The 72,089-nt window shown below is 44.5% G+C and overlaps 1 protein-coding gene across 2 annotated transcripts in view; it reads right to left on the bottom strand.

Annotated features, from left to right (window-relative positions):
* Positions 1-71,061: 71,061 nt before the first annotated feature.
* RUNX2 (RUNX family transcription factor 2) overlaps positions 71,062-72,089 on the bottom strand; it is a 280,535-nt gene continuing 279,507 nt past the window's right edge. For both annotated transcript variants that reach the window (XM_069728219.1, XM_069728218.1), the window contains one exon: positions 71,062-72,089. This exon is cut by the window's right edge and continues 5,765 nt beyond it. The gene's annotated coding sequence lies outside the window, so the exon portion shown is untranslated.

The raw sequence follows: 72,089 nt of genomic DNA on the forward strand, positions 1-72,089 counted from the left end.
TATTGGTCTTGTTCTCTCTTGGATCGTTCTTGTGATCTGTCTTCCCAGCAGAAGCTAAGTTCCTGCTTGTTTTTCTCTTGTTTGCTGTTTTTCTGTCCAGCTTGCTATTTTGATTTTTGTCTTGCTTGCTGGAAGCTCTGGGTCGCAGAGGGAGTGCCTCCGCACCGTGAGTCGTTGCGGAGGGTCTTTTTGCGCCCTCTGCGTGGTCTTTTTGTAGTTTTTTGTGCTGACTGCAAATTTGCCTTTCCTATCCTCAGTCTGTTCAGTAAGTCGGGCCTCACTTTGCTAAATCTATTTCATCTCTGTGTTTGTAATTTTCATCTTTACTCACAGTCATTATATGTGGGGGGCTGCCTTTTCCTTTGGGGAATTTCTCTGAGGCAAGGTAGGCTTTATTTTTCTATCTTCAGGGCTAGCTAGTTTCTTAGGCTGTGACGAGTTGCATAGGGAGCGTTAGGAGCAATCCACGGCTATTTCTAGTGTGTGTGATAGGATTAGGGATTGCGGTCAGCAGAGTTCCCACGTCTCAGAGCTCGTCCTATATTATTAGTAACTATCAGGTCATTCCGTGTGCTCTTAACCACCAGTTCCATTATTGTCCTAACCACCAGGTCATAACACAGTTCATATTATACATTCCATAGAACACAATAGGCACCAACTGGTGATGTTAACTTGTAGCTTTATCTTGTACACTTCATATACGGCTTTGTCTCAGACACTAAACATGCTGGGCCTCTCACTTTGCCCAGTTACCATGGGTGTCTGTACGCCGTACTCTTCACCAATGTCCCAAGTCACATATAGCGCATATGACACTGGGTCGCGGTCTCTAAACACGCTGAACCTCCCTCTGTTCAGTCACCGTGGGAGACCACACAGTTCATGGAACATCACAAGCACCAACAGTCAATGGTACCTTATGGGAGCTCCTGCTCCGCCTGCTGACTCCTCGTCAGTCCACTCCTCCAAGAAAGCTGCCTCACAGGGATCACCAACTTGCCTGGTGGCATATCTTAGTCAGTCCAGACCCACCGAAGGAACTGTAGCTTCCCCCCACACAGAAACCGTCCCAGGCTCTGTAGATGCAGCCTTTCCATGCGCTTCCAGGAAGACCAGTCACAGGCACTTCCAACACACAGGCTATCTCTCCATGATCTAACCAGGTGCTTACAGGACTCCAGTCCATCCGCGGACAATCCAACACTCTGACCAATCCAGGACTCACACTCTTACCAGGTGCTTGCAGGACTCCAGCCCACTTCAGGACAATCCAACACACAGGCTATTGCAGGACTCACGGATCTCAGTGCTTCCAGGACTCCAGCCCATACCAGGACAATCCAACACTGACCGTTCATCAGGTCCACGGTCTTAAGTGCTTCCAGGATGACTCCACTCCCAGGAGCCTCCAACACCGACCATCCAAGACCTTCAGCACATGGACCAAACGGATCCATACACAGGAACCACACAGGAACATGTGACCCACACCCTGGTCACATTATATACCCTTAACCACTCCCCTGGATGGGAGTGTGGATGTGTGGCTAGTTTGTCCCACCCATCTCACACATGGTACCATCTCTCATGGTGCTAGCCTAGTAAGTCTCCCTTACAGCTACACCATACATATACACATTCTTGATGGACTACAGGTCCCAGAACAACAACATTGTATCAGACTTACCACACAGACTCCCTCTGCGACACATATCGGCAGGGCCGCCATCAGGGCATTACAGCCGTGACTGGCGTATGGGGCCCGGTGAGCAGAGGGGGCCCGCATCATCTGCTCACCGGGCCCCCCCTGCAGGCGCTGTGGCACACTATTGACGTGCGGGCCCGCGCCCGCACGTCAATAGTTAACAGCCGCCAGCCAGTCTGAGGCTGGCAGCTGAGGCTGGCAGCGAGTGCGTCTGTGTGGAGCCTGGAGGGATCTTTGCCCGGCACAGGAGCACGGCCAGGTAAGAGCTCGTGTTATTTTTTTTCTTTGAGAGCGGCGATCTAGGGGGGCCCGGGGGGCAGGATGCTAGACACACAGAGGGGCAGAATGCTGGACACAGTGGGGCAGAATGCTGAACACACAGAGGGGCAGAATGCTGGACACAGTGGGGCAGAATGCTGGACACACAGAGGGGCAGAATGCTGGACACAATGGGGCAGAATGCTGGACACAGTGGGGCAGAATGCTGGACACACAGTGGGGCAGAATGCTGGACACACAGTGGGGCAGAATGCTGGACACACAGTGGGGCAGAATGCTGGACACACAGTGGGGAAGAATGCTGGACACACAGTGGGGCAGAATGCTGGACACACAGTGGGGCAGAATGCTGGACACACAGTGGGGCAGAATGCTGGACACACAGTGGGGCAGAATGCTGGACACACAGTGGGGCAGAATGCTGGACACAGAGTGGGGCAGAATGCTGGACACACAGTGGGGCAGAATGCTGGACACACAGTAGGGCAGAATGCTGGACACACAGTGGGGCAGAATGCTGGACACACAGTGGGGCAGAATGCTGGATACAGTGACAGGGGCAGAATGCTGGACACAGGGGCAGACTGTGAGACCCGGGGGTAGAATGCTGGACACAGTGGGGCAGAATGCTGGACATAGCGGGGCAGAATGCTGGACACCGCGGGGCAGAATGCTGGACACAGCGGGGCAGAATGCTGGACACAGCGGGGCAGAATGCTGGACACACAGTGGGGCAGACTGCTGGACACACAGTGGGGCAGAATGCTGGACACACAGTGGGGCAGAATGCTGGACACACAGTGGGGCAGAATGCTGGACACACAGTGGGGCGGAATGCTGGACACACAGTGGGGCGGAATGCTGGACACACAGTGGGGCGGAATGCTGGACACACAGTGGGGCTGAATGCTGGACACACAGTGGGGCAGAATGCTGGACACACAGTGGGGCAGAATGCTGGACACAGTGACAGGGGCAGTATGCTGGACACAGGGGCAGACTGTGAGACCCGGGGGTAGAATGCTGGACACAGTGGGGCAGAATGCTGGACACAGTGGGGCAGAATGCTGGACACAGTGACAGGGGCAGAATGCTGGACACAGTGACAAGGGCAGAATACTGGACACAGTGACAGGGGCAGAATGCTGGACACAGTGACCGGGGCAGAATGCTGGACACAGGGGCAGACTGTGAGACCCGGGGGCAGAATGCTGGACATTGGGGCAGAATGCTGGACATTGGGGCAGAATGCGAGACACGGGGCAGAATGGAGATACGGGGCATGATTGGAGACACGGGGCAGGATGAAAGACATGGGGGCATAACTGGAGACAGATGGGGCAGAATGGAGACACAAGGGGCATAATTGGAGACAAGTGGCAGGATTGCAGACACGGCATGGTTGGAGACATAGGGGGCAGAATGGAGACATGGGGCATGATTGGAGACACTGGGGGCAGAATTGGAGACAGATCGTGCAGGATCATGGGGCAGGATGGATATGATGGAGACAGATGGGGCAGGATGGGGAGATCATATGGAGCAGAATGGATACTCATGAGGGCAGGATGGGAGAACATATAGCTGACACCAGGAATGAGACACACCGGGCCAGGATGGTGAATATTATTACCATATGGGCTAATTAAGGGATATTATTACTGCAGTGATGTATTTATTTTATGTTTTGAGTACACTGTTTTAAATGGGGGGGGCGGTCCTATTACTGTGTAGAGTGACACTATGTTGCCTTCTTCATGTGGTGTAATGTAGAAGTTGGGAAAATAAAATAATGTGTTCTGCAAGCGGAACTCGAGATAACTGTGTTATTTCCTGCAGAGACAAGTCCTGGCTGGATGAAGTGATGGTGGTCTGTGCTGGATGAAAGATGAAGGACTTCACCTAGAGGCGTCACTGGTGAGTAAGTGTGTTACCTATACACTGACACTATACACTGTATACTATATACAGCGGTCCTGTGTATAATTTCACTAGTGATCACTGTATTATCTGTACACAGACACTGCATACTAAGTACAGATCTCCTGTGTATAATGGCACTTATGGTGATAGTATGGTGCTTTTTTTTAATTACTGATCAGAATTGTAGTATTCAGTCACTATGTGGTGGTAATATGTGGTCTGGACATGGTGTTGCGGTATTTGTTCCTTGTATGTGATATTATTCAATCACTGTGGTGATAATATGTCATCTGGTCATGGTGCTGTGGTATTTGTTCCTTATATGTGATATTATTGGTCATTTTAAAAATTGAAAAATAAATAAAAATATACCTAAATTGTGTTGCATATTTTAACAAATATTTAATAGGTTACAGTAGAGTAGGGCCCGGCCAAAAGTGTCTACCGTGTTATGGTGGCGGCTTAAAATTTTTTTTGGCCAAAACAAAAGCTGCCAGCTATGTATGTGATCTGGTGATGGGAACTGTTAATGTGTGATAGGTGAGAAGTGGAGTTTTTCCAAGAGAGAGCGGTGGGACTGTGGACAGCTCGAGGGGTGGAGTGTGGAGGCGGGGCTGGGGTGGAGCCTGGGCGGAGTCTCAAGTGGGCCCTGAAAATTTTGCCAGTATGGGGCCCTGTCATGATCCCAATGGCAGGGGATCACCAAAGGACAAGCACAGATACAAACAAGCTCTAGGGCGATGGAACCTGAGCTGACCGCGACCCTGAACCTAACACACAAATAAAAGTAGCCGGGGAACGTGCCTACGATGATCCTAGACGTCTCGCTCCAGCCGAAGATCTAACTTCCCCTATTAGTAGAAACACAGACCTCTCTTGCCTCCAGAGAAATCCCCCACAGAAATAGCAGCCCCCCACATATAATGACGGTGAAATGAGAGGAAAGCACATACGCAGTATGAAAACAGTTTCAGCAACATGAGGCCCGCTAAAGCTAGATAGCAGAGGATACAAAAGTGAACTGCGCGGTCAGCGAAAAACCCTTCAAAAAACCATCCTGAAATTACTTGAACTCATGTGCCAACTCATGGCACATGAGGAGCAATTTCAGTCCACTAGAGCAACCAGCAGCAAGAATCACATATCTGCAGGCTGGACTAAAAACCAAATAAAGCAAAACACCAAAACAGGAAAATCCAAACTTAGCTTGACCAGAAGGTTCTAGGAGCAGGGAGCAGAGGTAACAAGACACACTGGATACATTGATAACCGGCGAGGAAATGCCAGCAAGGCCAGGTTAAATAGGAAACTCCCATATGCTGATGGAACAGGTGGAACCCAGAAACCCAGGAAAGACAAGTCACCCAGTACCATCAGTAACCACCAGAGGGAGCCCAAAAACAGAACTCACAACAGTACCCCCCCTTGAGGAGGGGTCACCGAACCCTCACGAGAACCACCAGGGCGACCAGGATGAGCCCTATGAAAAGCGCGAACCAAATCATCAGCATGAACATCCGAGGCAACCACCCAAGAATTATCCTCCTGACCATAACCCTTCCACTTGACCAAATACTGGAGTTTCCGTCTGGAAACACGAGAATCCAAGATCTTCTCCACAACATACTCCAATTCTCCCTCCACCAGCACTGGAGCAGGAGGCTCAAGCGAAGGAACAACAGGTACCTCATACTTCCGCAACAACGACCGATGGAACACATTATGAATAGCAAACGATGCCGGGAGATCCAAACGAAACGACACAGGGTTAAGAATTTCCAAGATCCTATAGGGACCGATGAACCGAGGCTTGAACTTAGGAGAAGAGACCTTCATAGGAACAAAACGAGAAGACAACCACACCAAGTCACCAACAAGAAGTCGAGGACCCACACGGCGACGGCGATTAGCAAACTGCTGAGCCTTCTCCTGGGACAACTTCAAATTGTCCACCACATGACTCCAAATCCGGTGCAACCTATCCACCACCATGTCCACTCCAGGACAATCAGAAGGTTCCACCTGACCAGAGGAAAAACGAGGATGAAACCCCGAATTACAAAAGAAAGGAGAAACCAAGGTAGCAGAACTAGCCCGATTATTAAGGGCAAACTCGGCCAGCGGCAAAAAGGTAACCCAGTCATCCTGATCAGCAGAAACAAAACACCTTAAATAAGTTTCCAAGGTCTGATTAGTTCGTTCAGTCTGGCCATTCGTCTGAGGATGGAATGCAGACGAAAAGGACAAATCAATGCCCATCTTAGCACAGAACGTCCGCCAAAATCTAGACACAAACTGGGATCCCCTGTCAGAAACGATGTTCTCAGGAATCCCATGCAAACGACCTTTAGGAAATTTACTGCCTGGAATTAAATTTATAGCACAATCGCAATCCCTGTGAGGAGGAAGCGAACTGAGCTTAGGCTCCTCAAAAACATCCCGATAGTCAGACAAAAACACAGGAATCTCAGAAGGAGTAGATGAAGCGATAGAAATCGGAGGTGCATCATCATGAACCCCCTGACAACCCCAGCTTAACACAGACATTTTTTTCCAGTCAAGGACTGGATTATGAGTTTGTAACCATGGCAGACCAAGTACTAGAACATCATGCAAATTATACAGTACCAGGAAGCGAATCACCTCCTGATGAACGGGAGTCATACGCATGGTCACTTGTGTCCAGTACTGAGGTTTATTCATAGCCAAAGGTGTAGAGTCAATTCCCTTCAAAGGAATAGGGACTTCCAGAGGCTCCAGACTAAACCCACAGCGATTGGCAAATGACCAATCCATAAGACTCAGGGCAGCGCCTGAATCCACATAGGCATCGACGGAAATGGATGATAATGAACAAATCAGAGTCACAGACAGAATGAACTTAGACTGTAAAGTACTAATGGCAACAGACTTATCAACCTTTTTTGTGCGTTTAGAGCATGCTGATATAACATGAGCTGAATCACCACAATAAAAGCACAACCCTTTTTTCCGCCTATACTTTTGCCGTTCACTTCTGGACTGAATTCTATCACATTGCATTATCTCAGGTGACGGTTCAGACGACACCGCCAAATGATGCACAGGTTTGCGCTCCCGCAAACGCCGATCAATCTGAACAGCCATAGTCATAGACTCATTCAGACCAGCAGGGAACCCCACCATAACATCTTTAATGGCCTCAGAAAGGCCATCTCTGAACTTTGCAGCCAGAGCGCACTCATTCCACTGAGTAAGCACCGACCACTTCCGAAATTTTTGACAATAAATTTCTGCTTCATCTTGCCCCTGAGAGAGGGCCAACAAAGCTTTTTCAGCCTGAATCTCTTGGTTAGGTTCCTCATAGAGCAAACCCAATGCCAGAAAAAACGCATCCGCATTAAGCAACGCAGGGTCCCCTGGTGCCAATGCAAATGCCCAATCCTGAGGGTCACCCCGCAGGAAAGATATAATTATCTTGACTTGCTGAGCAGGGTCTCCAGAGGAGCGAGATTTCAGAGAAAGAAACAACTTGCAATTGTTCCTAAAATTCAGAAAACGAGATCTATCTCCAGAAAAAAACTCTGGGACAGGAATTCTAGGTTCAGACATAGGAGCATGTACAACAAAATCCTGTATATTTTGAACCTTAGTGGCAAGATTATTCAGGCTGGAAGCCAAACTCTGGACGTCCATGATAAACAGCTGGGATCAGAGCCATTCAAAGATTAAGAGGAGGAGGAAGTAGCCAGGCTGCAATAAGGCTAGGCAGCAAACTCTGATGGAAAGAGAAGGAAAAAAAAAAAAAAAAAAAAAAAACTTCCTCAGACTACTTATCCTCCTACTTCAGCCAATACAATTAACACTTTGTGGGCCGGTTATACTGTCATGATCCCAATGGCAGGGGATCACCAAAGGACAAGCACAGATACAAACAAGCTCTAGGGCGATGGAACCTGAGCTGACCGCGACCCTGAACCTAACACACAAATAAAAGTAGCCGGGGAACGTGCCTACGATGATCCTAGACGTCTCGCTCCAGCCGAAGATCTAACTTCCCCTATTAGTAGAAACACAGACCTCTCTTGCCTCCAGAGAAATCCCCCACAGAAATAGCAGCCCCCCACATATAATGACGGTGAAATGAGAGGAAAGCACATACGCAGTATGAAAACAGTTTCAGCAAAATGAGGCCCGCTAAAGCTAGATAGCAGAGGATACAAAAGTGAACTGCGCGGTCAGCGAAAAACCCTTCAAAAAACCATCCTGAAATTACTTGAACTCATGTGCCAACTCATGGCACATGAGGAGCAATTTCAGTCCACTAGAGCAACCAGCAGCAAGAATCACATATCTGCAGGCTGGACTAAAAACCAAATAAAGCAAAACACCAAAACAGGAAAATCCAAACTTAGCTTGACCAGAAGGTTCTAGGAGCAGGGAGCAGAGGTAACAAGACACACTGGATACATTGATAACCGGCGAGGAAATGCCAGCAAGGCCAGGTTAAATAGGAAACTCCCATATGCTGATGGAACAGGTGGAACCCAGAAACCCAGGAAAGACAAGTCACCCAGTACCATCAGTAACCACCAGAGGGAGCCCAAAAACAGAACTCACAACAGGGCCCCGAAATTTCTAGTGGCAGCCCTGCATATCGGCCATTCACAACACAGCCAGTCACTGTTTCACCACCATTATCACAATAGATATGCCTCCATGCATATCCCAAAGAGCACACACAGCGCCCCCTGGCTGTAACATGGGTCACTGCACCACAGTGTTTAATGCTTTTTTTCTATGGGGTTAGTAATTGGGGTATCTTATACAAGCCTCTCCATTATTAACCCCTGAGCTTGATGTCATGTCAGCCAACATTACACAGCTGATACGAACCCCAAAACACTATGGTATGGGGTATGGTGCCCAAACTTTATTTTTCGGGTTTGCCCATCACTACTTCTAAATAGTCTAACTTCCCTGGAATGGTGAGGTGGTCACTGTATATTTTCCTCTTTTTTCATTGCATTTATAACCTGAGATAAGTGGCACATCAGGAGATGTTTATGCATGTGTGTCTATATGTGACCGATAAGTGGATGTCCCGTACATTGCAGCCTATGAAGGATTTGGCTAGCATGTTGTGATATGAAACTGAATTTGTATTGAGAACAATTGGAGCTCTTAAAAGGGTATTTTCATGTTAATTTTTTTTAGCTAGACAACATGAAAATATACAAGTTTGCAATTGGCTTGCTTTTTCTATCTGCTTTTCTTCTCCTGGAATAAGAGTTTTTATCTTACATAGTGTACAGCTGGTTTCCAAGGAGATTGACCACCAGAACCTGGCCAAGTGTAAGGGTACCGTCACACTATACGATTTACCTACGATCACGACCAGCGATATGACCTGGCCGTGATCGTAGGTAAATCGTAGTGTGGTCGCTGGGGAGCTGTCACACAGACTGCTCTCCAGCGACCAAGATGCCGAGGTCCCTGGGTAACCAGGGTAAACATCGGGTAACTAAGCGCAGGACCGCGCTTAGTTACCCGATGTTTACCCTGGTTACAAGCGTTAAACTAAAAAAAAAAAAACAGCACATACTTACATTCTGGTGTCCGTCAGGTCCCTTGCAGTCTCTGCTTCCCGCACTCAGTGACTGCCGGCCGTAAAGTGAAAGTGAAAGCACAGCCGCTGTGCTCTGCTTTCACTTTACGGCCGGCAGTCACAGTGCTGGAAGCAGACTGCAAGGGACCTGACGGACACCAGAATGTAAGTATGTGCTGTTTGTTTTTTTTTAGTTTAACGCTTGTAACCAGGGTAAACATCGGGTAACTAAGCGCGGTCCTGCGCTTAGTTACCCGATGTTTACCCTGGTTACAAGCGAACGCATCGCTGGATCGCATCGCTAGATCGCTAGATCGGTGTCACACACACCGATCTAGCGATGACAGCGGGAGATCCAGCGATGAAAGAAAGTTCTAAACGATCTGCTACGACGTACGATTCTCAGCAGGATCCCTGATCGCTGCTGCGTGTCAGACACAGCGATATCGTAACGATATCGCTGGAACGTCACGAATCGTACCATCGTAGCGATCGAAATGTTATAGTGTGACGGTACCCTAAGCAGCAGTTGCATTCTAGGAGATGATTTAACACCTGACATCACAATCAGTTCTCTCCAGACATTCCCCTTTTTCTTGGCTCCTGACAGAGTTCTTATCAGTCTTGTACAGTCGTAATTCTCCCAGGATTAGCAGTTTTAACAGCAGTTCTACCAATCATTTTTACCATCAACTTATTTAAAGGCACTTTCATCTCCATGTATAATTACTGACAGACCACTGTGAAGTTCTTGACCAGAACTATCACTCAAGGAATGCCCAACCCCCGAGCAGAAGAAGAAAAGAGTGCTGCTCAAGAAATGACTTATGAACACCTTTTTAACCAATCTACAGACAAAGTAATGGCACCTCTGTCACGACTCATTTTTGGAGTCATGACAGCTTTGGTTCTGCTTTAATTTAAAGGTGATTTTTACTTTTAGGCCAGCAAGGGTCAATGTCAGTTTCCTTGCTAGCAGCTCCTGTGTTGCTAGTTAGCTGATGTGGGTGGTGACCACTCCTGCCATCCTTTAAATAGTCATCAGCTGACTGTTGGTAATAGAGTTTTTCTATGTAGAACAGCCTTGCATTTGCAGCTCTCTCGTGTCAGCGCTGAATCTGCTACTTCCGTGGAGTTCGGGGTCCCGTTTCTATATCCTCTGTGGTGTGGAGCTTGGCTGCGAAGCCTGGAGCTAAGTTATTTGTGTGTTGTGACATCTTCTGGACCAACCCCTGTTGGGTCGTGACAACATCTGTAAATAAAAACTATTTCCACCTCTTGTATGTCACATTCAAATGCGATGAGAGAATACAAGGGGAAAGCAAAGGGAGGATCCTTCTCAGACCACAGGGTCCATTGTCGTGAAATTGAAAGTTACGGTAATTTCAGTAATCAGTAATTAATAAAAATCCTACTTTGGGATTAAAAAAAGTTATAAAATATTCTGAAAATTTCTGTAAAAAAAAAAGTCAAAAGTAACATGCAATCACAATAATTTGCTGGAGACCACCGGAGGTTAATCTGAGCATGCGCCGCCTCCGATGCCATTTTGATAGAGAACGTTGGGACATGAATGTGGACAAGCTCCGCTCATGTCAAGGGTGGCGCTAGAGTCAAATTTAAGAAAGGAGGCTCATACAAATGAGGAGGGTCCATGTAACATTGATACATTCTAGTACATAGACATATAGCATAATCAACAGAATAGCACGTTGTTTTTGTAAACTGCTCATTCCCACAACATTTAGGTGAGGATTTCTCGAATTAAGAGGAATGCTTAGATTAGAGACACCAGTACATCGGGAGGATTTCTCAACCCTTATCTCGATAGGAAGTATCGGATGTATGACATTGTATAGACATAAAGTGATAACTGTTGTCCTTAGAGTCCTGTTATAAAACCAAGTCCAATAATTGTTTTTTTTTACTATCATGGTATTACCTACAGAGTAAAAAAGGATAGGTATATACATTGGGTTAGTTTATGTCGGCAGAACACTCTTTGGTCATCCATGAAGTCAATAAGGTCATTTGGATGCATATGGTTTATGTGCTCGGGGCTTCTCTGGCCATACTCCGAATATAGCCTAACAAGAAACTATTTCAGTTACTTAGAACCCCTTCTAACTCATACCCTGTAATTTGATTTTTGGTCTACAACAACCATAGCTAGAGGGAACTTGAGAGGGTTACGTGCTCTCGAATTTTATAATTTCAACTCAAGCTTATGGCCATGCTCAAGCCTATCACCATGAAAGTACAGTCAACATCTAAAATTATTTCTTTAAATACACAATTCGGACAAATCAAAATTTTATTATCTTTATATTTTTTTTTTTTGTTTACCTCTTCCTACATACTGTATGTAACTAATATTCACCAGTGAGATGACATGAAATGTTGGATTTTTCATGTTTTTTTCTCAAAAAAAAAAAAACTATTCAAAGTCAAAAATAACTATAATAAGATCTGGAAACTGCAGAAGAGAAGAATTAAGATTGTATCTCCGCAATACAAAAACTGTTATTTTAGGAGTTATTTACATGTTGATGAGATTCCTCCGTACATGCAGTTGACAAGACCTTGATCTCCATCCATCAATTTACTGGCAGCCAATATAAACCCTGCAGCGTCGCTCTGGCTGGCCCATTCCAGCTAATTCTCATTCACAGTATGAGCTACGCAAGCCGGCAGCTTTAACATGGGCTTTGAAAAGACTCTTTCCGTAGAAAGCATTACCATAATCTAGTCTAGGAGACCAGAATAGTCTTCTCGAGGATGACCACATACCGCTCAAGTTTGCAAGAAAATGGAAAGAAATACTCAAGTGCCCACTCAGACAGGAAGAGACGAGGGGCTCCATGACAAAAGCCATATGGTCAATTTCTTGACTACTTTCCATTTCACACGAACCTACAAGATTGTATTTCGTTTGGTCTAAGTTATATGCTCAACACGAGCTTACACTGTTGCAATTTCCATATTTTTGCAGTAATATTATTTTTGTAAGACACCAAACCCTTAACCTCAAAGCAAATGCTATAGAATGTGCGAAATACAACATTGATTATACAAAACAATAATATCTCAGTTTACCGTACTGTATTAATCCTTGACCATTTGTGTAATTCAACTGTTACCAAAGTCAGGCCCTTTATGAGGTTAAAGGTAGTTTTCATTTTGAAGAACCCTATTCTATATTGTGGGTATAAAAAATTGATTAGTTCTGCTGGGATCAACAGCAATCACTTGTAGTCACTTGTAGTCCATTTCATTAATAAAAACCCAGCAGCAGGTTTTCTTAAATCTGCCCTGGACAAATAGCTTGTCCAAGAACAATAGTCGCTTTTATTCTGCTTTGCAATCACAGCCACGTCTGTGACTGCAATCCACTCCCATGGCCTCATTACACTTCCGTGTCCATCCTGGGGGGGAACACACAGCGACCCTCACATGTGAGACAGCAGTCAATACCTCACAAATGTAATAAAAAATTAAGGGCTACATGGTGATACATGGCAATACGACATACTATTTTCCCCATAGACAGTGGGGACAGTCTAATTCTTCAATATAAAATAATTACATTGGGCCAAGGAGTTTCTTCATTCCAATTTGCTTGCCTTTACTATGCAGAGTCCTATATAAAAATCCAAAAGGGCATAGAAATCCAATAGTGAAGCATCGAATTAACTACTTCTCAAAATGAAGGATTATTATTCTCACATGAACCCGTAACTTAAAACCAAAATGGTTTTGGAAAACCCAAACAACACAACTGAGTCTTGCAGATTAACACACAAACTACTAGCCTCCAATTGGATATGTCAAAAGTTTGATGATCACACTCAAACAGCCATTGTACAAAGTAACCACTCCACTGCGCCGCCACTCACCAAGTAAAAGCTTTAGGAGCAAAATGCAGATTTAATGTCCTTCTTTTGTGTACATAATCAATTACCCTATCAAAGGAATCATAAGTGGAAGCACGGTGGAGCCTTTAGGTTCTGCTGTTCTACCTATGACCATGGCCATGGCATACACTGGCACCATGTCACTAGTTTCAGCAGTGCACTTAAGAAAATAAGAGCTGCTTCTGTAGCAAGGGTTTGCCCTGCAGTACCACAACCTCCCTCAAAATTCATAAGATGCAATGGTCTATGGGTCCATGGCCTACCAACTGAAGCTCAAGCTTTTCGATACCTGCCAGTGCCCTGGTCCTGATACTGGGGAAAGGAAACATTCACTCCCTCCTCCTAGGATTCTCTGTACATTTTCTGGACTCTTCGTATACACCAGTCTCCAGCTTTCTCATCAACCCCCACTGCCTAAGCCTGTTCACCCTACAATTCCTTCCCATCCCAATCCAGTCACAGTCAGTCCAATACTAGGCTCTCCACTACTATCTGCACTATTAGTTGTAGTGTAGATGATGTCAAGTCTGGCAAGACGCTAACCAACACCAATAAGCGGTCACAAATCTGTGTACCACAAAACAAATTCCCACAAAAGTTTCAATATTAGCATTCCTTGAGATCTTAAAGAAGGTTAAGGGGAAGAGGAGTGTTGTTTACAAATCAGAGGATCGATGGTGACTCCGAGGCTTAGAGAGGAGCCCCATAGACTTCCCATTGTCTGTGCCAGTAGACACACAGTGAGTAGTTTGCGTTTCCTCCGGGCTGTTGATAAATATTTACACATTCCATTGTCGATGAACACGATCTCGTGCTGGGAACTCAGCACTTATAATTTCATAAGTCACATTATACATCCCTTTTGAAAAGCATGGTAGATATTACATGGCATGGTGTGTGCCCTTGTGGTTAATATGTTGGCCTCCAAAGTAGTAATTCACGGGAAATCAAGTGACAGGTCAGAGAACACTCTGGAGTAATCCAATAATATTGGGTACACAAATGGCATTAGATTTCATCTAGAAAGAAGAATCCAGAATGTTGACTTGGTTGGCCTACGTAGGGTTGGTGTTGGCCAAAATTGTGGTGTATGTGTAAGTTAATTTCTCATTCTTCACAAATACAATGTGAGATAGATATTGAACTTTGTATATCCACCTAAGACCAGCAGAGGAGTCACTATTGTTGACAGGTTATTAGAAAAACAAAATAAGTGAGGTATCAAAGTATAAACGAAACCCTCAAAATAAGCCAGAGGCAAGAGTTACCAGCATTTGGCAGAGACGTGAGCAGGCCAAGACTACGCAGAATGGGTTGTCAGAAAATATAGAAGAACATTGCTCATGATATCATAGTCCACAGCCCAATCCTTTTGCTGTTGGACTTATTAATACTAAAAGATGTTAAAAGCTCACCTGGCAAAGTATATTCTCTAAGCCTTAGGTTAGTTTGAGCAGCACGGATTAGAGGCGATGGAGACGTAGAGTAGGTTTTGACAGATGGCAGGTGGATCAGCAATGACCAAGACAGGTGGAAATGTAGAACATCCAACTAACCATCGGAGCAGTAAGCACCAAATAAAGCAGAACCATATATAAGGATACACAAGAAAAGTAGATGAATAGACATCTAGCAACTTGCATCATACAGATGATTAATGGCAGTTGTATGTTTGCAGCAGAGAGATAGTTAATGGCAGAGCCGTATGCTTTCAGCAGACAAATAGTTAACCGGATGACAGTAGTGATGAATAGGAAAACTAGTTCCTGCTTGCAGTGATAAGATTACAGCAGAGAATTAGCTGTCATGAGACCAGTCACAGGTACCTGTGGAAGCAAGGTTGAGAGTGACACAGCACCTGGATTCACAGGACTGAGCTAGACGATAAATGCTGGTAGCTGAATGGAAAGTAACAGTAGCAGGAGATAATTAAGCACCTGGCTGAAACTTGAGCCAAGTAGAAGATGAAGTAAGTCTTGACAAGCACAAGGTAGCTGAGAACAATTCTATCTCAATATTCAGATCAGACTTGTTTCCTTCTCCATTTGTTGGCTTCCTGTGTTCTAGTCCATGCCGAGTCATTGTTGTAATTTGCAAAACACCTCTGACAAAATAAACCAAAGTCTTTTAGGTTTTTAAGGCCTTGGTTGATTACGTCAGAGGTGTTTGCTGAATTACCACAATAACCCGGCATAGACTAGTACAAGGGGATCCAGCCATAATAGAAGGAAACAGGCAAGTAATAAAAGGCCAGCTTGCATAGTTCAAGAAGATGATGGTGGAAAAGAACTGAGAATAGAAAGACCCCTGTAAGAAGTAATACGGAAAACAACTATTAGAGAATTCTTGTGTTTAAAGAGGTTGGTCTTCACAGCTGTCTACGGCTCGGCACTTATAGGCCCATTCTTCTGAGGTCTTGGGTTTTGATAAAACATGAGCATGTGTGATGTGGGATTTCCAGGTATATACCTTTGGGTCAAACTAACAGTACATGCTCACATAGTTTTGTATTTTGGAGCCATAGCTACTCAGTGTGCATGGTATATTGGATGGTACAATGGAAGCAACATGACATGTGATGGATGACACCACTATGGTTTGTATTACAGAAAAAAAGGCGTGTTTTTATGTAACCTTGGCAGAAATTAGAGGTATTACATGAATTTGTAATATGAATGTGTACTTAGACCTTTTTTTGCCTCCAAGGTATTCAATTTTCCCAATTCCAGATACCTAATGGACATGAGCAGGGCCAGCTCCAGGTTTTCGTGGACCCTGGGCAATAGAGTCTCAGTGGGCCCCCCTTTAACACATACCACAATTCATGATGCGCAGATATGGCAGAGAAATATAGGTATAGTACAATGCCAAAGATTTAATGTACCTCTCACATTACATGAGTGATATCTATTGTAAATTCTACAATAGCTCAGGAACCATACAGCATACACTATTATGGCCATCACAAAGTTCTTCATACAGAATAATGAGCCCCATATATTGCTCCATACAGTATTATTGGCACCACATATTGCTCGATATAGAGTAATGAGCCCCATATATTGCTCCATACAGTATTTATTAGCACCACATAGTGCTCCATACAGAATAATGAGCCCCATATATTGCTCCGTACAGTATTATTGGCACCACTTAGTGCTTCATACAGAATAATGAGCCCAATATATTACTCCATTAGTATTATTGGCACCACATAATGCTCCATACAGAATAATGAATCCCATATATTGTTGCATACAGTATTATGGGCATCACATAGTGCTCTATACAGAATAGTAAACCCCATATATTGTTCTATACAGTATTATGGGCACCACATAATGCTCCATACAGAATAATGAGCCCCATATATTGCTCCATATAGTATTATGAGCACGACATAGTACTCCATACAGAATAATGAGCTCCATATATTGCTCTATACAGTATGATGAGCCCCATATAATGCTTGTTACAAATCTGCTGGCATCACTACATGGCCTCCCATCCCTCACACACCATCTTACTCACTGGTCCGTGTCATGTTGTGTTCTGTCTGTTGCCGACTCCATGTTCTGTGCCTCTGCTCTCTGCATGCTTCCTGGCTGTGTGCATAGGGGGCGGCACCAGAACTCTCTGGTTCTTATAGAAATCAGGTGCACCTGTCTAATCTGTTCCTGACCAATTACCAAAAGGCCTCCAGTATTTAGGACAGCTCCACCCTGTGGACTGGGCCTGTGCAATGTGTTAACGCAGTTAGTGGTTTGCTTCTGTGCTGCCAGGCCTTGCTCTGTGTTCCTCCTTCTCTGGAGGTTCTACTCCTAGCTTTGCCTTGATCTTGTCTGTCTGCCCTCCAGGAGGCTGTACATCCTGGTCTCAGTGTTTCTGTTCTAGCCTTGCCTTGATCTTGTTGTCCGCCCTCCAGGAGGCAGAATATCCTAGTCCCTGTGACTTTGTTCTTATACCTTATCTTGTTCCATTACCTTGTCTGAACTTTGTCCCACCTCTATCTCTTTGTCTGTCGCCTCTTTCCCTTCTGTGTCTTTCCTTGTGTCCTCTCTGTTTGCTTATGCTTCCCACTCTTGCGGCTCTGCCTGCTCTGTACCCTTGTGACTTTGCCTTTGCTCCGCTCTCTTGCCTTGCAGCTTTATCTCTGCTCTGCACTCCTGCGGTTCTGCTCCGTTCTATTCTGCTCCGCTCCTGCTGCTGCAGAAATCTCTTGCTGCAGCTCTTCTCCGCATTCTTTGCGGTTCTGCTCTCCTTAGCTTCTGCTGCAGAAATCTCTTGCTGCATCTCCTCTCCGCATTCCTTGCGGTTCCACTCTGCTTAGCTTCTGTTGCTGCTCTATCTCTTGTTGCTCTACTGCTCCTATCCGCAGCCTTGCGGTTCTCTTCCTGTGTGAACAGGTCCCAACGTGTTCCTTCATACTCCTTTCCTTCCTGCTTGTTTCCGTACCTGCATCTCCTGTGTGAACAGTTCCCAACCTGTTCCTTCCTGCATGCATCCGTACCTGCACCTCTTGTGTGAACAGGCCCTAACCTGTTCCGTCATACACCACTCGTTCCTGTCTGTTCGGATACTAGCACCTGTTGTGTGAACAGGTCTCTACCTGTTCCTTCATACACTACACCAACCTGCCCTGTGTCTCTGCCGTGCCTGCCAGCCTGGTGTCTCTGTCGTTCCTGCCAGCCCTGTGTCTCAGCCATGCCAGTCTACTCATCTGAGTTTCAGTCGTGCTCATCTGCCAGTCCTGCCTGATGTCCGCACTTGTCCTGGTGTTCCTGTTCTCCAAGTGGGATCAGCAGCCACAGCCAGACACCACCCTGGAGTAGCACCTGGCAGCTGCCTGCCGCACAAGTCTGACCTCACCATCAGAGGCTCCAGAGAGAAGACCAAGGCAGCTGTCATAGTCACGCCCCTTCCAGGGTAGTCTGGTTCATGGCACAGTGGGCTACAAACCCCCTTGGCTCACGCCCATCAGTAAGGGCGTGAGCATGACAGTTTGCATAGGCCATGTCCTCCGCTGTATCCCATGCCCTACTGCTTGCAGAGGATGATGAACTTTTTCATTACCCGTACGAGCAAGAATTTGTTCTGCCCGGTGTAGTTCAAATTGAGGAGACTTCGGACCCAATCATAATTTCACAGCACGCTTCCCCTCGGCGACCTAGCACGCCACCAGTGCTGCTGCTTCTCCACGTGCTGACCTCCGGATCTCTGTAGCGCCGCTGTGCACTACACACCCCAGATGTACACATTGCATTTAGTGTGGTGATAGCCTGTACATTGTCAGAGGGATCCCCCTACGGGCCATACGCATTATCCTTCCATTCCAGATAAATTGAACTGGTCTGAAGAAGGTCCATCTGGGACCGAAAACGTTCAACAAACAAACTGGTTCTATGTCTGGATAATAATAAACTGTAATTGTAACTTTTCACAATTTTTGAGTGCCGGGTGATTCTTGAATACTTCAAACGCTCTCTACAAGCAACTTCTGGCCTATGAGTAGGAGCAGCACGACCCAGCAGACCCGCCTAGGTTCTATGGGAATCCTAAAGAGTGTCAAGGGATTGTGGAGCAGTGCCTGCACTACATCCGGGGGAATGCAGCCTGCCTCCCCTTCGACTGGGTCAAGGTGGGATACATCATGTCCTACTTGGCCGAAGATGCTCTAATATGGATCACTCCCCTTTGGGAAGCAGTGGATCTCATCTTCTCTGACTTTGAGGCCTTCCTGGTGGCCTTCCGTAAAGCCTTTGATGTACCTGGTCCAGCTACGCCTACTAAGTCTTCTCTTTCTAGATCTGAGAGGTGCTCCAGATGGGGAGAAACCAGTGAGAAAACCACCACGACAGACCACGACCATCCGAATTCCTCCCGTTCCTCTTCCTGATAAAGCAGCTACTCAAACAACTCAAAAAAGACTGTCAAGAGTGGACTGGCAAAGCACCAGTCTAAGACCAGGCATAAGAAGGGCTTACTATATTGCTGGGCTTGACTGGACTTCCCCAGTCTGGTGTTTCACTGGTTGGGCCCAGTCCTTTATGTCTTGCCCTTATTCACACTGAGGTCAACACATGGTAAGGTTTTAATATTAGACAGTGTAGGACTGTCCCGATCAGAGTTACCGTGACGAGGTGGGATGGCTATTGTGCTATTTTTTGATCAAAAAACAGTATTACTAAAAACTCTATTATTTAAATGCACTTTTGCTTTTTTACTTAGTTACATCAGGGTTTTTGTTTACTTTTTTCTCTTGTAGGTTTTAAGGTTGTGAGGAACACCCAGACGGCCTCTGTCCAAAGGATCTAAAGCTCCAGAATCTTGGGTCAGTAGGAGAGACTGTCCTTGTTGAGAATAACTCCCTTCCGCTAAAGTCTATGTCTGTTCCGGTGCCTTGTGGGAGCTTCGGCTCTGCAAATATATTCAAGATAGAGTTGAGCGACTTTTACTTTTTTCAGATCGAGTCGGGTTTCGCGAAACCCGACTTTGTCAAAAGTCGGGTCGGGTGAAATCGGCCGATTATTGCGAAAAGTCGGGTGCCAACCGAAACACGAAACCCAATGCAAGTCAATGGGGAATCAAAGTCGGCAGTGAGTGGAGGACAGGAAAACACCTACAGTGTCCATTTTAATGCCAAAAACATCAATTCTTATTACTTAAGCTTGTCAATCTTAATTTACTTTATAATAATAGTTAGGCATTGAAAACTGAGGGTCATTTGGCTAAAGTTGTGGGGGGGGGATAGGGCTGGCTCAAGATTTTCGTGGACCCAGGAAATATGGAATATGTCACGGTGGTGGAGCAGGGAGAGGTAAGTATTTCAACTTTGCAAGTGCTGTGATCCTGAGCAAGCAGGGGGGCCCACTCGTTGGCACTGGCACAGGGCCCCTCATAGTACGGTGGTGTGTTTGACGGCGGGTGGCACCTCCCACTGGCAGAGACACATTTGCGTACTAAGAGGGGCCCTGTGCCAGTGACGTCGCCAACGAGTATGCCCCCCCACCTGATGATGGAACCTGCACTTTCATCTGCACCTTCCTCTTTGTCCCCGTGTAAGGTGGTATACTATGCGGGAAGGGGAACCTGACTTTCAGCAGGGTCAGATTCTGGCTGTGTAGAGTGCAAGGGGAATGTAGTGGTCTGGGTCAATGTACCAGCAGACTCATCTATCACTGACTGGGCAATGGGCAGGATGAGGAGGAAACACAGATATAGGCCCAAATATTAAAGTAGGCTAAATGCAGTTCAAAATTGGTAACAGGATTAAACAGGCGGCATTGCTTTGTTCAGTGGAGGAAAACTGTAATGAGTGGCAGACACAGTTAGTAGGCCCAAATAATAAAGTGGGCTAAATGTCTGCCAAAAAATTGTTCATAAATAAACAGGCGGCATAGCTAGGTACAGGGGTGGGCTACTCTGCTCAGTAGCAGACAGTGGTAGTAGGCGCAAAGTATTAACTGGTCTAAATGGAGGCCAGGGCCCCTGTATATTTTAACTATCATCTATCATTTCAACAAATTTGTATTGGCAGTGCCATTGAAGGATTTCACAGCACAGACTACACAGTGGTGGAGCAGGGAGAGGTAAGTATTGTAAGTAGTAGAGCACTGTTCAAGCTGGGGGGGAACACTCTCTCGTGGGCGGCGGTACTGGCACAGGGCCCCTCATATTACAACGGTGTGTCTGACGTTGGTTGTGCACCATCACCGTCAAAGACACTTCATTGTACTAAGAGGGACCCTGCGCCAGTGCCGTCGCCCAAGAGTGGGCCCACCCACCTGTCCAGGCAAACAGCACTCGCATGGGTGGTTGCGCCAGGTGGTGACCACGGCCCTGTGGGGGGAGTCAGCCCATTTAGGGAGGTATAAAAATGGCCTATGGTGGACATTCAGCAGCTGCAAATGGAGGAATTGGAGAAGTCAGTAAGAGGAGGCCAAAAGCAAGACATTTTTCAGGCAAGCTACGTGTCAGCAGGGGAAGGTGGGGCAAAATAATTTGAAATCCATGATTGGTTCATTTTAATGAAGTTTTAATGAAGAGTTCACACCCTTAGGTGCTATTGTGCTTTTGCCACTACCACCAGATGCACCACCACCATCAGTACCAGCTGGCAACGACGCCCACGGCCTCTTCCACCTGACTTCCTCATTTTTTGGAAAATCTAACCAAAATAACAACCGTTATATGGTACTGTAAAACAAGGTAGAAGGTGTATATAAACTTGTAGAGAATTTAAATCTCCCTTTTTTTGGGAGACTGAACCAAAAACTCAGGCCCTGTGCATAAAACAATACAATCTAAGTAGCAGAAAGTGGCTGGCTGACATACGACAAACTAACAGGACTGAAGTATATCCACTTTGTGAGAATTAGAATCTCACTTTTTTGGGGGGAGACTGAACCAAAACTCAGGCCCAGTGCATAAAACAACACAATGTAAGTGGCAGAAAGTGGCTGGAAGATATATGAAAAAATACAAGGACTGTAGTACAATTTCAATCTCCCTACAATGATGTACAATAACAAATTGTATTGTGGTACCGTGTTAGCCAGAAAAATCGATGTGAATACTTTTCTGCCCAATGATGACAGAAGTATTCTGAGAGTGATACCTCTATTGGCTAACCAGAAAATAATATGTTTGCAGCTTTCAGAGCACAGAGGCTCCTTCTTCAGGCAAGATTACAGATAGATTAATAAGAAAAAAGCACAATATTTAAAGAACAGTACAGCAGGACATTTGTTAGGGGGTGAGAAGTGTGAGCAGTCCATACATAAGCCAAGATAATCAAATTAGGCATTTTCTTTCAAATGGAGAGGTAATGGGAACAATGTTCTTCCTTACCTGGAGTACATCAGGTGGAGGTGTGAATTGTATCCATGTAGTGACCCATAAATCCAGGTGTTAAATGGAGTCTAGTGTCAAGGAATTAAACATATTCATTAGTTTGTATTCCCAAATTTTTCTTTCCCTGTGGTCCTTAAAATTACCTTTTAGTATTAAGACTTTTAAATCTGTCATACTGCGTCCAGGTCCAGAGAAATGTCTCTTCTTGTTATAGATTCTTGTGCTTATTGAGAGCACGGCGTGGGACGGAGACCAATAAACCTTTTCCAATGGGGGGCACGACAGGGAAGATAGCTTCAAACCCTTCCCCCCCCCTACCTATATCTTTTTTTTTCTCTCCCCCATTGGAAAAGGTTTATTGGTCTCCGTCCCACGCCGTGCTCTCAATAAGCACAAGAATCTATAACAAGAAGAGAGACAGCGATTGGGTGAGATCATGCCATTTTTCTTGTCTAGTGCACGGTTAAACATGAGCACCAAATTGTTTTTAAAGCACACATAATTTTAGAGGTATACATATTAAATGTTAAGTTTTAGAGTCTAGTGGCTGGCTATGCTGGGTTGTTAGTTAAAAGTGGTCAGACGTGATTAGGAACGATACGTTCTGGTTTCTTTCTTTTTTCCTGCTGAATTCATCTGTCTGTAATCTTGCCTGAAGAAGGAGCCTCTGTGCTCTGAAAGCTTGCAAACATATTATTTTCTGGTTAGCCAATAAAGGTATCACTCCCAGAATACTTCTGTCATCATTGGGCAGAAAAGTATTCACATCAATCTCCCTACAATGAAAGGGAAAAGTATGGCAGCAATAAAAAGGACTGCTGCACACAAGTGTGGACAAATAAACAAGATAACTGTGCAGAAAGGAGCAACAGGATTTTTGCTTTTAAAAAAGCAGTTGGTTTGCACAGCAGCGTGCAAACAGCAATGCAGCTATCAGGGAGCCTTATAAGGCAGCCTAATAAGCTACAGAGCTGATGCACAAAAATATAGCCTCCACTGTCCCTGCAAACAAATGGTGGTGTTGGACAGTGGAAATCGCTACAGCACAAGCAGTTTGGGGGTTAATCTTCCCTCCCTAACTATATCCCTTCTTCTGATGAAGCTGCAGCAACCTCTCCCTATGCTAAGATCGGCAGAAGTAAGATGGTGGTCGGCGTGCACGCCCCTTTATAGCCCCTGTGACACCACAGAAAGCAAGCCAATCACTGCCATGCCCTTCTCTAAGATGGTGGGGACCGAGACCTATGTCATCACCCTGCCTACACTCTGCGTCCTCCTTCATTGGCTGAAAAATGGCGCTGAAAGCGTCATATGAAACGCAACTTTTGCGCGCAGATCGGCGACCTCAAGGCCGATCCCACACTAGGATCGGGTTTCATGAAACCCGACTTTGCCAAAAGTCGGCGATTTTTGAATTTGTCCGATCCGTTTTGCTCAACCCTAATTCAAGCTGCTAACCAGACGGAGTCTAAGTGTGGTTCTTTTTGTGAGTTTTACCTTTCTTATTTAATCCCTGTTATTTTTATAATTACCTTTGTACATATTTCAATTGTCTCATATTGTAACATCTTTATATGCCTTTTTATAAACACTGCATTTCTTTCGGAGTAAAATATATAAATTACTAGTTTTCGTTCTTCCTGCTCTAAAATGTACCCTAAGTCTTCTGAAGGGAATTACGCTACTGTTCTGGGTTAGCTTCGGACCCGTTTAAACGAAGCTGGTGGCAGCATACCGTGTTCTGGGTATTTGGGAGTCGTAGCGACGGCGGCGTTGATAATTATTGTTCCTGCCTGAGTGGGAGTAGTTATCGCCTCACTGCAGCATGCCCAATAGCCAGTACATAGCAGGCAGCCTTTCTGGCGACTAATTACCCTGGGTGCAGTACCTAGTCTGACCTGAGGGTGAGGGGGGTGCCAGAGAGCTGCAAGTTTTCAAGCGGAACTGTAAAGCGGGATATACATAAATCCCTGCAGTTCGTGGTATATTGAAGAGCAGTGGGATGCCTAAAATAAGACCCTGCTGTAAACTAAGAGGTCAATAGCCTTGTGTGTGTTTTTTCATCACATTGTAGCAGTGGAGTGATAACTAAGATATGCCCCCGGCACATGTGATAGCCGTCTGTTGGCCTAAAGGCACCCTGATCCGTGACGTAGGGGTGACGGTCACGGTGTGAATCGTGACATATTGGAAAACATGTGACATCCATGTGTTGGTAATTTGTGGGCTGGTCACGGCGTGGCAGTATTTCTCCTTGTTTGTGGTGTCTTTTGGACCCTATATGCTGGTAATATTTATTTTTATCATTTATATATTGCTATTAATTTCACAGCGCTTTACAGACATTATTGCCACTGTCCCCAATGGGGCTCACAATCTAGATTCCCTAGCAGTATGTCTTTGTAAATGTGGGATGAAACCAGAGTACCTGGAGGAAACCCTTGCAAACACGGGGAGAACATACAAACTCATTGCAGATGTTGTCCTTGGTGGGATTTGAACCCAGGACCCCAGCGCTGCAAGGCTGCAGTGCTAACCTCTGAACCGTGCTGCCTTAATATGTCATATTATTCGGTCACTATGTGGTGGTAATATGTGATCTGGTCATGGTGTGGCGGTATTTGTTCCTTGTATGTAGTATTATTCAGTCACTATGTGGTCTGGTCATGGTGTGGTGGTATTTCTTCCTGTATGTGGTAATATTGGTCTTGGTATAGTGGATTGTGTTGTGTATGGCGGTCATTTGTTCTCTCTGATATTAATTAGGAGAAGATTCTTTATTTCCATTAGAGTTTTAATGCTTTGTACACAGCGACGGAGATGCACTTACAGGCAGGGGGTTTCCTGTGGGAAAAAAGTAATCACCTCTCCACAGGATAAGTGATAACGTATTGATTGGTGGGGGTCTGACTGCTTGGACCCATTCAGCAAAATGTGGATTTTGTTTATCCCCATTAGACTGGAGTGGCATGTCCGACTAGATCACTGATCCATTCATTCACTCTGTGGTTGAAATTGTTTTTTTCTGGAAGCCCCAAAGAGAATGAATGGATCTGCGGTCAGACATCCCACCTGCCGCTGCATTTTAAAATAGGGACAAAAGTGTCCTGTCAGGGATAAAACTTCCCCATTCTTCCGATCGGTGCAGTTTCTAATGGTCGGACCAAAGCTATCACCTATCCTGTGGAGCCCATGGATGGGTGATAACTTGTTTAATTAAGAACCCCATTAATGTAAACTATCGTGATTATACATTCCTGTTATGGGGGGGCACAGTAGATGTGCAGCAGCCGCCTGGGTTTTACAGCTGATGCTCCGCTATAATGACAGATATTGGCATATAGCTGTAGGGTGGACCCCTAGAGTCCATTTCCCTGGTGGGCCCCAGACACCCCAGTCCGACCCTGGCCACTGATGTACCTAAACAGTAGAAACCTCCCTTAAGTGACCCGATATTGGAAACTAGACCCCCCCAAGGAACTTATCTAGATGTGTTGTGAGAACTTTGAACCCCCAAGTGTTTCACTACAGTTTATAACGCAGAACCGTGAAAATAAAAAGTCATTTTTTTCCCACAAAAATGATTTTGTTAGCCCCCAAATTTTTATTTTCGCAAGGGTAACAGGAGAAATTGGACCACAAAAGTTGTTGTCCAATTTCTCCTGAGTACGCTGACACGCCAAATGTCTGGGTAAACCCCTGTTTGGGCACACGGGAGAGCTCAGAAGTGAAGGAGCACTGTTTGACTTTTTCAATGCAGAATTGGCTGGAATTGAGATCGGACGCCATGTCGTGTTTGGAGAGCCCCTGATGTGCCCAAACAGTGGAAACCCCCCAATTCTAACTCCAAACCTAACCCGAACAAACCCCTAACCCTAATCCCAACCATAACCATAACCCTAACCACACCTCTAACCCTAACACACCCCTAATCCTAACCCTAATCCCAGCTATAAACGTAATTCAAACCCTAACCCCATCTCTAGCCCCAACTCTAACCCTAACTTTAGCCCCAACCCTAATGGGAAAGTAGAAATGAATATATTTTTTTAATTTTATTATTTTCCCCTAACTAAGGGGGTGATGAAGGGGGGTTTGATTTACTATTTATAGTGGAGTGGGTTTTTATAGCAGGTTTTTGTTTGGCAGCTGTCACACACTAAAAGACGCTCTTTATTGCAAAGTTTTTGCATCCCCATATTTTGAGAGCCATAATTTTTCCATATTTTGGCCCACAGAGTCATGTGAGATCTTGTTTTTTGCCGGATGAGTTGACATTTTTATTGGTAACATTTTCAGGCATATGACTTTTTTTTAATTGCTTTTTATTGCGATTTTTGGGAGGCAGAATGAACAAAAACCTGCAATTCAGGTCACATGAATGGGATAGTATGTCCGATGGCAGAAAGGGGTTAAGTCCATCTAGTTTAACCCATAGCCTAACCTAACATGCCTTAACATGTTGATCCAGAGGAAGGCAAAAAAAACCCATGTGGCAAAGAGTAAGGTCCACCTTGGGGAAAAAAATTCCTTCCCGACTCCACATACGGCAATCAGACTAGTTCCCTGGATCAACGCCCTATCAAGGAATCTAGTGTATATACCCTGTAACATTATACTTTTCCAGAAAGGTATCCAGTCCCCTCTTAAATTTAAGTAATGAATCACTCATTACAACATCATACGGCAGAGAGTTCCATAATAATAATAATAATGTTTATATAGCGCTAACATATTCCGCAGCGCTTTACATTTTGCACACATTATCATCACTGTCTCCAATGGGGCTCACAATCTAAATTCCCTATCAGTATGTCTTTGGAATGTGGGAGGAAACCGGAGTACCTGGAGGAAACCCACGCAAACACGGAGAGAACATACAAACTCTTTGCAGATGTTGTCGTTGGTGGGGTTTGAACCCAGGACCCCAGCGCTGCAAGGCTGCTGTGCTATCCACTGCGCCACCGTGCCGCCCGTAGTCTCACTGCTCTTACAGTAAAGAATCCGCATCTGTAATTGTGATTAAACCTTCTATAGATAGATAATAGATACTAGATATATAGATAATAGACAGATAATAAAAAGATAGATAATAGATAGATAGATAGATAGATAGATAGATTGATGGAATGAGATAGATAGGTAGATAGATAGATATTTGATAGATAATAGATCGATAGATGATAGATAGATGATAGATAGATAATAGATAGATAGATAGATAGATACATAATAGATAGATAGATAATAGATAGATAAATAGATAGATAGATAGATAATATATAGATAGATAATATAGATAGATAATAGAGAGATAGATAGATAGATAGATATTTGATAGATAATAGATAGATAGATTGTAGATAGATAATAGATATATAGATAGATACATAGATAGATAATAGATCGATAGATGATAGTTAGATAATATATAGATAATAGATAGATAGATAAATAATAGATAGATAGATAATAGATCAATAGATGATAGATAGATAGATAGATAGATAGATAGATAGATAGATAGATAGATAGATTATAGATCGATAGATGATAGATATATGATAGATAATAGATAGATAATAGATCGATAGATGATTGATAGATAGATAGATAGATTGATGATAGATAGATAGATAGATAGATAGATAGATAGATAGATAGATAATAGATAGATAATAGATAGATAGATAGATAATAGATAGATAGATAATAGATAGATACATAGATAGATAGGTAATAGATAAATCTGCATATTATATATGTGTGGCTATATATACATATATATATAGCCACACATTTCATGTACAGATACACATTGTGTCAGTATATGATCTTGCTCTCTCATACTCTTCGGTGTGCCTTGGCCAGCGCTCAGCTCTTAGCCTGTACTATGGAGAGTGCCCGGCCCCGGCCTCTGTCTGCGCAGTGTGGTGAAGCAGTGCCCTCTGCTGCGCTCCCGCTATGTGCACTCGTCTGGTCGCTGCAGTGTCTGCTCCTGGCACTATCACTAATCTCTGCTTATACAGCTAGAATGATGGAGCCTTGTTCTCCAGGTTTACAATCATTTTAATGTGAATACTTTTCTGCCCAATGATGACAGAAGTATTCTAGGAGTGATACCTTTATTGGCTAACAAGAAAATAATATGTGTTAGGTCTCGAGTTCCCGCTTCTGCACATTGGGAATCTTGAGCCACCTCCGCTGAGGTCTCCCATTCTTGTCCAGCCACAGTGGAGTCTGCTCAGCAGGGACGTCGGTCCCAGCGTCTTGCTCAGTCTCACTCTGTACAGAGAGTTACTGCTGCTTCTCCAGCTTCTGCCATTAAAGTCAGTGTTGGTCAGCAGCGAGCGGACTTCTCTGGGACTAAAGGCCCCGTCACACATAGCGACGCTGCAGCGATACCGACAACGATCCGGATCGCTGCAGCGTCGCTGTTTGATCGCTGGAGAGCTGTCACACAGACCGCTCTCCAGCGACCAACGATCCCGAGGTCCCCGGTAACCAGGGTAAACATCGGGTAACTAAGCGCAGGGCCGCGCTTAGTAACCCGATGTTTACCCTGGTTACCATCGTTAAAGTAAAAAAAAAAAAACGCTACATACTTACCTACCGCTGTCTGTCCCCGGCGCTCTGCTTCTCTGGTCTGGCTGTGAGCACAGCGGCCGGAAAGCAGAGTGGTGACGTCACCGCTCTGCTTTCCGGCTGCCCGGCGCTCACAGCCAGACCAGAGAAGCAGAGCGCCGGGGACAGACAGCGGTAGGTAAGTATGTAGCGTTTGTTTTTTTTTACTTTAACGATGGTAACCAGGGTAAACATCGGGTTACTAAGCGCGGCCCTACGCTTAGTTACCCGATGTTTACCCTGGTTACCAGCGAAGACATCGCTGAATCGGCGTCACACACGCCGATTCAGCGATGTCAGCGGGACCTCAACGATCAAAAAATGGCCCAGGCCATTCCGACACGACCAGCGATCTCACAGCAGGGGCCTGATCGCTGGTACGTGTCACACATAGCGAGATCGCTACTGAGATCGCTGTTGCGTCACAAAACTTGTGACTCAGCAGCGATCTCGCTAGCGATCTCGCTATGTGTGACGGGGCCTTAAGTCCTTGTCTGCACGTACTGAGCATGCCCAGGGTAAGATCTCCCGTTGGAGATCGAGGGTCATGTGCTCAGGCTCTGCAGCACATTCCATTGGTCCTCTTGGCAGGTCTTGGAAGGGCAAAGGTGCTGTGGCCACTTCCTGTGCTGCAGCTATATAAACTGCGCATGACCGCACGGCCATGCGCTAGTATTGTCTTACAATTGTTAATGTGTGTATGTTGTGAGTGCAAGTCGTCCTTGGATACCCCTACCCTATTGAATGTCTGTTCGCGGAAGGTGTATGGTTGCTATCTAGCGCCCGACTTATCCTACAGCACTAATCACACATTACAGCGTCCAGTTGCTGTGACCGCCAGTACGGCGCCGTGCACTTCCTCTGTGCTTTCCTTACCCAAGCCTGGGTGGTTAGTGGCGTTCGTCAGTGCGGCACCGCATGCACTCTTGTGCCTTAATATTGTTGTTCAGTTTCCTTACACACCCAGTTGCGGTGTTGTGCCAGCAAGGGTCTAATCGGACTTCAATCCTAGTTGGGGTTGAGTTCGCTGACTACTTGCTCGTGCTTTAGGTGCGGTACTGCGGTCCTGTGACTCAACAGGATTGCTTCTTTCACGCTGGGTGAGGTTAACCCACGCGTGTATACTTTAGTGTACCGCCATATAGTCTGCAAATTGCTAGCAGCAGGTTTTCACCTGCACGGTGGACCCCGGACTGCGAACGCATCTATATCATCTGTCTTGGTGCGTTCCGCCAGTCCTAACAATATGTTTGCAGCTTTCAGAGCACAGAGGCTCCTTCTTCAGGCAAGATTGTAACAAATTTTGTTGCCCTAGCCCTGTATCTACACTTCCGGGCCAAGGGCAGGGGGCTACTCTGGTGCTCAGCACACAATCAAAGATATGTGACCACTTCTTCATTGATGGTCTTGCTCATCCTTGGAGGTGTATGGTTGTATTAGAAGGACCACCAAGTTATCGATCATCTCGTAAAGCAGGGGCGGGGAATCTTTTTTCTGCCGAGGGTTATTTGGATATTTATACCATCCTTCGGGGGCCGTACAAACTCTGCCCACTAAGTACATCCTGACTCTGGCCCTGGTGTCAGGACGTAATCTTTCATTGCATGCCCTTCAATGTTCAGTAGTGAACACTGCGTGTGTGTGCTAACAGGGCAAGAAGAAATGAATGAGCTTGTGGCAATCAAAATACAGCTCCTTTCCGAAAAATGTGGTCACTGAGAATCTGCCCGGGGCCTGATAAAATGTCATCGAGGGCCGGAAATGGCCCGGGGGCCTAAGGTTCCCCACCCCTGCCGTAAAGCGACCCCCTAGACAGAAGAAGGGTGCCAATATTCACTTACATTAATTGTATGGCTTTTACATAAATAAAGTTCTAAGAATGGTGAAATACTTTTCCCCAACAATCCTCAACATTTATAAAACCTCTGTTTGCTGTCAGTGAGTGTAAATATTCATTGTTTATAGTCAGAGGTAGGAAACCTGCCAACATTTAACCTGGACATTAACAACGTATAAGAATCATATAGAGGAGTAAAAGCCCACTGCTGTGCACCCATCTGGCTAAAGTAATGAACATATTTGGCACAAGCATGAGGAGCTGGCCGGCACACAAAATGTACATCATGTGCTGATAACACTGGGTTCGCATGCAGATTAGGGCCTTCTACATTCCCTCTGTTTTTATAGATGTAAATTGTCTCCATGCTTGCAGAAAGGGGACATTTTTTCTTGATTTGGAATTAAAGACTTTCACTGTTGTTCCCCTCCTCCTTTATCACAACTTTATTCTCTCTGCAGCTGCATTTCCCTCCTCCTCTATCACAGCTGAGATTCCCTCTGCAGCTGCTTCCCCTCCTCCTCTATCACAGCTTCTTTTCTCTTTGCAGCTGCATCCCCCTCCTCCTCTATCACAGTTTAGTTTCTCTCTGCATCTGCATCCCCCTCCTCCTCTATCACAGGTTCTTTACTTTTTGCAGCTGCATCACCCTCGTCCATCTATCACAACTGTTTCCCTCTGCAGCTGCTTCCCCTCCTCCTCTATCACAGCTTCTTTTCTCTCTGCAGCTGCTTCCCCTCATCGTCTATGACAGCTTAGTTTCTCTCTGCAGCTGCTTCCTCTCCCCCTCTAACACAGCTGAGATTCCCTTTGCAGCTGCTTCCCCTCCTCCTCTATCACAGCTTCTTTTCTCTTTGCAGCTGCATCCCCCTCCTCCTCTATCACAGCTGAGATTCCCTCTGCAGCTGCATCCCCTCCTCCTCTATCACAGCTTCTTTTCTCTTTGCAGCAACATCCCCCTCCTCCTCTATCACAGTTTAGTTTCTCTCTGCATCTGCATCTCCCTCCTCCTCTATCACAGCTTCTTTACTTTTTGCAGCTGCATCCCCCTTGTCCATCTATCACAACTGTTTCCCTCTGCAGCTGCTTCCCCTCCTCCTCTATCACAGCTTCTTTTCTCTCTGCGCTGCATCCCCCTCCTCCTCTATCACAGCTGAGATTCCCTCCGCAGCTGCTTCCCCTCCTCCTCTATCACAGCTTCTTTTCTCTTTGCAGCTGCATCCCCCTCCTCCTCTATCACACTTTAGTTTCTCTCTGCATCTGCATCCCCCTCCTCCTCTATCACAGCTTCTTTACTTTCTCCAGCTGCATCCCCCTCGTCCATCTATCACAACTGTTTCCCTCTGCGGCTGCTTCCCCTCCTCTATCACAGCTTCTTTTCTCGCTGTAGCTGCTTCTCCTCCTCCTCTATGGCAGCTTAGTTTCTCTCTGTAGTTGCTTCACTTCCTTCTCTATCACAGCTTCTTTTATCTCGGCAGCTGCATCCTCCTCCCCTATCACAGCTTAGTTTCTCTCTGCAGCTGCATCCCCCTCCTCCCCTATCACAGCTTAGTTTCTCTCTACAGCTGCATCCCCCTCCTCCCCTGTCACAGCTTAGTTTCTCTCTGCAGCTGTATCCCCCTCCTCTATCACAGCTTAGCTTCTTTCTGCAGCTGCATCCCCCTCCTCCCCTATCACAGCTTAGCTTCTTTTTGCAGCTGCATAACCCTCCTCCACTATCACAGCTTTTTTTCTCTCTACAACTGCATCCCCTCCTCCTCTCCTATCACAGCTTAGTTTATCTCTGCAGCTGCATCCCCCTCCTCCCCTATCACAGCTTAGTTTCTTTCTGCAGCTTCTTCCCCTCCACCTCTACCACAGCTTAGTTTCTCTCTACAGCTGCTTCCCCTCCACCTCTATCACAACTTAGTTTCCCTCTGCAGCTGCATCACCTCCTCACCTATCTCAGCTTAGTTTCTCTCTGCATCTGCATCCCCCTCCTCCCCTATCACAGCTAAGTTTCTCTCTACAGCTGCATCCCCCTCCTCCCCTATCACAGCTTAGTTTCTCTCTGCAGCTGCAACCCCCTCCTCTTCTATCACAGCTTAGTTTCTTTCTGCAGCTGCATCCCCCACCTCCCCTATCACAGCTTAGTTTCTCTCTGCAGCTGCATAACCCTCCTCCTCTATCACAGCTTCTTTTCTCTCTACAGCTGCATCCCTCTCCTCCTCTATCACAGCTTAGCTTCTCTCTGCAGCTGCATCCCCCTCTTCCCCTATCACAGCTTAGTTTCACTCTGCAGCTGCTTCTCCAACCTCTATCACAGCTTAGTTGTTCTCTGCAGCTGCATCCCCCTCCTCCCCTATCACAGCTTAGTTTATCTCTGCAGCTGCATAACCCTCCTCCTCTATCACAGCTTCTTTTTTCTCTACATCTGCATCCCCCTCCTCCTCTATCACAGCTTAGATTCTCTCTGCAGCTGCATCCCCCTCTTCCCTATCACAGCTTAGTTTCTCTCTGCAGCTGCATCCACCTCCTCCTCTATCACAGCTTTTTTTCTCTTTACAGATGCTTCCACTCCACCTCTACCACAGCTTCTTTTCTCTCTGCAGCTGCATCCCCCTCCTCCCCTATCACAGATTTTTTTCTATCTGCAGCTGCATCCCCCTCCTCCGCTATCACAGCTTAATTTCTCTCTGCAGTAGAGCTTCATATTAGGCTGACACTTCTTGTACTGTAGAGATCACTTCTCAGCAGTCTCATTATTATCACAGAAAAAATTAATATAACAGGCAATTCCATCATGAAGTTGGAGAGAGATAAGGCAGGTGTCATTATTGAGAAGACGTGATGGGTGACATTTTCTCCCCTCTCCTCTTAACACAGATCATGAAAAGAACATTCTCCTATAGAAGTCAAGCGGTCTTCAATTTACAGATTCACTATCCATATGACTGCAGTAAAGCATATCTGTAAATGCTGCTAACGGCTCAAGTAAAATAGTTGCTCCATAATCAATAATTCAATAATCAAAATCGAATTGAAAAAAATCTAATTTGTTTTTTTATCAGAAAATTAAAACAGATTAGGAAAGATGAGATTGTGCTAATATTTGCTTTTAGATAATAAAAAAAACAGGTAAAACAGTCCCCTGAAGCCAAGGCATGAAGATACAGGAATCTTTATTTTTTTAACTATTACCAAAAGCTAAAATTTGCAGGGTAATAGTTTATGAAAAATAAATAAAACACTTGATTGTGATTCCTTTATTCATATATTTTGTTCTATGCTCCCTCACAAAGACCGCTAAAAAAATAAAATCAAACAGCGACACTACAATAAAGTTTATGAGGTGAGGAAACGTCTATAGCTCAGGAGTCGGCAAACTTGCGAGTCTCTGGGGTGCTATTCATGTGTTTGTGGGGGCGTTATAAAATGCAATATAAGTCTATCGGTAACTCAGCCCCCACTGATATTTCACAGGTTGCTCCTTGTTTAATTAGTAAGACGTGTTAGGTCAAATATTGGGTAGACTTCCCTAAGTCTAAACATGACATTGTGTCTCCTAGATCTGGTATGACGGTTGATGTAAAATAGGGCATAGTCATTAAAATTAAAAACTGTAAAAGTAAAATTAAAAAAAACAAAAAAACAAAAACAAACGGAGTCCCTCAATTTCTATTTAGAGTCGTTCAGATGTCAGTTTTTCTTGTACGAGTTCTGCCTTGATTTTCATGGATAGCACCTCTTATAGTTTCTGGAGCTGTTCACATGTCCTTGTATGTTTGCGGCTTGAGTGGTCCACACAAAACCAAGGAGATATGTCTGATTTTGATCCGAGTCTCGGATCAGACTCGCCAATGCAAGTCAATGGGTTTAAAAAAAATTGAAGAGCTCTAAAATGTTTGATACAAGAAGCTTGTATTTCCTTATCCAAAAAAAACTGGCCAAAATCTGATGGTAAAAACTGACACTGACCAAACTCTGATGACACTCTGATCAAAAATTATAATGAAACTTGGACCATTTCATGTATATAAGAATAATCACTGACATCTGAATGAGCCCTTATGGTGGTGTCTGGCACAAATGTCCAGGTACTGTATACTAGCAGCCCTTTTTTTTATCATTCTCAACTCCCATGGCAATTAGGTCAGCCCAAGCTAAGGTATATCCCGGTAGGAGGCTGTTTGACAATGGTCTGGACTTTGAACAAATGAAAGTTAATTGCCGTTCTAGTGGCTTATATCCAGTTGACTTTCAAATTAATCATTCGGGCAGTGTTAAAGAACACATCACCATACAAGTCATCCATTTTGAGAACTTCCCTACCACGTAGACAATATTTCCTTCATTACGCTCTACGATGATGGCCTACTATTTGTCGAGTTGCCTGTTTTGCACTTTTTACTGATGCCTTCTTCAGACCAGTCTCCTCGCCTGAACTTATTCTACTGGGAGAACTTCTTCTTTCCTTTTTTTGTAGGACATAAAAAAGATGGATACAAGAACCTCTTCTACTGGTGAAGTTTCCTCTAGAGCTCAATGCTCTCTATTCTGACCATGTGAGGTCCTCGTCTCAATTTTACGGAGCGGTTTGTTTGGGCTGTTTTTATGTTTTTACTAAGAAGATGTCTGGTGGACCAACACTAAAGTCACTGACTGTTTTTTAGTCTGGTCCCAAACCACATACTTCATTATATCTGTGCATTACATCTCATCGATCACTAGAAGCTGGAGGGAGACTAGCAGCGTGGAAGTGGTCAGAGTCAACGGCCTTTCGCTATTTGCTGGATCAAGCATTGGGTTATCTATGCAGGTATATATGGCCAATTTGAGTTTATAACATACATTTAGTAGATCTTAGAATGAACTAATTGATTTAAATGACTGCATGACTGTGAATGGCTTGAATTTGTTTGAGATGGCATATTATACAATGGACATAACTGGTGCCAAGGACCAAAAATGGATGTAGTTGATTCTATGTTGAATTGTTAAATGCCCGTGAACCTAAAGATTATCTACCTAAGGCCTTACAAACATTTTAGACTGCTGTCTGTTGAACCCATTGATATTAACTGACAGTACAATTTGTATGGGGGCCTCTCAACTCTACCCCGTCAGATGATGTTGAAAAGATCTGATGCATTTGATGGTTTACCAATTGTTGATCTTTTTGTTCTATGGGAGATGAGCCACCACCAGAAGAGTCTGGCCGCTATTCTTTCATAGAATCAGAGGAGTACTCGGTCAAACTGATTGTTCCTGTGTATGGGAAAGATAGTTGTCAGACGAAGGATTGGCTAGACAATTGTTCAGCTAATAACTATATATAGTGTATGGGGGGCTTTATTGGTAAAATTTTCTTACTTATCCATACAATTCATGGTTAATATAAGTGATTCAAAGAATTCTTCCACCACTAAAATAAAAGTTTCCTTACTTATAATTCTAAAATACCAAAACTTCCAAAAACACATAGCCTGTAGACAAAAATATGAATTTTTACGAGACACTCAATACACATAATATCCCATTAGTTATGCTTTGGTCCCGTTATAGTCAGTCTAACCTTCTGAGATATATCTGGATCATTTTGGGGTTCATGTCGGCGACCATTAATTTCATCTATAGATGGTGCTAAACCCTCTTCTTCTCTCCATACAATTTTCCACCATTGATCAGTAGGGTCTGATTTCATTAGGAATTCTCTCTTAGGATTTGGTTCTTTTACTTCATGATCTGCCAACATTCATCATCAGGACTTATTATACACTAATGCGGGCGTTGCTGGATGAAGCCAACGTCTTTGTCAAGCTCACCACAGTCTTTATTTTGACTCTACATCGGCATCTCTCTCTCTTGAAAACCCAAGGATATGGAATCCATTGCTATCATTAGCTTAATGGGCTCCACGGACGAGGATGGAAACAGAGCGTGTATGGGCAACGTTTTCCATACTTTGTGGTAACCCGATCATGCTGTTTTCATTCTCTAAGGTTACCATATGCTGAGCCGTATGTTCGGAGTTTGCATTGCAGATGCCCAATGATAGGGCACACATCCGTCTGATGTTCCTCATAAAACCGGCCACCGACTCAGCTGCACTAACAATTGTTGATTTAGTGAAACATTAAACCTTCTTATGGCTATTGAAGGAGAAATCTTCTGTAGGGATCCAGACTTCTTATGTATTAAATGGATATTAGACAAAATGTCTTGTGGAAAGAGCAAGTGTGTTAGATCTGGAACGTATGTGGAGTTTGATCAATGCCACTGTTGAAAGAGAATTGACATGTAACCCTTGACTGGGGCTACCGCAGATGATGTCTCTACGCAGTAGAGTGAAATACCAAGGGCACTTCTGTGGGATAGAACTACTGTGTATAAAGAATCTGACACATTAAAGAGCCACTCCAGTCACTACTAATACCAACATCAATCCTTCACGAAATGTTCCGAAGTGAAATGATAAAGTTATTTCAAATATTTTATATTTCACTCCTATCAGGGCTCATTAGGGGCCAAAGCATTCCAAATCATTTGTATTATCTAGTGCTTATTGCTAACTCCTGTTGTGTAGGGATGCTGTAGAAGATGACAAGTCCTGGGTCACAGAACATTTTGAAACATCTCTTAGCAATAATGGAATTTGTACAAAAATTGAAAGGAACGGATGGCACTCACCGGTTAAAAAACTTCTTTATTCCAATACTTTAAAACATCGGCATCGAGAGGATTGGAGCAGGAGTGGAATGGAACGCAGCCGTTTCGCGCTGCAGTGGCGCTTCTACTGGTCACACTGCTACCCAACAACTTTTAGACTCTTCAGTCCTCCCAACAGCCATAGTATGATGGCCAACACAGCAACCGGTAAATAGAATTATGTCCCATACTCACAGTTTGATAGCTACAACAGCCCCACCACAAAGTATGATGCCCCATAGCCACTTCCCTACATAGTATGATGCCTTACAGCCCCCCCAACATACATACTATAAGATAGCAAAAGAAAAATATTATTAATCCAGCCCCTATTTCCCTCGATGCTCTATTCCAGTCCGTGCACTGTGTAGTCTGAGGCTCCGTGCAGCAGGTGCAATTTAGTGATGTCATTGCGCCATTGAAATCCAGATGCCGGCGTGGGGGGGCAGTGCTGTTTAGCACTGGGTTTCCCAACTCATGGGTCCGATAGTGGTTGTGTAGTCAGCTACCATTAGAAGTACTCCACTGTGCATCACTGATGGCCTAAGTATCCTGAAGCATACACGGAACACAGGTCTTAGACTGGGTGCCCCGACCTTTGAAAAGCCATCTGCACAAGATGCGGCTAGATTTCCTAATTTATTGATTGAGTCTTGTTATTCGGATATCCTATAACAATATTAATTGGGTATTGTATATTTGCATTTGGGTGCTAAATGGACACAATAAAGAGCAAGCTGTCCATAGACGATACCAACCAATCTAAGGCCATTCCTGACATTACCTTTTTATTACAATTATTCTGTCAGGCTAAGACAATCAAAGAGTGTACGTCTGATAGGACTCCTAGCAATCAGCTGTAATCTGTGGATAAACCAATGAGCAAGTGTTTCATTCTGTGCCAGGAGAGGAAAAATGAAGCATTACACAGTTTTTATTGAAAACGTTTATTAGCATCACTGTCTTCCTGATTATTGCACACAATACTGAGCAAATGCAATGTATACAGTATATGAAGCATTAACCTTGCTTTCCCCTTACATATTCAGATCAACAATACTATGCACCTGGAACGCCCGCGAGGGCCGTGGGGTACTCAGGACCGGGTCCAGTAGTTAAAGGGATATGTCACGGCGGCGGTGACCCGGTCCGTGGCCCTGGACGCCCATGTAAAATGAAAGGACTTAAAGAGGTTGTTTGAATAAAGTTTGTTCGTGACACCACCTGTGGTATTCCATCAGGGGTGACCGACGCTGCTTAAAGGGGTCCGCTGGGGAGATGTTATGGCAGCTAAGATGGTATAACTTCCCACAGGTAAAGCTGGGTGCCCAGGGCTCACGGTGTAGTAGGGACAGGTGGTAAGTGGTGTAGAAAGAAACGGAGGAGACAAGTTTGCAGTCTCTTTACCTGGTTTACTGATGAATTCAGGCAGCCACAATCCAGAGTACCGGATCACAGTTGTCGATGGTCCAGCCAGCTTGGAAGCGAATCTGGAATCACCTCTACCAGGTGGGGTTGGAAGCCTTCACTGGAGCGCTGTGGGGTGGTCCCTTGCTGCCTTAGGCCTCACACAAGGTCCTCATGTTTTCTCTCTGTCCCCCTTTAGGTAGGGCAATACCCGTACGACAGGTAGCTCAAGCTTTTTTACAGGATCTCTATCATGACCTGGGCTCTATTTGCTATTGTGTCCTCAGGTGTCAATGTTGGACAGGTGACTTGCAATCCAGCCGGCCCGCTGGTTTCTGCCATGGGGCAAAGAGTTACCCCCACAACCTCGGTCTTCTAGCTACGGGTATCTGCGCTCAGCATGGAGGAAGCTCAGTCGCAGCTTTTCCCTTCAGCTCTTCACTTTCCTGCACTCCACTGCTCCCTCCTTCTTTCTCAGACTATCTGCTTCCTCTCCGTCTTGTACCTCTGACATACTGACTGACTCCTCCCCAGACTAGAATATATATTATATATATATATATATATATATATATATATATATATATATATATAATATACAGGGAAGCTCCCCTGAAACCGGGTTAATATACTAGTCCCAGTTACAGGGAAAGTCATATAGAAAAAAGTATTGTGAAATAAATGAATAAATAAACAGAAGAAAATAAATAATGAAAAATTATAAGCATCTGCAAGTATGAAATTGCTGTTACTAGCCCCACAGCAATGTAAAAAAAAGTGTCTGACATACACTGCTCAAAAAATTAAAGTGAACACTAAAATACTACATCCTAGATATGATTGAATGAAATATTCCAGTTGCAAATCTTTAATTAAAAATTATCAATGTAAATCAAAGTTAATATCCCACGGAGGTCTGGATTTGAAACGATACTCAAAATCAAAGTGGAAAATCAAATTACAGGCTGATAGAACTTCAGTGGAAATGCCTCATGACAAGGAAAAGATGCTCAGTAGTGTGTGTGGCCTCCACTTGCTTGTATTCTCAAACAAAAATGGCAGCACACTATAGAGCCAAAATTTGCAGATATGAAAAATGAAAATTGAATTGCATTACTGCACTAGAAATATGAAAAATTGATAAACTTTAGCTCATACATTGGCCAATTCTTGTGTACCTGGTAGCCACCATAAGGCATTTCTCATATACCAGGGCCTAGCAATGCCTTACCTCTCTGAGAATAAAGTCTTCATCTGAATGGGAACCTAATGTGAGTCCTCTCTTAGACTGAGATCTCTCTCTGTGGAGGGGTAGTGGTCCTGCTGTGATTAAAAACACATGTGGCTAAAAGGAGGTGTGCTCAGTCAGAAGGCTAATGAATACAAATTTCAAAAAACTGACCGTCACATCCAAATTTGGATGTGACAGTCAATTTTTTGAAATTTTTAATTTCCACATGCTTGTATGACCTCCTTACAATGCCTGGACATGCACCGGATGAGGTGGTGGATGTTCTCCTGAAGGATCTTATTCCAGACCTGGATTAAAGTATCAGTCAACTCCTGGACAGTCTGTGGTACAACGTGACATTGGTGGATAGAACGAGACATGATGTCTCAGATGTGCTTGATTGGATTCAGGTCTGGGGAGCAGGCAGGCCAGTCCATAACATCAATGCCTTCATCATGCAGAAACTGCTGATACTCTTCAGCCACATGAGGCCTAGAATTGTCATGCATCTGAAGGAACCCATGGCCCACTGCACCTGTATATGGTCTCGCAATCTGTCTGAGGATTGTCTTGTCATCCTCTGGCTAGATCATGGAGAGCTGTGCTGCCCTCCAAAGAAATGCTTCCCCATGCCATTACTGACCCACTGCCAAACCAGTCATGCTAGAGGATGTTGCAGGCAGCAGAACATTCTCCACTGCTTCTCCAGACTCTGTCATGTCTGTCACATTTGCTCAATGTGAACCTGCTCTCATCCGTGAAGAGCACAGGGTGTCAATGTTGAATCTGCCAATCTTGGTGTTCTCTGATTAATGCCAATCACCCTGCACAGTGTTGCGCCCTCACACCAACCTCTTGGAGTTTGTTTCTGATAGTTTGAGCAGACACATGGATGTTAGTGGCCTGCTGGAGGTCATTTTACAGGGCTTCACAGGAATTGATGGAATGCGGAAAGGAAAAAAATAAAAATGTAACTTTTTTCCACAAAAATTTTCCTTTAAAACCAAGTTTTTTACTTTCACAGGGGTAACAGGAGAAAATTGTTTAGAAAATTTGTTTAGAAATTTGTCCTGAGCACGCAGATGCCCAATATGTGGAGGGAAACTACTGTATGTGCGCATGGCCGGGCTTGGAAGGAAAGTAGTACCATTTGACGTTTTAAAGGCAAAATTTGCTGGAATAATTAGCGGATGCCAAGTTGCATTTGGAGAGCACCTGATGTGCCTAAATAGTGAAAAAAACACAAGTGACACAATTTTGAAAACTAGACTCCTCAGGGAACTTTGTGTGGAGAGCACGTTCAACCCCAATATGCTTCACAGAAGTTTATAACTTTGGGCCGGGAAAACAAAAAAAATCACATTTTTCCTACAAAAAATGTTTCTATAGCCCCAAATTTTGCATTTTCATCATGGTAACAGAAGAAATTGCACCATACAATTTGTTGTTTAGCAAAACTACTGTTTGGGCGCACAGCGGGGCTTGGACGGAAAAGAGTGTCATTTGACTTTTTGATTGCAAACTTTGCTGGAATAATTAGTGGACACCATGTAGCATTTGGCATGCCCCTGATGTGCCTTAACAGTTGAAACCCCCAACAAGTGACACTATTTTGGAAACTAGAACCCTCAGGGAACTTATCTAGATGTGTGGTGAGTTATTTGAACCACCAGGTGCTTCATAGAAGTTTATAATTCCCACAAAAATGTTTTTTTAACCCTCAAATTTTGCATTTTCAAAAGATTAACAGGAAAAAATGAAACCCCAAATTTGTTGTGCAATTTCTCCTGAGTACATTGATACCCCACATGTGGTTGCAAATTAGTTTTGAGGTACAATGCAATGCTCAGAAGGGAAGAAGCACCATATTGAAGTTCAGATTTTGCTGGACTGGTTTGAGGGTGCCATGTCACATTCGTAGAGCCCTTGAGGTGCCAGACGAGCAAAACCCACCATATGTGATCCCATTTTACAAACTACACCTCTCATTGAATTCATCTAGGCATGCAGCGAAAACTAGAAACTAGCAGTAGTGCATGTTGCTGAGTGAATATTGCAAACTGCCATTGTAGTGACCAGTGCTCCGTAAGGCCCAATACGTTGTAGTGACCAGCACATGCTTCTAGAGATACGTACTCATAAATTAGGCAGGCTGTTATCGCTACAGAAATGCCAAACATGTGGACACTAAATGTGGTTTAGACACACTGGGACCCAGAAAGGATGGGCGCATTTGGATTTGGAATCGCAGAACTTTAATTTCTTTTGGGGCAGTGAGGAGCCATTTTGCTTTTCCAAAGCCTTTGTACTACCAGTAACATGGTAGCCCTCTATATTTCCGATAACAAATGACGGACCTGAGCGGGGACTTTATTTTTTGTGGATTGAGTTGAATCTTTTATTGTGAACATTTTATATAACATTTAGGATCACATTTATTCAGAGCTGTACCCTGAGCACTTACTTTGGGATTTCCATCTAAAACTCTGAGAGACCTGAACGTTGCAACCCCGGATGGATCCAGTCACTATAATGAGGCAGCAGAGTTACTCTTGACGCCGTCTGACCTCCGTTCAGCAGTGTCCTTTTCAGAAGTGCACAAAACTGTGGTCGTCCGCGATTTTATGCACGTCTAAAAAGACGGACACCATCGGATCACAGGTCCTATGGCGTCCACAGTGCCTCCATCTGCCTCATTATAAGGAATCTTCCACCAGAGGTTCTGACTGAATCACATGTACCAGAGATTTACACGGAAACTCTAGTGTAAGCGTTCAGCATAGAGTGTAGGATTAATGTGCTCCGAGCCTCAATGCGATCCTTGGGAGGCAGAATGAAAAAATCACCAGCAGGTGAAGAATTGGTTTTATTTATTTTTGATGTCGTTCCTCGTGCAGTATAAGTGATTAGGCGACTTTATTCTTCGGGTCGTGCGATTACATTGACACAAGATTTATATTGGGTTTTTATGATTGGCTGCTATCGCACACTAAAGGACGCTTTTATTGCAAAAAATTGTTTTTGCGGCCCCATAAAATTCATTTGACAGCTTCTTTTTTTCCAGGACAAGTTGACATTTTTATTGGTACCATTTTTGGGCACATGACATATTTTGATCGCTTTCTGTGTTGATTTTTGGGAGGCAGAATGAACAAAATTCAATTCAGCAAATCAGAAACAGTTTTTTGGTGTTTTTATTATGCCGTTCCTCGTTTGGTAAAACGGAAAAGGCGGCTTTATTCTCCAGGTCAGCAATATCGCACATATCTTTTTTTATGTTTTGGAGCTTTTACACCATAAAAACTATTTTATAGAAAAAAATAATTATTTTTGCAACGCTTTATTCTGAGAGCCCAGATAACTTTTTTATTTTTATTCTGACAGAGCTGTATAATAGCTTTTTTTTGCAAGACAAGATTATGCTTTCAGCGTTAGCATTTTTATTTACGTCTTTATGATCGTGTTTTATTGAACTTTTTGTTCTGTGGTATGATGATAAAGCATAGTTGTTTTTTTTTATGATATTCACTGAAATGGTTAACTAATGGGACAGTTTTATAGGTAGGGACGTTTCGGACGCAGCGATACCAAATATGTGTACTTTTTATTTTTACATAAATAAATGTAGTTACCGTATATACTCGAGTATAAGCCGACCCGAGTATAAGCCAAACCCCCTAATTTTGCCACAAGAAAATGGGAAAACTTAATGACTCAAGTATAAGCCTAGGGTGGAAATGCAGCAGCTACTGGCAAATTTCAAAAATACTAAATGGATACCAATAAAAGTAAAATTAATTGAGACATCACTTAACCAAGTGCTTTTGAATATCCATATTGAATCAGGAGCCCCATATAATGCTCCATAAAGTTTATGATGGCCCCATAAGATGCTCCATAATAAAATATGCCCCATATTATGCTCCATAAAGTTCATGATGGGCCCCATAAGATGCTTCTTACAAAAATATGCCCCATATAATGCTGCACAAAGGTTGATTATGGCCCCATAAGATGCTCCATAGAAACATTTGTCCAATATAATGCTGCATAAAGGCTGATTATGGCCCCATAAGATAGAAAATGTGCCCCATATGCTGCTGCTGCTGCAATAAAAAAAATTACATACTCACCACTTGTCTTGAGCAGGCGGGGACACCAGCACTTGCAATATTCAACTGTCTCCGTTCCACCGCCGCTCTGTCTTCCGGCTCTGTGCAGTGACTGTTCAGGCAGAGGACGGCGAGCACACTAAACACTTCATCACGCCCTCTGACTTGAACGTCACAGCCAGAGGACGAGGAAGACGGAGCGACACGCGCCGGTGCAACGGGGACAGGTGAATGTTGCATGGCTCACCCTCCCACATCATACTCACTCTTCTGGCGCGGTCCCTGGCAGCTTCTCCGCGATAGTCTCTGACGCCAGCAGCTTGTTCCTGTGTTCAGCGGTCACCGGTACCACTCATTAAAGTAATGAATATGCGCTCCACCCCTATGGGAGTGGAATCGCATCCATATTCATTACTTTAATGAGCGGTACCACGTGACCGCTGAACACAGGAAGAGCTGTGGGTGCCATAGAACAGGGACATGCAGAGACGCGTCGGATGCAGGTGAGTATGACGTGACAGCTGCCGCTCCCCCTCCCCTGCTGACCCCCTGGAACAATGACTCGAGTATAAGCTGAGAGGGGCACTTTCAGCCTAAAAAAATTGGCTGAAAATAGCGGCTTATACTCAAGTATATACGGTATTCTTCATTCATCTTCCCTGAAGGACCCCACAGCCATTTTGTGGCCTGGGGTCACCATGGAGACCATCAGCACAACACGATCGCACCGCATTGTGCCGAGGCAAGCAGAAAGGGAGCTAACTCCCTCTGCGATGCTCCTCCATTCCTCCACTACTGACAGCAGCATCATTCAGAGGGGATAAACGTCTACGATCGGTGCTAGCAGGGTGTGAGCTCTCATATAGAGCTGACACCCTCACTTGATTGCGGCAGTGCTCAACGTGAGCCCACGCAATCAAGAAGTATATGTATGGCGGTTTGCAGGAACATATATGGCACATGTCCATTGTGGTTAAAAAAAAACACATATTTAGTTTTACTGTATTGCTATGATATCAATGATTTTGATTTTGAAGCAAGCTAATTATAAAACCTAAAGAATAAAGATATAAAGCGTCCATGAATTGTGATGTAATAATCTAGTGTTTAGTTTTGTGTCCCTGTATTTATTTATTAGACTTCTGTCAGTGCCGCTCCTCAATGATACAAAAACTCCGCCATGAGACAGGGAGACATTAAGTGCCCATAAAGTGTCGCAATAGGTTAATAACTGTGGGAAATGGAACAACATAAGCAAAAGAAGTAATAATTGTACACAAAGCCAAAAACAACTCATGAACGACGATAAAACAATCACAAGTGTATTCACAGGCTAGCCCATGGATTGTACCGAGACGTTCTTTTGTTGGCTTCAGCAGGGAAACCTATCCAATGTGAGGCGAAGGCTCCCAGGACACACTCGGAGAATTTGTTCTGAGGTCCCACTCTCCAAGACATAACGTTATTGGACCTTTCTGACAAGTCATTGGTTCCAAAGTCATCTCCACATTAGGTTGTCTTCTCCTGAACAACCCTCGGGGAATATTTGGCCATTTGTGCACATCTTTAATACTCAGGCGAACCAGATGAATTTTTCACGCAGAAGATTTTTCGAGAAACTTTTGAGGGTTTTTTCCTGAAGAATCTTTTGTATATTTTTTACAGTCATTTTCTGTGCATTTTCCAGTCTTCTTTTCAGCTTTCTCATTAACACGTATTGTAAAGTACAGAGCTCGTGTCTGAGATGGTGTAGTGAATCCTGCATTGAGCAGGGGGTTGGACACGAAGACCCCGGGGGTCCCTTCCAACTCTAACATTCTATGAATCTCTGATTTCAAACTCTGAAGTTAAAAAGTGGTCAAAAGAAGCTCAAAAGCCTGAACAAAGCAAGTCGTTTTTACATAGAATTGCTTATGATCATTCCTTTGAACGTTTTTCTTGATATGCTTTTCAGATGGTTTCCATGGCTGAATCTGCCTGAAAACGTTTTGTGCACATGGAGGTTTTTTTTAGGAATTTTTGGAATACAAACTGGATTTGTGTCTTTTCCAGGTGGTTTCCGCCACGGAACCAACGTATCAAAAAATGTTCAAAAGAATGAACATGTGAATGTCTATGGAAAAACAACATTGCTGTGCGTTTATTACTTCTTTTAATCGCTTTAGGGTTCCGAAACCCTGGAGCTGTTAAAAAAGAGGTAATGTTCATTCTTCAGGCAACTTCCACACAGAAGCCACCCACTCTCTTAACAGAACTTACAGTATAGAAAAAAGCGCAGGTGGATCCACTTCAGGAGAAAGCCACCGACCCATGAATTGAGGAGAAAGAAGCAGATCTCTCTGATAAGAAGTATTACAAAATTATTATTACTATACATTTTTATAGCGCCATTTATTCCATAGCGCTATACATGTGAATACGGGGCAAATATAGACAAATACAATAAGCATGAGCAAAAAACAAGGCACACGGGTACAGAAGGAGGGAGGACCCTGCCCGCGAGGGCTCACAGTCTGCAGGGAATGAGTGAGGATACAGTAGGAGAGGGTAGAGCTGGTTGTGCGGTGGTTCAGTCGGTTGAGGATCACTGCAGGCTGTAGGCTTGTCGGAAAGGTGAGTCTTCAGGTTCTTTTCGAAGGTTTCTATGGTAGGCGAGAGTCTGATGTGTGGGGGTAGAAAGTTCCAGAGTATGGGGGAAGCACGGGAGAAGTCTTGGATGCGGATTACTATTTTCAGGTGCACTAATAAAAGTAAAAACAATAGTTATTCTTTAGCACTGTCCAATGAAAAGGCTGCAAAGAACACTTCAGAAAAAAAGAATCTTCATCAGTCATGTATGTCACCAGTCCTATTAATCAAATCAGTGACAAACGAGCTCAACATCCGTCCAGAGCTCCTGCGTCATTGACTTGAGCTCAAAGGGCTGGTGACAAAGCAGAAACACTTCCTCCTGTGATAAACCAGGCAGGGAAATTGGTTACCTTAGAAATTGGTTTCATTTCCAGAAACAGAACCTCCTTTTATTGTTAAAGGGGTTGTGCGGTGCAAAATAAATAAGTCTCAAGTCACTCTGTGTGACTGCAGAGTTATGAATCCCCCAAGCTCATTCACTGTGTATGTATGCCCAGGGCCACCATCAGGGCATTACGGCCGTGACTGGCGTATGGGGACCGGTGGGCAGAGGGGGACCGTCTCATCTGCTCACCGGGCCCCTACCGGCAGCCGCAGGCTAAACCGGGCCCTTAGCAGCGGCACTGCAGCTGTTTAACGCTATTGACTTGCGGGCGCCCGCACGTCAATAGTTAACAGCCACCAGCCAATCTGAAGCTGGCAGCTGACGTCAGCTGCAGCGTGCGTGCATGTCGCCGGCGTCTGACGTCATTGTCAGTCGCCGGCGAGTGCACGCTTCACTGCGTGGAAAGAACTTCGCCCGCCGCAGGAGCACGGCCAGGTGAGAAGAACTTGTTTTTTTTTTTTTATTGAGAGCGGCGATCCGGGGGGCCCAGGGCAGAATGCTGGACACAGGGGCAGAAAGCTGGACACAGGGGCAGAAAGCTGGACACAGGGGCAGAATGCTGGACACAGGGGTAGAAAGCTGGACACAGGGGCAGAAAGCTGGACACAGGGGCAGAATGCTGTACACAGGGGCAGAATGCTGGACACAGGGCAGAATGCTGGACACAGGGCAGAATGCTGGACACAGGGGCAGAATGCTGGACACAGGGGCAGAATGCTGGACACAGGGGAAAAATGCTGTATACAGGGGCAGAATGCTGTACACAGGGGCAGAATGCTGGACACAGGGCAGAATGCTGGACACAGGGGCAGAATGCTGTACACAGGAGCAGAATGCTGGACACAGGGGAAAAACGCTGGACACAGGGGCAGAATGCTGTACACGGGCAGAATGCTGGACACGGGGCAGAATGCTGGACACAGGGACAGAATGCTGGACACAGGGGCAGAAAGCTGGACACAGGGGAAGAACGCTGGACACAGGGGCAGAAAGCTGGACACAGGGGTAGAATGCTGGACACTGGGGCAGAACGCTGGACACAGGGGCAGACTGCTGGACACAGGGGCAGAAAGCTGGACACAGGGGCAGAACGCTGGACACAGGGGCAGAACGCTGGACACAGGGGCAGAATGCTGGACACAGGGGCAGAATGCTGGACACAGGGGCAGAATGCTGGACACTGGGGCAGAACACTGGACACAGGGGCAGAATGCTGGACACGGGCAGAATGCTGGACACAGGGGCAGAATGTTGGACACGGGCAGAATGCTGGACACAGGTGCAGAATGCTGGACAGTGGACACAGGGGCAGAACACTGGACACAGGGGCAGAACGCTGGACAAAGGGGTAGAATGCTGGACACAGGGGCAGAAAACTGGACACAGGGGCAGAAAGCTGGACACAGGGGCAGAATGCTGGACACAGGGGCAGAAAGCTGGACACAGGGGCAGAATGCTGGACACAGGGGCAGAAAGCTGGACACAGGGGCAGAAAGCTGGACACGGGCAGAATGCTGGACACAGTGACAAAAAGCTGGACACAAGGGCAGAATGCTGGACACAGGGGCAGAAAGCTGGACACAGGGGCAGAAAGCTGTACACAGGGGCACAATGCTTGACACAGGGGCAGAAAGCTGGACACAGGGGCAGAATGCTGGACACGGGCAGAATGCTGGACACAGGGGCAGAATGCTGGGCACAGGGGCAAAACGCTGGACACAGAGGCAGAACGCTGGACACAGTGGTAGATCGCTGGACACAGGGGCAGAATGCTGGACACAGAGGCAGAACGCTGGACACAGGGGCAGAAAGTTGGACACGGGCAGACTGTGAGACATGGGGCAGAATGCTGGACACAGGCAGAACGCTGGACACAGGGGCAGAATGCTGGACACAGAGGCAGAACGCTGGACACAGGCAGAACGCTGGACACAGAGGCAGAACGCTAGACACAGAGGCAGAATGCTGAACACAGGGGCAGAAAGCTGGACACAGGGGCAGAATGCTGGACACAGGGGCAGAATGCTGGACACGGGGCAGAATGGAGATACGGGACATGATTGGAGACACGGGGCAGGATGAAAGACATGGCGGCATGACTGGAGACACTGGGGCATGACTGGAGACAGATGGGGCAGGATTGGAAACAGATGGGGCAGAATGGAGACACAGGGGGCATGATTGCAGGCATGGGGGCATGATGGGAGACGGGGCAGAATGGAGATACGGGCATGATTGGAAACACCGGGGGCAGGATTGGAGACAGATGGGGCAGGATCATGGGGCAGGATGGATACGATGGAGACAGATGGGGCAGGATGTGGAGATCATATGGGGCAGAATGGATACTCATGAGGGCAGGATGGGAGAACATATAGCTGACACCAGGAATGAGACACACCGGGCCAGGATGGCAAATATTGTTACCATAGGGGCTAATTAAGGGATAACAGAGGCAGAACGCTGGACACAGGGGCAGAAAGTTGGACACGGGCAGACTGTGAGACATGGGGCAGAATGCTGGACACAGGCAGAACGCTGGACACAGGGGCAGAACGCTGGACACAGAGGCAGAACGCTGGACACAGGCAGAACGCTGGACACAGGGGCAGAACGCTAGACACAGAGGCAGAATGCTGAACACAGGGGCAGAATGCTGGACACAGGGACAGAAAGCTGGACACAGGGGCAGAATGCTGGACACAGGGGCAGAATGCTGGACACGGGGCAGAATGGAGATACGGGACATGATTGGAGACACGGGGCAGGATGAAAGACATGGCGGCATGACTGGAGACACTGGGGCATGACTGGAGACAGATGGGGCAGGATTGGAAACAGATGGGGCAGAATGGAGACACAGGGGGCATGATTGCAGGCATGGGGGCATGATGGGAGACGGGGCAGAATGGAGATACGGGCATGATTGGAAACACCGGGGGCAGGATTGGAGACAGATGGGGCAGGATCATGGGGCAGGATGGATACGATGGAGACAGATGGGGCAGGATGTGGAGATCATATGGGGCAGAATAGATACTCATGAGGGCAGGATGGGAGAACATATAGCTGACACCAAGAATGAGACACACCGGGCCAGGATGGCGAATATTATTACCATAGGGGCTAATTAAGGGATATTATTACTGCAGTGATGTATTTATTTTATGTTTTGAGTACACTGTTTTAAATGGGGGGGGGCGCGGTCCTATTACTGTGTAGAGTGACACTATGTTGCCTTCTTCATGTGGTGTAATGTAGAAGTTGGGAAAATTAAATAATGTGTTCTGCAAGCGGAACTCGAGATAACTATGTTATTTCCTGCAGAGACGAGTCCTGGCTGGATGAAGTGATGGCGGTCTGTGCTGGATGAAAGATGAAGGACTTCACCTAAAGGCGTCACTGGTGAGTAAGTGTGTTACCTATACACTGACACTATACACTGTATACTATATACAGCGGTCCTGTGTATAATGTCACCAGTGATCACTGTATTACCTATACATTATATACAGAGCTCCTGTGTATAATACCACCGGTGATCACCGTATTACCTCTACAAAGACACTGCATACTAAGTACAGATCTCCTGCGTATAATGGCACTGATGGTGATAGTATTGTGGGTTTTTTTAGTACTGATCAGTATTGTAGTATTCAGTCACTATGTGGAGGTAATATGTGGTCTGGTCATGATGTTGTGGTATTTGTTTCTTGTATATAATATTATTCGATCACTGTGGTGGTATTATGTCATCTGGTCATAGTGCTGTGGTATTTGTTCCTTGTATATGGTATTATAGGTCATTTTAAAAATTGAAAAATAAATAAAAATATACCTAAATTGTATTGCATATTTTAACAAATATTTAATAGGTTACAGAAGAGTAGGGTCCGGCCAAAAGTGTCTACCTTGTCATATTGGTGGCTTAAACAATCTTTTGGCCAAAACAAAAGCTGCCGGCAATATGTGTGATCTGGTGATGGGAACTGTCAATGTGTGATAGGTGAGAAGTGGAGATTTTCCAAGAGAGAGCGGTGGGACTGTGGACAGTTCGAGGGGTGGAGCATGGAGGCGGGGCTGGGGTGGAGCCTGGGCAGAGTCTCAAGGGGGCCCCTAAAATTTTGCCAGTATGGGACCCCAAAATTTCTAGTGGCAGCCCTATGTATGCGTTATACATACTCCCAGGGCTAGAGGCAAGGCTAATTCACCCGCTCCTTTGATAAAACAAGCAGAATATTTGGTTACCTTGTAAAACAGCAGTTGTGAGTTCCTGCTGTTTCCTGTCTATCATTAGTGGCTTATCCTTCCTCCCCTGGCCAAGAGCTGTTGTATGTGCTGACCATGGACAAGCTCTGCATAGTTGGACACAGCAAATAAGACATTTATAAGAATATCTCATCACAGGAACATTTTTTTAACACATCCAAATGTGGAACTTATTATTATTCCAAGATCTAATAATTCAAATGTTCTTTATTCATGGGCAAATCATTGTAAATCTGTAAGTAGGGAATATATAACGTACTAGCTGAAGAGCCCGGCGTTGCCTGGGCATAGTAAATATCTGTGGTTAGTTATAGCACCTCACTTCTCTTATTTTCCCATCACGCCTCTCATTTTCCCCCTCACATCTCTCATTCCCCCCTAACACTTGTCATTTCGACTTCACATCTGTCATTTTCCGATCACTCCACTATTTTCCCTCACTCCTCTCACTTTGCACTCACGCCTATTCATTTTCACCTCACACCCCTCATTTTCACCTCACACGTATCATTTTCCCCTCAGTATATAGGTATATAGTATATACCTGTATGTCATCTCCTCCTGTATATAGTATATACCTGTATGTCATCTCCTCCTCTATATAGTATATACCTGTGTGCCATCTCTCCTGTATATAGTATATATCTGTGTGTCATCTCCCCTGTATATAGTATATACCTGTGTGTCATCTCCTCCTGTATTAGACCTTGTTCACACGTTATTTCCTCAGTATTTTTACCTCATTATTTGTAAGCTAAATTGACAGCCTGATAAATCCCCAGCCAACAGGAAGCCCTCCCCCTGGCAGTATATATTAGCTCACACATACACATAATAGACAGGTCATGTGACTGACAGCTGCCGTATTTCCTATATGGTACATTTGTTGTAGTTTGTCTGCTTATTAATCGGATTTTTATTTTTGAAGGATAATACCAGACTTGTGTGTGTTTTAGGGCGAGTTTCATGTGTCAAGTTGTGCGTGTTGAGTTGCGTGTGGCGACATACATGTAGAGACTTTTGTGAGATGAGTTTTGTGTGGTGACATGCGTGTAGCAACTTTTTGTGTGTCGAGTTGCATGTGACAGGTTAGTGTAGCAAGTTGTGTGCAGCAAGTTTTGCGCTTGGCGAGTATTGCACGTGGCGAATTTTATGTGTGGTGCATTTTGAGTATGTGCAAGTTTTGTGTGAGGCAACTTTTGCATGTGTTGCAACTTTTGTGTATGTGGCAATTTTTCCGCGTGTGCAAGTTTTGCGTGTGTCGAGTTTTCCATGAGGTGAGTTTTGCACGTGTGGCTAGTTTTGTGTGAACCTAGTTTTGCATGTGGCGAGTTTTGCGCATGGCGAGTTTTGTGCTTTGACTTTTATGTGGCGAGGTTGGTGTATGTGTGGTGAAATGTGTGCTGAGGGTGGTATATGTGTTCAAGCACGTGGTAGTGTGTGGCGCATTTTGTGTGTGTGTTCATATCCCCGTGTGTGGTGAATATCCCATGTCGGGGCCCCACCTTAGCAACTGTACGGTATATACTCTTTGGCGCCATCACTCTCATTCTTTAAGTCCCCCTTGTTCACATCTGGCAGCTGTCAATTTGCCTCCAACACTTTTCCTTTCACTTTTTCCCCATTATGTCGATAGGGGCAAAATTGTTTGTAATTGAATTGTAACGCGCGGGGTTTAAATTTCGCCTCACAACATAGCGTATGACGCTCTCCGGGTCCAGACGTGTGACTGTGCAAAATTTTGTGGCTGTAGCTGCGACGGTGCAGATGCCAATCCCGGACATACACACACACATTCAGCTTTATATATTAGATATACCTGTAAGTCATCTCCCCTGTATATAGTATATACCTGTATGTCATCTCCTCCTGTATATAATATATACCTGTATGTCATCTCCTCCTGTATATAATATATAGCTGTATATCATCTCCCCTGTATATACTATATACCTGTATGCCATCTCCTCCTGGCTGTCAATTTGCCTCCAACACTTTTTCTTTCACTTTTTCCCCATTATGTAGATAGGGGCAAAATTGTTTGGTGAATTGGAACGCGCGGGGTTAAAATTTCGCCTCACAACATAGCCTATGACGCTCTCGGGATCCAGACGTGTGACTGTGCAAAATTTTGCGGCTGTAGTTGCGATGGTGCCGATGCCAATCCCGGACATACATACATACATACATACATACACACACACATATATATACACACACATTCAGCTTTACATATTAGATGCTGCGCTTCAGAATATGTTGGCGCTCAGGGTGATACAGAACTATGTACAGTGACATCTCTTTTCAAAACTACGCAACTAGTAGAATTTATTAATCAACTTTGAGTTTTCCATCCTCGTGGTTTGGGCTGCCATTTACAATTTAGGGGACTGAGCAAATAAAAATATGATGCATAATGAAAGGTTTACATTAAGTTTCTACACATCAATGAGGACATGTAAGAATCCACCGACGCCGATGTGGTGTCGAATGATGACGGACGATTTACCACACTCAACTTTTGTATTCTCAGAAAGTTAAACACATCAAAAGGCCGGAAGGGTGAGTAAGAGAGAGGTGGTGGGACGCATGGCTTCTATTGGACCTGAAAAATCATTGTGGATAAAGCAGTGACGTTCAAGACGTGTTGTGCAGGGTTCCATTATGTGATAGGCAGTAATAAGTGGAGGCTAGTGATGAGCATGCTCACATATCATCAAATCCGAGCACGCTCGGCGGTTATCCGAGGATCTTGTATTGCTCAAATATTATATTCGAGTCCATGCAGCTGCATGATTTGTGGCAACAGATGTGGGGGTTCCTTAACAAACAGGTAAGCCATGCAACAGCCGCAAGACATGCAACAGCGGGGACTCGAACATAATATACCAGCCCGGCCAGAAGCTAGGATAACACCTGAGCATGCTCGGAGAAGACGTTATCAGAGCATGTATGCCCATCACTAGTGGGGTCCTCCTCCACAGCAGCTTCCATCTTCTGTTTAGGTCTATATCTAACCAAGTCAGGTCAAAAGTGGCCAATTTTATTCCCGCTGGTCCTTATTTTATTCCTGCTTTCCCCCTGAGTATTCTGGGGTTTTTTGTTTGTATTTGATTCTTGAGATATGGGACTTTTTATTTAGAGCTGTTTTTTTTTGGCTTTTACAGCTTTTACAATGGGGTGTGGCTTAGAGGGTAATTATGCAAGGCAGACAAAAGACACACCCCCGTAGAATGTCTGAGCCATGCCCCTATTCAAAGACCATAAAAATTAGCACTAAATAAAAAAAGCTCAACTCTTTGGATTAAAAAAAAAAAAAAAACTAAAAAGCAAACAGAATACTCAGGGAAGAAGCAGGAATAAAGTAAGAACAAAAACTGGACTATTTCGACCTGATGGGCTCGTACTTATCAATTTAAAAAAGTCAAAAGGAGCAAATGCCCCAAATCGTCCAACACCCAAATTCCTACAGCTATTCAAATTTTCTAAATCTTTATTAGGCTAGGGTCACAAGAGCGTATAGTGTCTCATCGGAAAGAATTGGGCCAATTATGCTAATCACACTCTGATCAAACTGTGATCAGAGTGACATCATAGTGTGGTCTGATTCTCTCGGATGAGAAAAAAAATGTCTCCATCTTCTTCATTGTTTCGGTTCGTGGAAATCGAAAATGTCTTCCGAGGGTAGTCCGATGGTTTCCATGGACTCGTTGATATACCTCGTACATGGCCGAGTGTGATCTGAATATTGGATTAACCTCAGACATGCTGCGTTTATTTCCCCAGAAAGTCTCTGTCCGAGGAAACAATGTGACATGTGCCCGGCCCCATAGAATAACATTGGTCCAGGTGTGATCCAATGTTTTGTTGGATCACACATGGATGATTATACGGATGCTTGCACAAGTCCTTAGGTGAGAACTACTTCTTCTTTTGCATTGATCAATGTCTCCTTCACCCGAACTACTAACTAGGAGGAGTCCCATGAACAAGTTTATATTTTCATAGTCGTATAGAAATTGTTCCCTAGAGAAACCAAAAATTGCTCTTAAGGTAAAAAGCCAGTATTTTTTATTATTTATTTTGTATTTTATTTTGCTGGAAAAAAAAAATACAGTATAATTCGGCCAGTCGTGCTACATTTAGTTACTAATTTTTAACTGAGAATTCATGGATTCCTTTTCTTCAGTTGGGCATGTAATCTCATAGCGAACCTGTGGGAATGACGTACCAGTATGGTCAACAGTTTGATGAAACTGCAAGGACAAGTTATACAGCACTGTGTACTTACAACTAGGGTTGAGCGAAACGGGTCGGCCAGATTCAGAAGTCGCCGACTTTTGGCAAAGTCGGGTTTCATGAAACCCGACCCGACCCCTGTGTGGGGTCGGCCATGAGGTCGGCGATCTTCTGATCTGGAATCGGAATTCCGATACCGAGTTCCGATATGTTTAAGATATCGGGAATCGGTATTGGAATTCATATTTAAGTGTAAAATAAAGAATAATAAAAAAAATATTGATATACTCACCCACGGACGCGCCCTGGTTCTCACCGGCAGCCTTCCTTCCTAAGAATGAGCGCTTGAAGGACCTTCGATGACGTCACGGCTTGTGATTGGTCGCGTGAGCGGTCACATGGGCGTCACGCGACCAATCACAAGCCGCGACGTCATCTAAGGTCTTTCAGGCGCTAATTCTTAGGAAGGAAGCGTCCGAGGGCGCGTCCGAGGGTGAGTATATTCCTAATAGGTATATACTCACCCTCGGACGCGCTCTGGTTCTAACCCGCAGCCTTCCTTAATAAGAATCAGCGCCTGTAGGACCTTAGATGACGTTGCGGCTTGTGATTGGTCGCGTGACGCCCATGTGACCGCTCACGCGACCAATCACAAGCCGCGACATCATCGAAGGTCCTTCAGGCGCTCATTCTTAGGAAGGAAGGCTGCCGGTGAGAACCAGGGCGCATCCAAGGGAAAGTATATCAATATTTTTTATTTTGATTCTTTATTTTACACTTAAATATGGATCCCAGGGCCTGAAGGAGAGTTTCCTCTCCTTCAGAGCCTGGGAACCATTAGAAACCCAAAGCACTGCATTGGGTTTCGTGTTTCGGCCGACCCCGACCCCGACTTTTCTATAGGATCGGCCGATTTCACTCGACCCGACTTTTGAAAAAGTCGGGTTTCGTGAAACCCGACCCGATCCTATAAAAAGAAAAGTCGCTCAACCCTACTAACAACTGCTCATTTTGCCTTTCTACCCAGCTAATTCTTCTCTTTTCTCTGCTCTATGTAGAAACAGGAAGTTTCTTGTCCCTGCCAATCATTCCCCTTTTCATCTCCTGACCCAGCTGCACCTTCCTCCCCTGCCAGGGACTTTTGCAGTGACTCATGACTCATGCAGGGAAAATTGACCTCCTGTTTCTACATAGAGTTTAGAAGGATTCAGTTGGTCACTTTTTAATCACACGATGTCATAGACATAATGAAAAAAGATAATTAATTGGGTAAAAAGGTAAAATGAGCAATTGTAAGTGCACAGTGCTGCTATAAGGCTATAGCATATATGTATATATATATACTTCCATTTAGATTCAAAAGTATATTTTCAATTATGTAAGCCTAATAAAGGGAAGAATTGTTATTTTTCCTTAGCACCAATTTAAGGTACATATGATGTGTGCTGTAAGGGTATGTTCACACGTTGAGTTTTTACAGCAGATTTTTCTGCATGAAAAACGCAGTCCCTTGGCAGTTAAAATTTAGTGTATAGTAAGTACATTTATCCTGAGTTTTTTTGTGTTTTCTACAAATTTTTTGTAGATTTTTTTTTTTATGCAGTCATTTGAATGAGTGAAAAACACTGCAAAAACGAGGAAACAATCGGGCAGGCTGCAGATGTGAAAAAAAAAACGCAGATCAAGAACATTACAGCGTGGGCATGAGATTTTGGAAAATTTTGGAAATGATATTTATGATGCTGGCACTTTAAAATATTGCAATTCGCTGAAATATGCTGCAAAGTCCAATTTTGGTATTTTTTGAGCGTGGAAAAAAAAAAAACATTAATTCCACCCTTATTTGGGGGGTTTTCTTATAAGAGCATTCACTGTATAAGTGACACAATAACTTTATTGAATGAGTCATTACGGCAATATGAACTGTGAGTCGTTCGGGTGAATCATTAGAGAAAATGTAACTTCAATAAGGCGACAAACATGTGCCAAAGAGGCGCTTGTGGGATGAAAGACAAAGCCCCCATCTACCGGCTTAGGTGTAATGGCTATTAATGACTTAATCATGTAAAGGGGAACAAAAGGAGGGCAAGGATTGGTGAGAGCCATGTTCTTGTGATTGCGTCAGGGCATCAGCTGTATGATACAGCTCTCACCAGCTGCTGGTGGTGCGGGCACAGCTCCTGCGCCTGCACAGTTCCATCCAGTGTTCCGTCCAACTTTGTGTTATTTACTAGATCTTTATATTGTTTATATGTTTATTAGTGACTAGATTGTGGCCCGATTCTAACGCATCGGGTATTCTAGAATATGCATGTCCCCGTAGTATATGGACTATGATGATTCCAGAATTCGCGGTAGACTGTGCCCGTCGCTGATTGGTCGAGGCAACCTTTATGACATAATCGTCGCCATGGCAACCATTATGACATCTACGTCGATACTGTGCCCGTATCTGATTGGTCGAGGCGAATTCGCGGCAGACTGTGCCCGTCGCTGATTGGTCGAGGCAACCTTTATGACATCATCGTCGCCATGCTGTGCCCGTCGCTGATTGGTCGAGGCCTGGCGGCCTCGAACAATCAGAGACGCGGGATTTCCAGGACAGACAGAAAACCCTTAGACAATTATATATATAGCTGAGTGAACGTGCTGGGATAAGGTGTTATTTGAGCATGCTCGGGTGCTAACTGAATTTCTTCGATGTGCTCAAAAAATATGTTACGTGTCTCGCGGGATTGTCTAACAGTCAACCCCCGCATGTATTGCAGCTGTTGAACAGCCACGAGACAAGCAGCCATGAGGACTCGAACTTATTATTCGAGCACATCGAAGACAGTCAGTCAGCATCCGAGCATGCTCGCCCGTCACTAATGTTTATACATTGTGTAGGGTGGGAAAGGTGTTAAAAAAAAACCTTGTTACCCCAAAAGCAAATATTTGAGCAACATTTCTGGACGAAGAGTATTAACAATATGTAAACAAAATCTAATCTGCCAAGCTTAAAGGGAATCTCTCAGCAGATTTTTGCTATGTAATCTGAAGACAGCATGCTGTAGGGGTTAAAACACAGATTTCAGCGGTGCCTCTCTTATCAAGCTCCGTGCTGTTGTTTATTTGCAATGATTGTTTTAGCCCCACGAGCTTACCACGGCTGGACTAGAACAGCACATGCCTGGTAGTCCGACTCCGCCCCCTTCTGTGATAAGCAGCTTGTTATCTATAGACAGGGTTAGTTTTCTTCATTCACTCCCTGCATTCAGCTTTTTGCCTCTGAGAGAACGAATGGAGAGGCGGTCGAGCATCAAATCTGTGACTCCATTATATCGAGGATAAAAGTAACCCCCCGTCGGATAAAAACTGCATGATCTGTCGATCAGTTTGGGACCGAGCGGTCAGACTCCCAGATAGACATATCCTGTGGTTAGGGGACTTGTTTTCACCAAACAACCCGTTTTAACATAAAACCAATGCGTTTCGCAGCCAGAGAGAACGCGCCCATCATCGTTTACCTATGTAATAATGATTATACAGACCTGATAGAAATTTATCATAGGGAAAGGGCACAATTCTTCCATCTGACGCAAGTCTGGAACGTCCCCATTCTAACACTCTTTTATAGTAAATACTTGTACTTAGGGGTCGCTGCTTAGGGGTGAGGGTGAGAATAATTATGGAAAAATATGAAATTAGGGAGGATAATCATAATAAATAGGAGACGTCTATGGCCAGCTGTGTTATTCTACAAAGCCCATTCACTATTCATGGGGTAATGTGTTAAATCCCTCTGTAGCGGATAACATAGGAAATGGAGACGTGTTCTGTCTGGAAAGAAGTCTCCGATGGATCAATGTTTAAAAAATATTCAACCTAGAATACAATCAGCCTTCATTACAGGGCAGAAGTCATTCATGTAATACTCTGTCTATGGAAGGAGTCAGCAACCTCTGCTGTAAGTGACAGCATGGCCGCCGATCAGGGTTATTATAATGTTTTATACATGAATATGTGTGGCTAGATAGATAGGTGGAGAGACAGAAAATACAGGGAGAATTAAATATATTCCTAAAGTCTCATTCACACGTCAGTTTTTTTTGATTAAAAGAAAAACTGACCGGGTATCATGAGTCATTTCGGTCAGAGTTCCATCAGAGTTTGCTCTGAGTTTCGCTAGTTTTTCTCGAATGCACAGTATCTTCTATCTAACAGTCCGTAAAAATCAGACCGCACTCCGATAACACCCGATTATTTTCAGGGACTTGCTTTGCTGATTTTGATCCAACACTTTGGTCAAAATCGAATATGCCCCTACAGTTTTGCGAGGACCTCACAGACCCTGAAAAGTTGGGAACATGTGCATGACATTCACTATTAGGCCGGCGTCACACACAGCGTAAAACAATACGGTCCATATATTACGGCCGTAATACGCTGAAAAGTCCCGAAAAAAGTGGTCCGTAGCTCCTCCGTAGGCAGGGTGTGTCAGCGTTTTTTGCGCATGGCATCCTCCGTATGTAATCCGTATGGCATCCGTACTGCGTGGTTTTCTCGCAGGCTAGCAAAACCAACATACCGCTATAGAAGTGATCCATGTGTCCCAAAAAGAAAAGAAAATATATATATACTGTCTATATATATATATATATATATATATATATATATATATATATATGTGTGTCAGTAGACACATATATTAGAGAGAAAAGCCGGTAATTCAGAGCGGTGTACAGTAAAATCACACTGACAGCTTACAGTAGAATAGGTAGAATAAATGTGTACACATAGAATAGGTATATATATATATATATATGTCAGTGAGACACATATATGTATATATATTAATATTTATTCCAGCGCTAGACAGCTTGAAAGCCGGTAATTCAATTACCGGCTTTTTCCTTCTCCTTCCTAAAACCCGACATGATTTGAGACATGGTTTACATACAGTAAACCATGTCTTCTCTCCATTTTTTTTGCAGATTCCACACTACTAATGTCAGTAGTGTGTATCTGCAAAATTTGGCCGTTCTAGCTCTTAAAATAAAGGGTTAAATGGCGGAAAAAATTGGCGTGGGCTCCCGCGCAATTTTCTCCGCCAGAGTAGTAAAGCCAGTGACTGAGGGCAGATATTAATAGCCTGGAGAGGGTCCATGGTTATTGGCCCCCCCCTGGCTAAAAATATCTGCCCCCAGCCACCCCAGAAAAGGCACATCTGGAAGATGCGCCTATTCTGGCACTTGGCCACTCTCTTCCCATTCCCGTGTAGCGGTGGGATATGGGGTAATGAAGGGTTAATGCCACCTTGCTATTGTAAGGTGACATTAAGCCTAATTAATAATGGAGAGGCGTCAATTATGACACCTATCCATTATTAATCCAATTGTAGTGAAGGGTTAAATAAAACACAAACACATTATTTAAAATTATTTTAATGAAATAAAAACAATGGGTGTTGCAGTATTTTATTCAACGCCCAATCCAGTCACTGAAGACCCTCGTTCTGTGAGTAAAGAAACATAATAAACCAACAATATACTTACCCTCCGCAGATCTGTAACGTCCAACGATGTAAATCCTTCTGAAGGGGTTAAAACATTTTGCAGCAAGGAGCTGTGCTAATGCAGGCTGCTCCTCGCTGCAAAACCCCAGGGAATAAGGCTAAAAATAGATCAATGATCTATATTTAGCTTTATTTGCGGTGAGGCGCCCTCTGCTGGATGTTCATAGATCGTGGGAAATTACCTAGAAAGCCAGGGAGCTTTCTAGGTAATTTCCCACGATCTATGAACAGCCAGCAGAGGGCGCCTCACCGCAAATGAAGCTAAATATAGATCATTGATCTATTTTTAGCCTCATTCCCTGGGGTTTTGCAGCGAGGAGCAGCCTGCATTAGCACAGCTCCTTGCTGCAAAATGTTTTAACCCCTTCAGACAGAGGCGTAGCTAGAGCTTTTGCCGCCCGGGGCTGGTCCCGAGCTTGGCGCCCCCCCCCCCCCCCCCCAGCAGGAATAAGACCTCAGATGTAGAACTTTAATTGTTTCGCCGGTGAATGTTACCATCACATGATCGGGACTGCAAAAATAACCAAGTTCTGCTTACCTGACCGCGCTCCTGCTCTCTCCACGCAGCTGAAACGTGCACTCGCCGGCGACTGACAATGATGTCAGACGCCGGCGACATGCACACTGGGACTGACGTCAGCTGCCAGCCTCAGATTGGCTGGCGGCTGTTAACTATTGACGTGCGGGCGCGGGCCCACACGTCAATAGCGTTAAACAGCTGCAGCGCCGGCCGCAGCCCGGTGACCCACCCCCAGGGCCGGCTCCAGGTTTTTGAGGGCCCCGGGCAAAAGAGTCTCAGTGGGTCCCCCCCCCCCTTTAACACATACCACGATTCATGATGCCCAGATACGGCAGAGAAATCTAGGTATAGTCCAATGCCAGATTTCACTTCTTACATGAGTGACAGCTATTGTAAATTCTACAGTGTATATATACAGGACAGGAGGAGTGGTACTGTGCAGTGTATATATACAGGAGGAGTGGTACTGTGCAGTGTATATATACAGGAGGAGTGGTACTGTGCAGTGTATATATACAGGAGGAGTGGTCCTGTGCAGTGTATATATACAGGAGGAGTGGTACTGTGCATTGTATATATACAGGAGGAGTGGTACTGTGCAGTGTATATATACAGGAGGAGTGGTCCTGTGCAGTGTATATATACAGGAGGAGTGGTACTGTGCAGTGTATATATACAGGAGGAGTGGTCCTGTGCAGTGTATATATACAGGAGGAGTGGTACTGTGCATTGTATATATACAGGGCAGTGGTACGGTGCAGTGTATATATACAGGGCAGTGGTACGGTGCAGTGTATATATACAGGGCAGTGGTACTGTGCAGTGTATATATACAGGGGAGTGATGGTACTGTGCAGTGTATATATTTCAGCAGCCGCCCAGCCCAGGCCCCCAGCACTTGTCCTGTATATATATTATATATACTGTCATGCAGGCTGTATAGATACAGTATATACATATACAGGACAGGTGCTGGGGACCTGGGCGGCTGCTGAAGTATATAATATACAGTATATCAGCTGTGGCCGCCCCAGGTCACCCAGACTGTCAGAATACAGGGATACATCGCACTCACTCAGGGCGGCAAGGCTTGCCAAGGAGCTCCTCCAGAATCTGCCTGTCCTGATGTAAGTTCAGCAGTCAGCGAGGGGCGGGCGGAGGAGCAGAGCAGGAGAACTCTCCGCCCACAAAACAATGTCACGCTGGCTGCCTTGTTAACCCCGATGTGCCCTGCACTGCCTGGCCCTGCACTGACTGAAGAGATGCTTGTGCCAGCAGGGCTAGATGCCCGCCCCCCGCATTGTGCCGCCCGGGGCGGCCCGCCCCCCCCCGCACCCCCCTTCCTACGCCACTGCCTTCAGAAGGATTTACATCGTTGGACGTTACAGATCTGCGGAGGGTAAGTATATTGTTGGTTTATTATGTTTTTTTACTCACAGAACGAGGGTCTTCAGTGACTGGATTGGGCGTTGAATAAAATACTGCAACAACCATTGTTTTTATTTCATTAAAATAATTTAAAAAAATGTGTTTGTGTTTTATTTAACCCTTTACTAGTATTGGATTAATAATGGATAGGTGTCATAATTGACGCATCTCCATTATTAATTAGGCTTAATGTCACCTTACAATAGCAAGGTGGCATTAACCCTTCATTACCCCATATCCCACCGCTACACGGGAATGGGAAGAGAGTGGCCAAGTGCCAGAATAGGCGCATCTTCCAGATGTGCCTTTTCTGGGGTGGCTGGGGGCAGATATTTTTAGCCAGGGGGGGGCCAATAACCGTGGACCCTCTCCAGGCTATTAATATCTGCCCTCAGTCACTGGCTTTACTACTCTGGCGGAGAAAATTGCGCGGGAGCCCACGCCAATTTTTTCCGCCATTTAACCCTTTATTTTAAGAGCTAGAACGGCCAAATTTTGTAGATACACACTACTGACATTAGTAGTGTGGAATCTGCAAAAAAAATGGAGAGAAGACATGGTTTACTGTATGTAAACCATGTCTCAAATCATGTCGGGTTTTAGGAAGGAGAAGGAAAAAGCCGGTAATTGAATTACCGGCTTTCAAGCTGTCTAGCGCTGGAATAAATATTAATATATATACATATATGTGTCTCACTGACATATATATATATATATATACCTATTCTATGTGTACACATTTATTCTACCTATTCTACTGTAAGCTGTCAGTGTGATTTTACTGTACACCGCACTGAATTACCGGCTTTTCTCTCTAACAGCGCTGCGTATTTCTCGCAAGTCACACTGCTTGTCCGTGTGTAATCCGTATTTTTCACGCTTCCATAGACTTTCATTGGCGTATTTCTTGCGCAGTACGGTGACAAACGCAGCATGCTGCGATTTTGTACGGCCGTAGAAAGCCGTATAATACTGATCAGTAAAATACGGCAAATAGGAGCAGGGGCATAGAGAATAATTGTGCCGTATTTTTTGCGAGTTTTACGGACGTAGATTCTGCGCTCTTACGTCCGTAAAACTCGCATGTGTGACGGCGGCCTTAATTCCGCATCAAATCCGCACAAAATCCGAGGCAAATCCGCACCTGTGGTTTCTGCCAGGAGATGCGGATTTTGTGCGGAAATTCCGCAACGTGTGCACATAGCCTTAAGAAAGTTCACAAACCCCCGGTATCAAATACAAAAGATTACATGTACATGAATATAAAGTTACCTTATGGATATATTCACCCTACTGATGACTGACATACAGGCGCTTAACTTGAATTATCGATAACCCTGTTATAGAAACATTTCACATAACAATTTTCAATGAAGACAATTAGTAGTAATACATAGAAGATGGGGTTACACCTGCGAATTCCCGCCACATTGACCACAATTTTTAATATTTACCATATACTCTTCTCTTAAGATATGTATACTTTTCACATATTATGACCAAATTAACTTTATTAATAAAATCTCTCTTGGTAGGTGAGGAAGGCTGAATAATGTTTGTTAGTCCTCTTGTATGTGTTGTGGCTGTGGAACAGTCTCGTGAGACCTGCATCCGCAGGGACTAGGACATATTTTTTGAGCACGCTGAAGACACTCGGTTAGCACCCGAGCACGGCGGATAACCCCCTATCCCAGCACGCTCTCTCATCACTAAAGGCTAAACGTCTCTTAGGTCTCTCTGTCTCTGGATATGTTAGTATTGAATACATTATCAAGAAGGTCCAGTATCCCAGACCAAAACCCATGAAGTTTCGATCAGGACCAAAGCCTGTGGATCATATCAGCTTGGCTTCTGCCACACCAAGGACAAGTGGCGCTCTGTCTAATTCTAGTTTTCTTCAAAAATTCTGGGGTTTATAAACTCTATGTAATATATATATATATATATATATATATATATATACAGTGGGGCAAAAAAGTATTTAGTCAGTCAGCAATAGTGCAAGTTCCACCACTTAAAAAGATGAGAGGCGTCTGTAATTTACATCATAGGTAGACCTCAACTATGGGAGACAAACTGAGAAAAAAAAATCCAGAAAATCACATTGTCTGTTTTTTTAACAATTTATTTGCATATTATGGTGGAAAATAAGTATTTGGTCAGAAACAAAATTTCATCTCAATACTTTGTAATATATCCTTTGTTGGCAATGACAGAGGTCAAACGTTTTCTGTAAGTCTTCACAAGGTTGCCACACACTGTTGTTGGTATGTTGGCCCATTCCTCCATGCAGATCTCCTCTAGAGCAGTGATGTTTTTGGCTTTTCGCTTGGCAACACGGACTTTCAACTCCCTCCAAAGGTTTTCTATAGGGTTGAGATCTGGAGTCTGGCTAGGCCACTCCAGGACCTTGAAATGCTTCTTACGAAGCCACTCCTTCGTTGCCATGGCGGTGTGCTTTGGATCATTGTCATGTTGAAAGACCCAGCCACGTTTCATCTTCAATGCCCTTGCTGATGGAAGAAGGTTTGCACTCAAAATCTCATGATACATGGCCCCATTCATTCTTTCATGTACCCGGATCAGTCGTCCTGGCCCCTTTGCAGGGAAACAGCCCCAAAGCATGATGTTTCCACCACCATGCTTTACAGTAGGTATGGTGTTTGATGGATGCAACTCAGTATTCTTTTTCCTCCAAACACGACAAGTTGTGTTTCTACCAAACAGTTCCAGTTTGGTTTCATCAGACCATAGGACATTCTCCCAAAACTCCTCTGGATCATCCAAATGCTCTCTAGCAAACTTCAGACAGGCCCGGACATGTACTGGCTTAAGCAGTGGGACATGTCTGGCACTGCAGGATCTGAGTCCATGGTGGCGTAGTGTGTTACTTATGGTAGGCCTTGTTACATTGGTCCCAGCTCTCTGCAGTTCATTCACTAGGTCCCCCCGCGTGGTTCTGGGATTTTTGCTCACCGTTCTTGTGATCATTCTGACCCCACGGGGTGGGATTTTGCGTGGAGCCCCAGATCGAGGGAGATTATCAGTGGTCTTGTATGTCTTCCATTTTCTAATTATTGCTCCCACTGTTGATTTCTTCACTCCAAGCTGGTTGGCTATTGCAGATTCAGTCTTCCCAGCCTGGTGCAGGGCTACAATTTTGTTTCTGGTGTCCTTTGACAGCTCTTTGGTCTTCACTAAAGTGGAGTTTGGAGTCAGACTGTTTGAGGGTGTGCCCAGGTGTCTTTTTATACTGATAACAAGTTTAAACAGGTGCCATTACTACAGGTAATGAGTGGAGGAAAGAGGAGACTCTTAAAGAAGAAGTTACAGGTCTGTGAGAGCCAGAAATCTTGATTGTTTGTTTCTGACCAAATACTTATTTTCCACCATAATATGCAAAAAAAATGATAAAAAACAGACAATGTGATTTTCTGGATTTTTTTTTCACAGTTTGTCTCCCATAGTTGAGGTCTACCTATGATGTAAATTACAGACGCCTCTCATCTTTTTAAGTGGTGGAACTTGCACTATTGCTGACTGACTAAATACTTTTTTGCCCCACTGTATATATATATATATATATATATATATATATATATTTGAGAAAGTATTAAGTCTCCCAGCTTGGCTAGCGCTGGTAAATCTGGCCTTGACCATAACGGTGTAAATTCTGTATAGTCGGAAATGTCTCTTACCTATTTGTTTTTGGCCCATACTGATCTCTCAAGGATCAAGACAGGAATATTCCCTCCCCGTCCCATTCATCTGTTTCAATTCTATGGAATGAAGCAGGTTTGTACTTCAAAGATATTGTTATATGTCCCCTGTCAACACTTCAAAGGCCTGTCCGCCCGAAACCTTAAGGTGCTGACGTTGTGCTGCTAAATAATCCAACCTAGGGTTCGATAGGGCCAAGCGTCCATCATCCTTATTCGTCTGCAGTATCTCAGGTTTGATTCTGGGATGTCCCTTTCTCCAAAGGAGATATATGAGGTATTGATATAGTGAAATTTATGAAGCGGAATCCAGGTGCGTTATGTAAAACAGAGAACAATTGAGGCATCGGAACCATTTTCATGAGGTTCACCTTTCCAATTACTGAAAGGAACAGTTTGGACCAGGAAAGAATTTTCTTTTTAAGCTCAGCAAGTAGGGGTGTTAGATTAAGATCTAGAAGCGATCAGCTCTATTAGAGAACATAGAATCCTAGAATGTTAGTGGCCAACCTCCTGCTCAATGCTGGATTCACGTATATATTCACACAGACAACAATACCTAAATACTTAAATTAATCTACACAAGTAATTTGCACCCCATTATATATTAACGGGCCTGTTATGGGTCCACCGGCGTTAGGACTGACTTCTGCCAATTAATAGTGAGTCCTTATAGCCAAGCTCATCAAATAAGGCCATGGTCGCTTCCAAAGATGGACCTGTTTCACCTAAAAAGAGAAGAGCATCAACCACCTACAGAGTAATTTGCTGCAAGCAACTCCATGGCCAGGGCAAACAATAGCAGGTACAGGGGTCATGCCTGTCTCATATCCCTGCAAAGGCTAAACTGTCCTGATAACCCACCATTGGCACAAACTTTGGCCTTAGGACTAGAACACAAGACCTGAACTCAAGATATAAATTTGCTACCGAAACCCATTTGATTCAATGTGTACCGAAGATAACGTTATTGTTTGCTATCAAATACCTTCGTAGTGTTCAATGCCAAAATTCTCCTATTCCCACAATTGTCAGGGGGTAACTACAGGCATGTAAAAAGGTGTGTATCATTTATGGCTGTTGAGCACTTTGGCATAAATCCTGTCTGATCGTTATGTATTAATGAGGGGATCACACCATTCAGACAATTGGACAATACCTAAGCCAGAATTTTCATATCTATGTTCAAGAGGGAGATTGGCCTGTACGGGCTGCTCTGTTCACGGGTCGTGACCGCTGATAGCCGACTCTCCGCAGTTCGGCAGCGGGGAGCCAGCTGTCAATTGACATGATGTTGGCAGTCACACCCCATCTCTAAAGCAGAGCGCATGAGAAGTGTTATGTTTGCTAATGACAGGTGTTATGAAGGCAATCCAGAAACACAGTGTGCTTAGCGATCAGAGCGCACACAGTGATCTGACAAATACCCAAAAATACAAGAACGAGCTCTGAGACGTGGAAACTCTGTAGACTGCACACCTGATCCTATCCTAAACACAACTAAAAGCGGCTGTGGATTGCGCCTAACAACTACCTAGGCAACTCGGCACAGCCTAAGAAACTAGCTAGCCTGAAGATAGAAAAATAGGCCTGACTTGCCCCAGAGAAATTCCCCAAAGGAAAAGGCAGCCCCCCACATATAATGACTGTGAGTAAGATGAAAAGACAAAACGTAGGGATGAAATAGATTCAGCAAAGTGGGGCCCGATATTCTAGGACAGAGCGAGGACAGTAAAGCGAACTTTGCAGTCTACAAAAAACCCTAAAGCAAAACCACGCAAAGGGGGCAAAAAAAAACCACCGTGCCGAACTAACGGCACGGCGGTACACCCTTTGCGTCTCAGAGCTTCCAGCAAAACAAAAGACAAGCTGGACAGAAAAAAAGCAACAAAAAAGCAAAAAGCACTTAGCTATACAGAGCAGCAGGTCACAGGAACAATCAGGAGAAGCTCAGATCCAACACTGAAACATTGACAAGGAGCAAGGATAGCAGCATCAGGCGGAGTTAAGTAATGAAGCAGTTAACGAGCTCACCAGAACACCTGAGGGAGGAAGCTCAGAAGCTGCAGTACCACTTGTGACCACAGGAGTGAATTGAGCCACAGAATTCACAACAGAGAAGCCATTGTTCCGTCGACGTGACGTCAACAACTGAAGACAGAGAATCAGTGGCAGGAGCGGTCTGTGATTCAATTTTTATTGATCTCTTTTATCTATTATCTATATATTATATATCTATTATATATCTATTATCTATCCATCTATTATTTATCTCTCTATCATATATCTATCTATTACCTATTATCTATCGAGCTATTATCTATGTATCTATTATCTATCATCTATCTATTATCTATCTATATATTATCTATCATCTATCTATCTCTCATATTATATTAATATATCTATCTAATATCATACCTACTGTATCTTATCTATCAATATATATTTATCAGTATCCATCTATTTCATATCTACCTACTGTCATGATCCAGGAGGGGTTTTGTCTTTGTCCAGTCTTGGTCAGACAGGGGTTGTTTCGGCCTCTCTCTGGCAGAGGGCGGCTATTTAGTTGCCAATTGATCTAGCTCTGCTGTCAGTTATACTCCTGCCCTCGGCTGAGTTGGTTGATCTCTTGCGTGCCTGTGCCTTGTGCCTGATATCCTGTTGCTTGTTTGGTTTTAGCCCGGTTCGCCTCTTCGTTGTGAATTTGTCTACTGTCTTGGTACTGTGTATTTGCCCATTCTGGTTTTCTGACGCCTTGGCCACGTCCTGACTACTCTATGCCTGCTTCTCTTCTACTGCGCTGGTCTCTATGTGTATGACCCCTTGCTACGTCCCGACTATCCGTTCTGTCTAATCCCTTGGTAACTTTATCCAGCAGTTACTAGTGATGAGCGAGTATACTCGGTACTCGAGATTTCCCGAACACGCTTGGGTGTCCTCCGAGTATTTGTAAGTACTCGGAGATTTCGTTTTCAGCGCCGCAGCTGAATGATTTACATCTGTTAGCCAGCATAAGTACATGTGGGGGTTTCCTGGTTGCTAGGGAATCCCCACATGTACTTATGCTGGCTAACAGATGTAAATCATTCAGCTGAGGTGAGGAAAACTAAATCTTCGAGTACTTACAAATACTTGGAGGACACCCGAGTGTACTCGGGAAATCTCGAGTACCGAGTATACTCGCTCATCACTAGTAGTTACCCTTCTAGGAGTTTTCGTTCTGCTCCTACCTCTCGGAGCTTAGGCCACGCTCCCAGCAGTCAGGTGCTTTAGTTCCTCTCTGACCTGAAGCAGTCCCTCTCTGCTCCTGCTTCCTCTGAGAGACCTGTGGTTGGCTCCGCCCCTTGGTAGTCACGTGCTTCAGGTCCTGTTCGTCTGAAGCACACATCTTTACCGCTTTTGCCCACGCTCCACAGGTATCTCTGAGTACAGTTTGCCTTACTCAGGACATGCGCACTGGCTCAGTGAGCAAGTGCAGTGCTGTGTTCCTGATACCGAAACTATCAGAGTTGGTGTGAATGGATTCATAGGATCTGCTCCGGTGGCTACATCACTAATAACCCCTGGACGAGTGCTCTGAGAGAGAGTTGCCTCCTATCTAACGGAACCTGCGGCTCTTCTATTGATTAGTCGGCCTCGGGCAACGTCACATGTGCATCACACCACAAAGAAGATGATGCCGGGAGGTAGGAAGTGGTTCTCAGAGCTCCTCTCCTGTGGCCACAGACTCCTGATGTAAGAAAGATTGACCTTGTCATGGCTGGTGGGCACAGACAAATTATTATTTTTTTCTCAAAGCAGCATCACTGGAGGTTTCACTGTTGTCTTTATGACGGCTCCGCCACCGGCGTCTTTCTCTCTCTGGAACCCAACTGATGAATGAACACGTTTACCTCTTTTAACCGCTTCGCTGTTTCCGAACCTTGAAGAGGTTAAAAGAAGTAACGAAAGACTGAACATGTCGTTTTTACATTGCTGTGCATTATGTTCTCTTTTTGAGTTGGTTTTGCGGTGCTTTTTCAGAAGGGTTCCAGACGGAATCTGCCTAAAAAAAATAACATTGTGTGGACATAGCCTAAAACTATATATTTCAGACAACGAAGAAATGTTAAAATTTCCGCTGTATTCAAAATTCACACAACAAATTTTATCAAAAAGAAATTTATTGGAAATAAAATTCAAACATCCACTTACAATAATAACAATAATAATTATAAACAGGTGCAGAGCGACAAAATATCATTTACAGACGCCCCCCCCCCCAAAAAAAAAAAGAAAAACAAAAGTCCCTTTTTCATATGATAGTAAACGTTTCCACAGACGCAAAGCAGAGACGTGAAAAATACAACATAAAACATGTGCAGGTAAAGCAAATATAACTCGCCAAATGGACCAAAAGCTTCTATGTACAAGACGGTGCAAGTATTCTGCTTTCAGGAAACACTGGGAAACAACATTGAATGTCACGTAGTAGTGAACTAAATTTCCATTTTAAGAAAATTGCTTAAAAAATCGTATTTTTGGCCAATATGTGCTACCTTATAAAGTTAAGTACAAAAAAATAGAAAAAACACAGACCTTTGTAAACATGAAATATCCATATATTTCGAATTTCAGCATAGATAAAATTTGTACCAAATGTACCGTGCGCTAGATAAAAACACAACATCAGACAAAGGCATCGGGTGGCTGCTCGGTGCAGGAGTTTCCTGGGTTGACCAAACTTTTTGGAATGTAAAGTTGACACTGTGATAAATATCTGAGTATCATCGGCTTCCTGAGAACTGACACAGTAAAGTTAGCACTACAAACAGATATGGCGTTTCAGTTTTCCAGAATGATAAAATAAAAAGTCATAAAAAAAAGATAAAAATAATATTTAAAAAAAAAAAAAAAGAACTCTCAAGTAAAAATGATTGAGAGTCACCATTGATATCCAATCTCCACCCTGGCCAAGAGGTGAGGAACCTAATCAAAGGGCCTCCTCTACTAATCCAGAATTCCCTAAAAGGATAAATGAAAATGGGATTTCTAAACTTGACAATCCCTTTAAGGTGAAGGCATTGTTCCTTTAATACATACAAAGTAGAATAATATTTCGCTCATAGGTTGGCAAAAAACATTCGAAAAAATGAATGACTATGGAGGCTGTCAAAAAACCTTCAAGTCCATG

Source organism: Ranitomeya imitator, chromosome 5 (assembly GCF_032444005.1).
Source record: "Ranitomeya imitator isolate aRanImi1 chromosome 5, aRanImi1.pri, whole genome shotgun sequence".
NCBI classification, from domain to species: Eukaryota; Metazoa; Chordata; class Amphibia; order Anura; family Dendrobatidae; genus Ranitomeya; species Ranitomeya imitator.